This window comes from Gymnogyps californianus, chromosome 1, assembly GCF_018139145.2.
Source record: "Gymnogyps californianus isolate 813 chromosome 1, ASM1813914v2, whole genome shotgun sequence".
Lineage (NCBI taxonomy): Eukaryota > Metazoa > Chordata > Aves > Accipitriformes > Cathartidae > Gymnogyps > Gymnogyps californianus.
Window position 1 is genome coordinate 52,748,632 of NC_059471.1, and position 72,089 is coordinate 52,820,720.

Here is a 72,089-nt window from a genome sequence, read left to right on the forward strand (position 1 = left end):
CCCTTTGTATAATAATGTAATGATGAGAACATCAGTTAAGATTGTTGGAGATCTGAGTACTAGAACAAAGAAGCTTGGAATCCAGGACCTAGTTTCGAAGTTTGCTAGAATAATTTTTGTGGTAGCTGGTAATTCTTCCCTCACTGTTGTTGAAGTCAAATCATCATGATGTAGAGAATGTATGATTTATGGAAACAGAAAAACAAATTGAAAGAGGAGTCAATGACATGGATAAAATCCTGTGAGGAGCTAAAGAATTACCCCTATTTTCATCATGTTTCAGGAATTTGTATATATTTCTTTCAGAAGAAAAAAAAAAAAGGTCTTGAAGTACATGAACAGTAGCATGACTATGGATCAGGATCTAGGACCTTCCTGCTCCCCTGCCAGCAAAGTGGTTCATCAATGAACTACAGAGAATTATTTTTATTCCTCTAGGCACAATGTTTCAGTTTCATCAGGAAGGATAGAAAACAGCACCATCACAACTAATGTTTTCTTTATGGCTGTGACAAGTTCCTGGAGGTGAGCCAATGCACTCTGATTCCTTCATTATAAGGCAGGTCTAAACCCCATTCTCCAGCTTCTTTAGCAAGTTCTTTCACAGCCAACAAAGTTTGAATTTTTCCCCTGTTACTCCATCACAAGCCTATCCTCAGAAGACTTGGTCATAAACTTCAGAGGATGGAGAGATGTTTCTGGATACCAACAATTCTGACACTCATATATTTTTGAGTACCAGTGTTTCCTATTGACTGTCTTTACAGAATATATGATTGATAAATAGGAAGCACTAAATCTCCCCAGATAGATGCTATGCGGTCAAGAATCATGAATTATTCTCCACATTGCAGTAAGGTAATCCCCTCTTCCCATTAACTGTGTAGACCCAGATGTTTAGTATCTGGGCATCATAATATTTAAGTCATATGTATTCAGCTGCCTAATCTTATCTATCCAGTGCTGTCTGACATGCAATATGTATCTAAAACATAAATACAAGTCCGATAGAGAAGACACAGGGCCTGCAAGAGATTTATTTTCTTCTGAGACACCAGCTGGAAGCAGAGGATACCAAATAGCACTAAATATTTATGTTTAGGGATTGTACCAAGTCCAGAGGATGTGATTCAGCCCACAAGTTAAAAAAATTGTTGTCCACATGTAGGTACCTTTATGTAAGCAAGTTTGGTCAACTTTTCAGTTCACCCTAAACCAGGAGTAGACATGTCCGTTTGATCAGCTGATTTGCTCTTTAAAATCCATTCTTCATATTGATAAGATCTTTAAGGACAATAGTGGGAGGCCTGGGACCAAGCTCATGATTAGAAACCTAAACTAGACATTTTAATATGGAACCTTAAATGAAATATACATTGCAGAGACATTCCAGATACTTTTTAATTCTCTGAGACAGCCACATAGGGCTCATAGATTTGGCATAGATTCTACAGGAAGCCTCTCTCAGGAGGAATGTACTGATACCTCTCAAAAATTATTAGATGCTTTTGTATGAACAATTACATTCAGCCCACAGATATGCACCTCTGAAATTGTTACCATAGTCATAGCCAGACAGTCCTAGAGAATGATTAATCTGCTGTATGTTAGAAGCCAACTTCTGGATGAGATTAATTATGACCTATAAGTGCATATTTCTTCAGAAAAAGAGAAATAGTAGATATCTACATTTGGTTAGACAAATCCCTTCCTAGGTTAGGAAGTCGTGAAACAACCGCCAAAGGAGTCTCTGAAAATTCAGTACTTCCAGAAATAGTAATGTTTGTAAATTCAAAAGTTAATTTAATTATTAAAGTCAAACCCAAGCATTTTAATTCTTCTTGAAGTTAAATGTTCAACATAATTTTAACTATGGAATCACCTCTATATGATCAAAGGTTGGCAAATTATCCGTGGTCTTATTTTTCTTAAGAATTTTCTTTCTTTCCTTATGAAATACAAAGGAAGTTGCAATTTCACAGCCATACTTAAGATCATGATTATTCAAGTAGTCAGTCTGCACAGCTAATGAATCCTTGCAAAGAGCTAATTCTGATGCAGGTAGGAGGATAATGACTTTAGTGACTTGCCAAGAAAATCATCAGATATATAATCATCACCAGTTCATTGTTCAGCTGCACAAAATTAAAACCTTCTGGATCTTTCTTTAATGGAGACAAATGCCTCTTTAGAAACCCCTGGATATATTTCATTCTACCAGTTACTACATAAAAGGTTTGACTTTAATTGAAGTTAAAGACTCATTTCTTATGTCCTATTCTGTGCCTTCGTGATGTCAATTTCAGTGCATGTTAATGCTAGCAAAGATTACAGTGCCACCAAATTCTTGGCATAAGCAAACAACAATAACAGGCAAACACTTTTGCATTTATTTAGAATATACTTTAAATAGCTTTGGGGATTTTTCTTTTTGTTTTTTTGAGTGGGGTGGGGGTGGAGGTCACAAAAACTGTGACAAAACCAGAACTGTAACAATTTCAAAAGCTTAAGAGCCTTTGCTACATGTTACTCTTTTTTTTTCCCCAAAAGGAAACAGTATTTCATGAAGTTCAGTGCCACCTGTATGTGAAAGTAAATGTTTTGTTAAAAAGCTGAAGAGATATTATGGTAAGAAACTTGAAAAGAAGTGTAGGAGAAAAATTCTCTAAATTTTTAAAATATATATATAAAGAAAAGCAAACATATATTAAACTAATGACTACCTTGGAAGACAGTTTGACTCCAGTAAGAAAGCATACTTCTACCTAAAGACACAGAAATGTGACAACAGGATGGTTACCTTTGTATCAAGAATCATTACCCTTGCATTTACCAGAATAGGAATATAGGTGTTTCAACATTAGGAGATACGGCCAATCACAGAAGCTGACTAAAGGGCACTGCATGCCTGAGTCTCAGTGCCTGAAAAGAATTAAAGATAATACTAATGAAAAAGAAGACCTGTAAAGTAATAAAAAACCTGCTGCCTATCTGTAATAATACCAAGCAGATTTTCAGTAGCACTTTGATTACTTAATAGTGAAATATTTAACAGAAATGTAAAATTCATGGAATCAGAAAAATAATCAAAACAGTAAGCTAAGCAAGTACTGTACTATGCAATTTATGTATTCAGATTTCGAAAAAAAAGTCTTTTTTTCATTAACAAAAAATTTACAAGGCACACAATGCCCTATTCAATCATCATTGCATGTAAAGATCCTTTTGTATACCTGACTGGAGGGAAAAATTTTTAAACAGCAATAACAAAACTCAGTTGCAAAGATCTTTATCCTTACAGAATTTGAAAACACAATTTAATGACTTCTTTAAGTAGGCAAACAATCTTTTACCTTTTACATTTGCTTTTCAGTCCATGGGAAGAAAAAAACATCTCATCAGTTTGTGATAAGTCCTGAAATAAAAAAATATATCCTACTTCACAAATACCATTTAATGCTACTTCCATTTCTCATAAAATCCACTTGTTTCTCCTATTCCTTTAAAGAAATTAACTTTTTTTGGTTGTCTGGCAGTAGTTTTTGGCAGTTTTTCAATTCCCAACTTAAACTCCTCCAGACTGTTGAAGACTTGTGGTTGTTTCATGTACCATTGACAATAAAATGAAATGTTATCTACTTCCAGGTGCTGTCTCCAAAGAAGAAAAACCGCAGCAGCCTTTTCTAGGAAAAGATGAAACATTTCTGAAAATAGGTATCTTATAGAAGGCGAGTATTAAATTGCAAGTGGAAGAAAGAGGCTTTAGGGGCGGGAAGAATTAGCATACACTGGATGAAGCTATGAACTGAAATCCTCGAAGAAGTTATAACAATTTCAAATAAAGAATGCAGCTGATCAATACAGACATAAAATTCTGCTAGGCTAGTATGGCCAGACAACTGGACTGTCTTAAAGCTACTGTGAAAATGAGTATGAAGCAAGCTGGTATATATAAAAATCTTGATAGCAGATAATGAGTTGAGTTTCCTATAGGTTCCTATCCAGTCTCCCATCAACAGTATATGTAAAAATCTTTCAACACTGTCAAGATAGCGCTTAGCAGCCCAGCACATTAATATAGAGGTATAAGGAAAGTCAATGTCTTTGAATAACATTTGGACTAATGATTCAAATTGAGTCATATTCACAATTTAAAAAATAATAATAATTAAAAAAAATCTCTTTATTAAAGATCTATTATTGAAACCTTCCATTTCTGATAAGCAAGACTGTTTACTCCTTAAGATAATCCGATTAGTTGTTTTCTACCATGAAAACTTGCAAATACAAATGCATTGCTGCTTTCTTCTGCTGCACTGTGTGATGGTTTTAGCTTCTTGCTTTTGGGCTTCTGGCTGTGGATTATCCATAACAGATCTGAGAAGGGTGCATAAGAAATTTATGATTGAATATGCCATATAGTATTCTAAACATGTGCAATGAGGCTTTTACGTGCATCTTGGGAGAAAAGAAAAAAAGTTATAGTTCCTACAGTAAAGGATTATAAAGCTTTGCTGGAAGAAATTGGATGTGAGTGAGTGGTACCTCTATGATGAGTTTTCAGAGGAAAAAGAGATCTCAACAGTAGTTTGGATTCCTTTGGCAAACACTGTCTTTGAAATTTGGCCTATCTTTAAAAGAGGTCTCCAGACCATGAATAAGCATTATCATTATGACTTCTTTAATCAACTAAATTTAGCTTTAAATCATTATTCTGTATTGTCTAATGATACAAATTGTATATTCATTTTAGATGCCACAATTTCTAATTTCAAGTTTCTGGATTCTATTCAAGCAGTCAAACACCTGAAACTCACTGGTGTGATGCTCATATCCTACTAGGATCTAGCTTCATATATTTATGTGTTAAAGGATTCTTTTGTTTTTCAGTAACAAATGTCCTAAAAGCTTATAGTATTATTTTAATCCCATCTTGTGAATGTTGTAACTGTGGTGTAACTATTTAGAAAATAAAGTATTCTGAATATGAAAGAATGAGAAAAAAGAAAAAAAAAGTCAACACTTACAATATTTTCAATTGTGCAAATGTTTGAATTTATCAGAAATTAAAAACAGTAACAACATTTTGTTCACTACAATCAACCGATACAACCTAAGCAATGTATCTTTTAAGTAAAGATTTGCCTATAGTTGGAATATGTGGGAGGTATAATTGACTCCACTAAAGTTATGATCTGAAGATGCATTAATGAAACCTTATTAAATTTCTTCTCGTGATATTCTCATTTAAAATTTATGTGATCTTATATCTAGTAACTTCAACTCACTACCAGAAGGAATTTACTTGTGGATGAATTGAACAAGATCTAATGCCTGTTTAATTTTGAACTGATGTGTGTTCAAAGTAATTTAACAAGATTTAACTCATCTTTTAAAAAGGAACACATTTTATTTGTTTTATTTCCTAACAGTTGCAGCACTGACAGGACTGAAAAAAATATAATTTTGACTTTTTAAAAATGTTTTATCATGTTATAATCTTACATGTTTATAAACTAAGTTGACTACTTTTGTATATACTATTCATTTATAAGCAAAACTACTATTCACCTGAGATCACTCTGGTCATAATCAAAACATTAAAAATATTAATATAACATTGCTTTGGAGTACTTATGTGAGGCCATTGAAAGTATGATCTTTTTCTCTTTTTTTTTCTTTTTTTTCTTTCAGATAGAATACGTATTGTCCTCATGTATGTTATTGCAATTACATTTGAATTATGAGAATATTTAGAAATTATGAGACTATTTTAAATATTCTCTACAATATTATTACATCTTTCTGTTAATGAAGTTAAAGAATTAGCTTTTAAAAAACTACCCAGCAACAGATTTACTGTTAAAGTTTTACTGCTAAAATATATTTGCATGCTTTTAATAGCTTGAATATTATTTTAATTGTAAGCTGAATGACAGCAATATTTAGAAAAACTTCATTCTAAACCATAGCTTGCTTATAACTTGTAAGGATACTGGAGTTTCTTTAACCAGCTACTATCTTTCATTATATTTTATCACTACAGTGATGCTCACACCTTTCCTGAATACCAGCAAATCATGAAGTTAATTCTAATGAGCTTTGAAAATTAATTAATTGGACTGACTTAACCCCTTTATGGACCTTTTTTTCCTATTAGGTGGCCTTAATATGATTTAGCTTAATTCATTTTCAAAATAGATGAAATTAAATCATATTAAGTTTATTCTGAAACTAAATGAGAATACCCACATAAAGATCTTATGTATTTTAATTACCCTATATCATTATCATAGTTTCTGTGTAGACAGGACCTTATTTTCAAGGTCATTTTTTGGTTGTTAGTGGTGATGTTGGTTTGATTTTTTTACTTTTTAAGTAAGATAAGTTGACACATTCATCTGTAAAAGTGGTGGAGATCACTGAGATTTTAAAGGTAAAAAGCTAGCAAGACACTGTATAATCATGTAAAATTTGTCCTTGGTGTCATTGTCCACTGGTCATTATGAATATATCCAGTAGTGTGGAGCTGCAGAAAGGGAGCTCCTGAATTACAGAAATGTAATGTCATTCAGAGTTTAGGATATCATTATTGGAGTCTAAGAATACTTTTAATATGCAAATTACATACAAAACTACAGTAATCTTCAGTGAATCATGAGGATGATACTTTCTTTAAGCTTTTTTGACAGTTAAGAAATGGCTTTTAAACGGGGTCTTCCTTTCCGAGGGGAAGGCTTTCTACTTGTCCTTCTTGAAATTCAAGAGGTTCCTGTCAGCTTGTTCCTCCAGCCTGCCCGAGGTCCCTCTGAATGGCAGCCATGCCCTCCAGTATATCAACTGTTCCCCCAACAGTATTCATCATAAATCTAGTTCAGCTTCTTGAGTTTTTCTTACAAAAAGCCTCTTTAATAATTTGCAGTGTGAATTGATAACAAATTTACATATTTTTTTCCTGGAATTTTAGGGATATGCTCACTTACTCAGCGGAGAGCTTTCTGGTCTGAGTATTGGCCTACCTTACATTTATATGCGTATATAAATGTAAATCAATGTATGTATATTTACACTTGTATAGAAGGTACACAATTCTGCAAAATCACTGTAGAAGTGTTACATGTTCCCATTATGTGGTCATTCTCTGTAAATTATAGTATCATCAGCCAGAACTTTGACATGCAGAAATATTTCTTCTGGCCATTGTAAAACCTTCTGGATGAATGTTCATGAATTTCTTTGTAATTTGTTGAATGCTCCTTACTGGTGGATTTCCCATGTAACATTGAATCAAGCTATATATCTGAGGATTTATTAGGTAATTTTCAAAATGGAATGATGTAACATTCTAAAATATATTCAGTATATTATATGAAGATAATAAAATTGCAAGATGAAAAGGGACAGAAATAATATAGCTTCTCATTTACTGCAGAATAGAGACATGAAACCAAAAACTTTCAGTATCATATTTACAAGTTTGAACTGAACATAGAAATGTAGAAATGTGTCAATTATGCAGGGGAGTGTATTTTCCATATATTTTATGTTACACGAGGAATTGACAGGACTGAAATGCCATCTGAATCCTAATCTTACAGTATAGTTATCTTATTTCCACAAATTTCAGAAGAATCCTGAGGCTAATCCCATTGAAACCAGCAGAGCACCTGCTAAAATAGAGATGTGTTTCAGAATGATGCTGAACCAAGTGTGACATCAGGACAGTAGCGACCATTGTATGTAGGAGATTTGCAATGAAGCTTGCAGAAAAGTCAGCCCGTGGAATTCAAGGAGTCACTCAGGCTGGAAGGGACCTTAGGAGCTCAGCTGGTATGAAAACATCTAGGGATGAACTAAGGATAATAAATTATACAGTTAAAGTAACAGTCTTCAAGCATCATTAATATACAAATATTAAGACCTATAAAACTTTGGTCTGTAAGGCATGGAAGATTCTAAAAATTATTTTTTACTATACTCAGTTCTGAAATTAAGTTTGAAAGAATTATAGAGAGATCATTCCCCACAGAGTATAGTAGCTATGTGCCTGTATAATATCTTACAGAAAGAAAATCGGGGGGGGGGGGGGGGGCAGGAAGAAAAAAAAAATTACCAGTCTTTAGTCTCCTGAAGTTCAGTTTATGAATACAGATTATATTAATCTTCACAGGTTAGGATGTCATACATACGATATACTGAATGAATTTCATAGAAGTTCTGATGTTGTAGTGTGTTTGTCATTATGCATTACATACTAGATACCATCCAGATGTGACATTTAAAGTTATTTCAGTGAAGTGGCTTTTGCTTTTTTAAAAAAATTATTATTTGGGGGTGGGGGGTAGTAGAAACAAATGAGAAAAAGTCAAATTAGTATATGGCACAAAAAGATAAACCTTTTGAAGTATGTGTGAATGTCTCACCAACTTCACTATGACAAGTTATTGAACGTTTCTTCCAACATCCAGCAAAGGTTATTTTTTCTATTCTTTTACAGTTTGAAAGCTGACTATATATTGACATGCATTCCTGTAATGGTATATTCCACCATTCCTTTATGAATTCATGAGTTTATTTGTGGTAAGTTTTAACCATCTCTCTAGCTCTAACAGCTTGCATGTAAGTCACAACAGAAGCATAAATTATACTTTTGTGTGTGTGTGAACACCTCCCAGGGCACCTCCTCGATGGCATGTGTGTTGGAGAGGTGTCAGGAGCAGCAGGGGGACAGACAAAGGTGGTAAGGGGGTGACAGTAGCCTCTCCATGGCTCAGGGGGCAGGAGGGGAGGAAGATGTATGCATGTGTGCACATATATATGTACATATGCATAGCTATGTGTGTAGACAACTTCTTGGCATTAGTTATAGAAGGGGTTTTATTAATATATAGGTATATATTTATACTTGGAACTATTTAGTACTGTGTTTTATCTGTTGTATTGTTGATAATGATCCTGCATGTATAGTTCACTGATTGCAAGTTAGTTACATATTGTTGAAAAAAATTATAAACTGCTTTGATCCTGATTTGTCATAAACTGTATGAATAGAACCATTTTTCCCTGTGACAGAGATATCTCATCATATTTGAGAGTATGAATTTGAATCACAGGGTATGAATATAATGGAAAAAATTATTTCCTGTTCATGTTTTTTCTGTCCTGAAACTTCTTTGGAGTGTCATTCTTATGACATTTGATCTGATAAACTTATTCTGAGTCCTTAAAGGGAGGACAAAGGTACTGCAAAAAGACTGCTTTTTTTTCCCCAGTCCTGCAGAAGCAAGATCACTACTTTAAAGAATCAAAGACTATTACTAGAGTCAACAGTTGCTTTCCCCTCCCCCTAGTTATTGTTAGTTATAAGAACATGCTATTTGTGCATATTTCTCTTAGAAGCCGCCTCAGAAATGAGCACAATTCCAGAACTTGAAATATTCTGAGGTATGGTAAAAACAAAATGAAAAGTAAATAAAACAACCTAGATTGCTTGCACCTAAGCTCTATCTATAGAAGCAGCTGAAAAACTGCATATGATTATATATATATGCACACACACAAACACACAAATCTTGGGAAGACACCAAAAAAATTAAGACCTTGAGAGTCTATCTAGTCCATCTCCCTGAACCATGATAGAATCAACTATCCATAATCACTTTCTGTCATTTTTGTCTAACTTGTTTTTCAAAGTCTCCACTAAAGGAGACCCCGATGTTTCCTTAGGCAATCTATTCCGTACATACGATTGAGAACTGTTTCCTAGTATCTAATCAAAATCTCTGTTATGGCAGTTCAAGCCATGTTAGTTTACTAAGCCTTATGTTTAGTCCAGGTACGGGATATTTCTATGTGTAATAGAAATATTTCAGCCATGTTATCCTAAATATTAATAGAGAAATTTTGACCTTTAAATAAAAAGATTGAAATTATAAATTTATTCTAAAATAGTGGATACTCTTAAGAGATTTATCCTACCCTGTTGTGAGACAGTTTTTAAAAAATAATAGAAAAGAAAACACAAGGGGGTTTATTCTGTACTGCTGTGGACATTGCATAGTCATTTGCATTAATACTAAGTGTATGTAAATGGTGTGATTTGCAAGTGAATAAATAACTAACCAAGGTGAAAGCTGGCAGAAATCAAGCTCAGAATATAGCTCTAGGACTTGCAACTGACTTTGAGCTTTCCTAACAAAATTCACCTTTGTATATCATGAGCTATTAAGTTAGTAAGTAAAATAGGGCTACTGAACTTAATAGAATTAATGTAAAACTGTAAAAATATGCTACATCTGTGATTTGAAATCCCATTTCACACGTAATAAAGCTGGTTGAACATACCAGTTACTTTCCTTCATCAGAAAACTCCTAAAATTGTACTTGTACTTAGAACAGGTTTAGTGACAGATCCATGTAACTACTAGTTAGTACTGGTTTTGCCTCAGCTTGGAGAGGTCAGTGAACATGCTGTACACAAGCAGTTTTACAAACCAAACGTAGATTTTTGGATGTATGAGTAGTTTTTATTTTGCTGGAAAGTTTCCTTTACTATAACAACATTGAAGTTCATGAATCTCATCTCACAAGTACACAAAAACAGTTCAGTATTTTCTTTATGTCAAGCTACTTCATGCATTGACCTAAAATTTTCTAAACATTACAAACTCTTCCAAACTTTGCAAGCCTTCATACCATATTGAGCATCCATTTTTTTTAAACAAGGTTCTTCAAAGCATTGTTCAAGTTCTATGGAAACTGGTTTCACTTTAACTAATATTGTGGCTTTTTGGTTAATTCAGACCAGCCCTATTATCCATGCATGTATCTGAGGTCTACAGCATGGGCATAACGTACTTTCTTTCATCAGCTGTGATGCCAGGCTTGGTGCTGTACATGTACAGCCATGTGTACTGCCATTGTCCGCTACTGTCTGTGCTTGTTTAGGGCAAAGAAAATAAGATTTAACTCAAGTGAACCTGTGTAAGGTTTTGATAGTGAGAGACTGCGTTGTTGCCAGTAGAATTGTTCCTCTATTTGTCAATGGCACAGGTTGCAAGTCCCAGACTTTTTACTAGTAGCTAGATACCTAACTACCTTTGAAAATCCAGGTCTCTCACTGACTGTTGAAATAAGCTTTATTTGGTAGTATGCATTTGCAAGATTGCTTTCTCAGTCTTACAGAACTTTTCAAATGTGTTCATACTTAGCTAGGAGTAGGAAGTCCTTGGAGGAAGTTCTTGCCTTGTTGAAGTCAGAATTGTGCCATCGACTTCAAAAGGATTTGGAATTTTCTCTTCTGTTTAGAAATTATTTAGTTGGGTTGCACATAAAAAAAAAAACCTTATAGTTTTCTGTTCTAAAAAATTCTTAATTTACTTCGAGAATTATAAATCTTACAGAGCATCATCATCAACAGTAAAGGTTACAAGACTGTTTAGGTAGTAAATCTCAGCAATTAAAAAATTAGGAAATGATACATGAAAGCAGCCCACTGTAAGATAGTCTTCAATAATATGATCATATGCCTCCCTCTTTCAATGAATGTAAAAATATTTTATACTGATTTCTATTCTCTATACTTATGATGATGACAAACTGTAACATATAATGCAAGCTGTCCAAACCCATAATTTCTGGAACTAAAAGTATTCATTTCTGCAAGGTTATTACCGCAGTAGTTTTGGTACTGTGTTTGACAGCTTTACAAAGAATATGATATGCTCAAAATACTCCTTTAATGCCAAAAAATATTGTGCATTTTCCCTTTTTCAGTTTCTGAGCCACAGTAAAAGGAAAGGAAAGCAAAAAAATGACCACTAATTGTAGGAGATACAGAGGACCAGCATTTTTAAAGTACTACACATTTTTACTGCGACTGATATTTCAAAGGATACAGTCAAACTGTACTGGCTAAAGACTCCTGCATATTTAGTATTATGATGTTTCTTGTTCAGCACACAGAAAACAAGGAACTTAAGATTAACGAATATCTATGATTTAATGACTTGCCAATATAAGACATCTAAAGAACAAATAGAGACACACGATCATATTCTCTAGGAAAGATTCCAGCTCAGCCACAAGACCTTTTGTCTTCCTCAGATTCCCTCATCACTTGCTCCATTTTCTAACTCCTTAGACTGGTAGGATACAGGGGAGTAATCCTGAGCAACATTTGCTGTCACCATTTATAGCGTTCAGACTTCTAGTTCTGCTCTTTTTCTCTTGCTTGGTTGCTTCCTGTCTTTCTCTCCCCAGCTCCCCAGTTTCTTCTGATCACCTCCAGTCTAACAGGAAGAGTCTTTAATTGGGAACACCAATGCACAGCCACAACAAGCTGATCCAGTAAGTGTCCAATCTGATTCATATTTCCAGCCAAGGTCTTTAATGGGCACAGAATGAGGAGCTTTCTGTAGATAAAAAATATATATGTTAGTATAAAGCAAATATCTGAATTAGAGAATTGACCTTAGCTGAGGAGCATCTTCTGTTTTGTCAACTTGTGCATATTTTTAAGACACCAGTATTTTATGAAGGAGAATCTTTATCATTTAAATATTGCTAAGAGCAAATTGTATGTGCTTTACTGAAAATTGTGAATCTTTTCATTCATGGGTATGAAGCCTGATTCACATGTTGAAACATTGACAGTATATTAACTTTTAATTTATGACATGTTGTGTTTTGGGATGAAATGTTGCTGGACATGGGAATTGGAATAACAACTTCCCTATATAAAATTCATAATTTTGGGTTTTTTTTAAAGATTACTTTAAATAAATTTGTTGATTTATGCTTGCTTAACCACGTAGTCTGGTTAAATTAGTTAATATACTTGGTAGAAACGAGGAGATCAATTCCATCTTTCATGGAATATTTTTTATTTAATTTCATTTTTCAATATTTTTCATAATTAGGGGTAAAAAGTCATTGAAATATTCTTCTTGACTTTTTAATTTAGTCGCTGATATATAACACTGATATATAATGGAGAAATCTCTATGTAGAAAGGCAATCATCAAAACTGTTTTGTCCCTTAAAACACAATATTCCAAACAGTGCAAATGTACCTTAAGGACCTTAAGTGGGTTTAAGGATTTCAGTTTTGAAAAGCTGCACTTTATGAAGACAGTAAATAGTATCAGGGAGCCATGCTTCATGCAGTACTGAGTTATTAGATATTTTTTAGACTGATTATTTCCAACTCTATTATGTGTAAAAACGGAGCATAATTACTTGGCAAGTGTTTCTTAGCCTTAGCTGTTTCATCATTTATTGAACATAATGAGTGTTAGTTGCCGGAATACTGTAAAGTTCTCTCTTTGCTTGAGATTCATTTGTATTTAAAAAGAGTCATTTCATATTTTTGTCTTCATGATTAGTTCTGCATTATATGCTCATTTTCCCTAATCATATCCTAACTTATGATACAGTACACCATTTTATGTAGAAAGCAATCTTAAAAATGGATATGTTCCTTTGGATAAAGTACAGCTTGCAAAACACACAAAACCAGCAAGACTGCAGGGAAATTTCAGGCTTTGTTATACTTGCAGCCATGACATTACAAAATCATGATACGTGCTGTGCTGTTTTCTAATCTATGGTTTTGCTCTTGCTTCCAATGTTTAATTGATATACAAAATGCGGGGGTGGTATCTATCCTGCCTCAGATGCACTTCAACTCCAGTTGCCCAGCTGTCTTATTTCCTATGTACATCTGTCTGTCGGATACTGATATAATATTTTTAATAATGAATTCTACTGAACTGCCAAAATGTGCATGATACAAATACACATATTCAATATATGAATATATGCATATTAGATATACACAAAATGTTTTAAAACAAAATAAAACAAAACAAAACCATTATTAGGGTTGCAGAGTTAAGCCTTACAAGCTTGGGAATTTTTTGAATTAACTTTTCAGTGCAAACTAAATTCACTTCCTCTTGTCTATAACTTCTGAGATATAAAAGTACATAATTAAATATGTTGGTTTTTCCATCCTGCCCTGGAAAAGAGTACAGGAGACTATTGCAGACTGTTACTAACTTTAATTATTTGCTGTGTCGATGTGTAGTAAAAGAGGAGACTGCAGAGAGAGGATGGTTTTAGCAAAAACATCTTCAAACCATCTAGAACTGGTTCTCTTCATCTTACTTCTCTTCCATGGCAGTCATATTTTTTCTTTTCCAGGCAGGAGTATAGGGGACCAGAAGGAATCTCTTATGTCCTTAAATCCAGTTATATGCCAGTTAAGGGAAGAAATCACTGCTGGCAAAAAGGCAATCTGCATTTTAATATGCTTTGTCCATTCTGCATCTAGTAGTGGGTTATTTTCACCTCCATTGTTTAGAAACTTTCTTTTCATTTCCAGTATAAATATATTCCAAACCAGTATATACTGATACATCCTTATATCAACACAGTTTATTACCCTAAACAGGAATACTTTGTCACTGGAGCTTATCTCAGGCGTATTTAAAGACACCCATTATATCCCCTTTCAAATTTTAAATTGCTAAATTAAGCGCATTAAGATGATTTGATCTCCACTTGAACATTTTCCATTCTTCTAATCATAATAGTATTCCTTCTCTGGACCTACAACAGTTCAAATTCACTTTTATAACAAATTGTGCTGCTCTATCACTCCCCTCCTCAGCTGGACAGGGGAGAGAAAATATAATGAACACCTCGTGGGTTGAGATAAGGACTGAGAGATCACTCACCAACTACCATCATGTGCAAAACAGACTCAACTTGGGGAAAAATTAATTTAATTTATTACCAATCAAATCAGAGTAGGGTAATAAGAAATAAAACCGTATCTTAAAAGCACCTTCCCTCCACCCCTCCCTTCTTCCTGGGCTTAACTTCACTCCCGATTTCCCTACCTCCTCCCCACAGTGGCACAGGGGGACAGGGAATGGGGGTTTTGGTCAGTTCATCACGCATTGTTTCTGCCGCTCCTTCCTTCTCAGGGGAAGGACTCCTCACACTCTCCCTCTGCTCCAGCATGGGGTCCCTCCCACAGGAGACAGTCCTCCATGAACTTCTCCAACATGAGTCCTTCCCATGGGCTGCAGTTCTTCACGAACTGCTCCAGCATGGGTCCTTTCCACGGGGTACAGTCCTTCAGGAACAGACTGCTCCAGCGTGGGTCCCCCGCGGGGTCACAAGTCCTGCCAGCAAACCTGCTCCAGCGTGGGCTCCTCTCTCCACAGGGCCACAGGCCCTGCCAGGAGCCTGCTCCAGTGCGGGCTTCCCATGGGGTCACAGCCTCCTTCAGGCACATCCACCTGCTCCGGCATGGGGTCCTCCACAGGCTGCAGGTGGATATCTGCTCCACCGTGGACCTCCATGGGCTGCAGAGGGACAGCCTGCCTCACCATGGTCTTCACCACGGGCTGCAGGGAAATCTCTACTCCGGCGCCTGGAGCACCTCCTCCCCCTCCTTCTTCACTGACCTTGGTGTCTGCAGAGTTGTTTCTTTCACATCTTCTCACTCCTCTCTCTCTGGCTGAAGTTGCTCTTGCACAGGTTTTTTCTCCCTTTCTTAAATATGTTATCACAGAAGTACTACCACCATCGCTGATGGGCTCGGCCTTGGCCAGCGGCATGTCCATCTTGGAGCCGGCTAGCATTGGCTCTCTGAGACATAGGGGAAGCTTCCAGGAGCTTCTCACAGAAGCCACCCCTGTAGCCCCCCCGCTACCAAAGCCTTGCCACACAAACCCAATACACAAATGCAATCAGAATTATACATTTTATTATGGAGACTGTGTTTGTAACTTACATGATGTCATTATTAGTCATGTAGTGTTACAGGAAATAAACTTGTTTCATATGGCCTAGATGTGTACTTTTATCTTTCTTAGCTGCATTATATAAACAATGTCTTGACTTGTGATTGCAATGTACTCTATGGCACACAGAAGGTTTCAGAAACTGGGAAGTGTTCCCACGTCTCAGAGACAATCAGCTAATACACCTATTTCTTTGTTATTTCTTAAAGAAAAATTCTGAACTTGTAACAGAAGTGTTTATTTGTCCCCTAATGCATGACCTTCCTTTCTGTATTGTTAAATTTCCATTCATTTCTATTCCTCCCACCCTTGAGATCATCCAGTTCTTCCTATGACATTCAATCCTCTTATATATTGATCAAACCTCTTCAGCAAAGCCATCTTCAGCAAATTTCATCAACACTTCCAATTCTTCTGCCAAGACCATTAAAGAAAAATTCAATCAATCTCAAAACTGATCCTCAAGAAAAACTTCAGGTAGCTTCCTCCATTTATTCCCCTCACGTAATTTCTTCACTCGCTTCTTATACTAATCAGCACTTTTAGCATTTTAGATAAAATTTCTACAAGTGACATGATATCTACTGAAGTTTATATTCTCTGGATTTACCGTTTTCCCTATGCTAAAAGAAACCAACAATTTTATGCAAGAGCAATATTTGGATTTGGCTTGCCTGGCACAGCCTGCCTTTGGAATACTCATGATGAAGTCTATTCTGTTCTTCATTCATCCTCAGTTTGAATATTCTGTATTTCTCTCCCTCTTAATTTTAATCTAAAACTTTACTTAATAGTGAGACTGGACTAATAGACTTGCATTTGCCTAGGTAACTTCTCCTTCATTTCTAGTAAAACCTGTTACACTGGAAGAGTTGTGGTGCATGGAGTTAAATCCAGGTGGCAGCCAGTCACAAGTAGTGTTCTCCAGGGCTTAGTATTAGGGCCGGTTCTGTTTAATATCCTTATCAATGATCTGGACTGGGGATCAAATGTACCCTCAGCAAGTTTGCAGACAACACCAAGTTGGGCGAGAGTGTTAATCTGCTTGAGGGTAGGAAGGTTCTACAGAGGGATCTGGTCAGGCTGGATGAATGGGCCAAGGCCAACTGTATAAGATTCAGCAAGGCTAAGTGCCACGTCCTGAGGGGAGGTGATCCTTCCCCTCCACTCAGCACAGGTGAGGCACACCTGGAGTACTGTGTCCAGTTCTGGAACCCCCAGTACAAAAGAGACGTGGACATACTAGAGAGGGTCCAAAAAAAAATTGCCACTAAGGTCACTAAGGGTCTGAAGCATCTCTCCTGTGAGGAGAAGCTGAGACATCTGGGACTGTTTATCCTGGAGAAGAGAATGCTCAGGGAAGATCTTATCAATGTACACAAATACCTGAAGGGAGGGTGCAAAGAAGACAGAGCCAGGCTCTTTTCAGTGGTGCCCAGTGACAGGACCGGAGGCAATGGGCACAAACTGAAACACAGGAGGCTCCCTCTGGACATCAGGAAGCACTTTTTCACTGTGAGGGTGACCAAGTATATTGACACAGGTAGCCCGGAGAAGTTGTGGAGTCTTCCTCCTCGGAGATATTCAAAAGCCATCTAGGCATAGTCCTGGGCGATCCGCTCTAGGTGGCCTTGCTTGAGCAGGGAGGTTGGCTGAAATGACCTGCAGAGGTTATCAAAAGGGGACTTTTTTCTGTTTTGTTTTGTTTTTCTACAAACATCTAAGTTTTTGTGTATTCTTTTTCAGAAGAACATAATAATATTATAGTGGATTTTATTGTCAAATTTTTTTAAGTTTTCTCTTTTCAATTATGCAGCAGTTAAAAGGAAATGGTTTAGGGTTTGTTCATTTTTGTTCTTTTTTTTAAACTCCTTAGCACTTTGCTTTATGAGCGTCAACTGATTCAACCCAAGTATTACAGTTAAAATCCCAAACTGCTTTCTTAACAGTCAATGTCATTTAGGACTAGCTGTTCTCCAAGTTGCAGAAAAGATTATATTTCTTCACTTTTGACACGGGAGAATATGAAGCAGCTTCTCTGCCTCATTTACGAAGAGAGAGTTGTGTCATTACCAGCACAGAATGTGAAGTCTGGATATTTAACAGAATGAAATGTCAACATTAAGGCCTCTGATGTGGCTTAGATAGTATTGTAGCAACTCTTGCCTCTGGGATATAATTTATACTTTGTAGATGTATGTATGCAAAAAATCTGCTTTTCATTTTCCAAGATGAGTGTTAGTTGTTTCCACCTACAACATTTAATTCTGTATTTGCAAAGAACTACAAGGAGTATTAGGTAAATGCTACTATGCTTAAATTATGTACAGTATACAGAATGCTATATTTTCACCCAAAACATTACAGAGCATGAAAACAGCACAGAATAGAGCATTTCTATTTGATGTTGACATTTGGTAATATAATATTCTTTCTCAGCGTAATGGTATGAGTAAAAAACAAATGAATTTACAAATTTTAGTAGAACAAGGTATGTGTGTATACTCACAAAATCATGCAATATAGAGATCTGAGTGAAAAGTAATTACAGTTTTACAGACTTTAGATACACAGAATACTGAGGATTTAAAAAAATGTATAGTATGTGCATATCTCAAGATTTTTTTTACCACTATTAAGATTGGAATTTTCAAAGTGTTTATCCATGGACTAATTCTACCTGTTCTAAAATCAGCATTAAACCCCTGACTTTGATAGGAATAAAATACAGAATTCCTTATGAAGCCTATTGGACTTGGACACATCTTGGACAGAGCAAGTGCCCTGGTCCCCTGGGTCTGCGCTGGGGGTGTAAACAGGTCTGGAGAGGAACAATGATCCTCCTTAATAAAGAAGTACATGATATATCACTGGGTGGTGTAGTTCTGTTCTTGTATCTATCCTACCCTAAATTCATCTGTGACAATTTTCAGGAAAGATTCAAATGGAGTCATGTCAAGTAGAATTATTTCTGTGCTATGGTTCTACACTTTTTCAGCCAATGAAAAACAGTTGAATTGTAATCTTCTGATCTATCTCACTGTTCTGTATAAAAATAACAAAGCACTGAAATGTCCTTTTAGACTGATTTGCACTACTTTATAATTAGGAATGTTTTGGATGGGGGGGGTGGGGGGCGTTGAGGGTGGGGATATTAGTCCTGCAAAATTCAGTGGAGCTATTTGAATGAATAAATTTTGCAAGGCCAACAGTTTCAGTCAAAATAATATGCTTCAATTTTTAAATAGCTAAAATATTTGAATAACTGTTAAGTATTTAATTTTTATTATCCTGTATTGTGATTTTGTATTTATTACATAGAGTTTCATTACTTTGAATTGCTAGACAAAAGTATGTAAGCCTTTGTGACTACAAAGGAAATAATCACATTTCTTTGGGTAGTGAAGCAATTTACGTTTTTTTCCGTTTTGTTTTTTTTTAGAAGAAATGAGTAAACGAACGCCTACAGGATGCCTTTCCTATTATAGGGCTGTTTTTTGAATGTTCTTTTGAACGACACCTATCAATGTATCTGCTGTTAGTAATCTTGTACCACAGTCACAATAGCTTATTGTCCTCAATTTATGACTTTCAAAGCAATTCATAGTCTCTACTTTTGAAATAATTTTTGTCCTTGCTTGCTTGCTTACTTCCTTCCTTTGCTTGCCTACTTGCTTGCTTGCTTGTACTGGGAAGCCCAGGTCTGGACTCAGCACTCCAGCTGGGGCATCACCAGTGCTGAGTAGAGGGGAAGGATCACCTCCCTTGGTCTGCTGGAAACACTCTGCCTAATGCAGACCAGGGTGCTCTTGATTTAGTTTAACCAATAGTTATTAAGTGAAGCTCAATACCTTGTTTAGGGTGTTAGCTTTTTGGTGATATTTGTTATTCTGCATGCTAATTTTGCCATCTGATCCTTACCTAAAAAGGGTGTCTTGCATCCTTTTTGTCTGAATGATGCAATCATTTATGTAGTCAACACAAACAAGAGGGCTGTCCCAGATGTCCAGTTGGTTATCATGGAAGGAAATAAAATATACAAAAGATGCAGTACCATGGCAGGAGCAAAAGGTTTATTATTTGGAGCTAAGAGAAAGAGGGAGGAAAAAAAGCCCCATTCTGCCAAATTGCATTTCATTTACTGAAAAAATACTTAAAAGAAAATAAATCAATTGGTGAAAAATGAGCAAGAAAGTTCAGTTAGACAGAAAGGACCAAACTACCCTCATCAGTAGTTTCCTCATCAGTATGACCAAAATATCCTTGCTGTCAACAGACAGAAGAGTACACCCTATTTAACTTGAATTGGGGTTGTTTCTATTGGTAGTCATAAACAACCCATGTTCTAAAAAAACAATGTTGATTCCTCTTGATTCACACATTATCTTATCTTTTCAAAATGTGGTGAGCAGCCCCCAGAAGTCCCCAACATAGCTGCTGCTGTAGCATTTCAGGTTATTCTATAATCACCTTGAGACAAGATTCAGCAAATGCTCTATATCTCATCATATCATGTTTATTCAGTCAGCTTTCCCTTTACAAGCCTGAAATTATTTTCTGTGAAGGCATGACAACAGCATGATAGTAAATTCAGTTTGTTGATTTCAGGATGACAGCTGAATGCAAAACGCCACCTGCTCGCCATGACAGTCTGAATTTGCCTTACAAACCAATCCTGAACATCCAGGTGAAACAGCTGTCTTCCTGTAGGATCAATGTTCACGGACCTAAGCATCGCCTTTCACATTCTAAGTCTTTAATGTCTACTGAGTACGGGAGTACATGCCAAAACAGAGAAGCCTTAGGAGTCACGACCTAGCAGTTGTCTTTCAGAGGTAACTTTACCTATCTCTGGGTGAGATATAATATGCAATATTATGCAAGCAAATAAGCATTATAACTCAGTAATATGATCTTGAAAGGACAAAAAGGTATAATATACCTATCTCAACCTTAAACCTACATATGAAGTACTGGACACAGAACTAATAGTTTTTAGTCCAATGAACTTTGATGTCCTCTTACTCTGTATTGAAAGAATAGAGAAGCCACTCAGCCACTGTGTCTCCTCAGGGAAACATCCATTCATAATTTTATATGAGCAAACCACTCAGCTATCACTTGCCCAATACTTTGAAAGAGCAAAGGTAAGCAGCTTCTTTTCCTAGGTCATGCTATTGTTGTGACAATCTCTTGACTGGCCCTCTTCTTTCAAATCATGCTATTTAGACATCATAGGTAACCCTGCCTAAGATAAAAATGTGAACAATGAAAGACAAAATGAAAATGAAAGTTTAATGAGACTATCACTCTCTCATGTCATGGAAACCCTCTATACCAAGTGGAAAGCTATGTCTAACTAAGAAAGAGCATGTGATGCTGAAGCTGACACACATCCCTTGCTTTTGGCCACTTTCTCTGACTTTCTGTTTTGACTTTGTTTCTGTTATGAGAGCAGGTACCGGGCTGTTGTTGGAGACTTCAGGTCTCTATGAACACTTCCAGTTACTGATCCATAGGGTGAAGTCCAATTAAAAAAAAAAGAAAAATAGAAAAAAAAAAAAAGAAAACAGCCTCTCCTTGTGCAAAAGAGGTAGTAGCTTTTGCAAGAGCAATCTAATTGGCACAAAGACAGGATATGCTCCCTATTTCTGGCCCTCAGAGATGCACCCCTGGTTTTTTGTTGCTGTTGTTGTTTGACTAAACACCTTTAAGGCTTCAAGTACTGACTATTTACAAACTTTCTCAGTCAAAGACTAGAAACACTTTGAATTTCAAGCTGAGTCTCAGAGTACATGTCTTCAAGGTTCAGTGCAAACATTCTGCATAACTCTAGGTGCAATTTTCTACAGGTGGTTAAGTGGAAGGTAGATTTATATAGCTGTAATAACAAAATTGTTATGCTTAAAGTAGAAGGTTTTCAGCAACTGTTCTACAAGCTTGCTTGGTCTGAAGTGTAGCATGAAATATGACTTTCAATGTGAGAAAACTGCTAAGAATGCACAACCAAACAGACTATTACAGCAGGCAGGTAAGAGCCTTTAGGCTTACTGATTTACTTATTAGATGTGTCCCTACTGAAAATAGACGTGTCTTGTTTCTAGTTTGATCAGCCAGGAGGTTAGATTTTAAAGTTTTGAATTGGAACATAATACCATATAAATAGATGGCATGCCATATGGAATCTTCATACTAGTTTATAAGAAATAAGGAGGAGAACAAGGCCGCAACTTTCAAGTATGGTGGAGTAAATGTACATATTTCTCAGGATTATACTTGTTATATGCTAGAACTAGTATTAGTCATTTTTGTGTTGTTCCTTCAAGAATATTATAACTATTCTTACTAACTTTAAATATGTATCTTATATGCTGCACTTTTCCCATTTATTACTAAAACAGTAAGTAGACTAAACACCTATTAATGTCATTAGAAATAATTAAAAAATTTACAGTTTTAAAAAAAACATAACATTTTACTGTACTTACTATGTCTATAAATAAACTCATACTTTTTCAGTCCAATACAGAACGACTAAACAAAGACTACAGAATCCCATACAATTGATATGCATAATGTGATTTTCTACAAAAGATATGTTTGTCAAATTATTTGATGGTAACAGAAACATAAAAACAGATTGAAAAAGGAGCACTGATCCATATTACCTACAAAATCCATGTGAAAGGCCGTTCCCTTAAAAAAAAGATTGATAATAAATCACAAATATGATTAACCACTAACTTCCAGTTGACATTGTGCTTGAAGGAATTGTTTTAGCAAATCCCTAATTATTAAAATTAAGGTTAGAAACTCCAATATCAGCTTGTGATTTACCTTCATTGCTGTTTGGATCTTTGGATGTACAGTATATAGGAAATGGCCAGGGACTTCAATGCTATTGTAAAGGAATAGAAACATTTAAACAAGAAATGGCACAATACAAGAAGCAAGAAACACAGTGATGTAAAGTTCTAAATTTAATGGATGAAAGTTCAAAAAGGGATTCACAGCCTTGTGTTGCCTTGCCTTGCCTTGCCTTGCCCTGCCTTGCCTTGCCTTGCCCTGCCCTGCCCTGCCTTGCCTGCCCTGCCCTGCCCTTTTTCCTTCCCTTTTTCCTTCCCTTTTTCCTTCCCTTTCCTTTCCCTTCCTTTTCCCTTTCCTTTCCTTTCATCTTTTTCAAGGTATCTACGTTCAAGAGATGTGATTATTATTAAGAAGCAACCCTGGCTCTAGGATGTAAGCCCAGGACTGTTTCAGACAGAAGTACAGTGTGCAGGAATCACCTGCTGCACTTTTAATTTATGCTAAGGGTCTTCATAAATCTACTGCCAACTCCCTTTTTTTGATGGTACAGACTGTTTGTCTGTGGTCAAAGGAGCTGGTAACTATTATACATTTCTGGGAATCCATACATTAAAGTCTATAAAGTGCTGACATTATACTCAGTTCTGTGTTTGATATGAAAGAATCTGAAATAACTAACTTGAACAGTATGTCTGTGTAAACAGGCAAGATTAAAAATCAAGGCACTAAAAACTGGATCACCTTCCTTTTCAACCATTTTGCTTCACAATGGGGAAGAAGTAGCATTTTTGGTAAGAAGACCTATAGTTTCTTAGTTTCCTGGAAGAACATCTTAGTTGAATCCCATACACTTGACAGCTCTTGAAGCTGAGGATGAAAAATGGTAAAGTTGCCCTCATAAAAAGCCATTTCCCTGCAGGGCAGTCACAGGGGTTTGCCAGGGATGGAGAAGTGAGAATTTAGCTCCCCGTTACCAGGCAGCAGGTAAGGAAGGAGCAGATCTCCTTTCTTAAAGAAATTGCATGGTCCTCCACGAGTGTTTGCACACAAAGAGCCACAGCTTGAAAAACAAGTAACAACAACAAAAAGCTATTTCTGCACAGGCAAAATTACTCTGAACATTTTAAAGAGGGAAAGGTTCTGCAGTCCACAAATTACCTCCTGAGATTAACAGGACCATCACTTCTTCTTCCTTTATATGTCCTTAGGCACTGGTTTTGGGTTTTGGAGGTTTGTTTGTTTGTTTGTTTGTTTTGGGTTTTATGTTGTTTGGGTTTCTTTTTTTATTATTTTTTCCCCACTTTGAAGCAATTAATTTCCAGAAAGGTGAAGTTTTGGGGATTCTTTTAGTTTTTTTAAAAAAATCTTTTAATACTACGGCCATTGATACGAAAAGAGCGTTCAACGTTATTGCCTAAATAAACATGCTCAAAACAGGACATTAAAATGCTTCTAACAAAAACAATTTTCATGTCCAGTCCTCCCTCCTCTCATGCAGAAATAAACAAAAATAAGTACATTACTAATCCATTGTGAAGTTCCACGTTTTGATCTTATATTTTATCACAGAATTTATTACTTTCTATGCTAATCTAATTTACCATATGTGGCTGCATTTAAAGAGGAAAACAGAAGGTTTATCTAAAAGAACAGGTGGTATTTTATGATGAATTTTTATTGAGATATGTAAGTATATTACCAGAAGTCATCTAGATATACACAACTGTAGAAAAATTGGAATTTAAGTGGGGAATTTTCCCATTTAAGAAAACACCGATGTTTCTGTTCTTTTGTTTACTGGAATGATTTATAGGTAAACAAAGGTGATGTTTCACCTTAAAAATGTAACTGTTAGGCTTTTCCTACCTTTACTTAACTTTCTGATAAGCTCTGGTAGGGGACAAGATAACATTCTCTCCTGCAATCAAACTGCCTAAATGAAAACATTAGAAGGAGTGATATAATTACTATGGAAATGAAGGTCTGGTTTTAAAGCTTAGAAGTTATCTAAAATACAATGTTTTTCATCTGCTGATATCAGAACAATGCACACTGAGGAAATCATCTTCCATCACATCTGATGCTGATAAAAGCATTATGCAAAATTAAATGAGATATGTTGGTCCTAGTGCATAAGTCCTCAAGAATAAATAAATTCACTCCAATGAAGACTGAAACTTATGTGAAATAAAAGAAAACCAATTTTCTATTGTAATTTTTGTGAAAATTTCCATTCTGAACAGGGGATATTTTTCTTGTCTTTAAAAAAATTACTGAACAGTGTATTGTAACAGCATGGCCATCTGTCAAAACTGAAACCCATGTAAACATGTAAATGAACATGTTTATATCTTTGTGAGAGGTTTTGTTTTGTTTGTTTGTTTCTTTTTTTTTTTCCTTTTCATCATTTCCTATCTATCTTTTTTTTTTTATTTCCATTTTCTTAACACCATCAACAGTTGATTCAGAAGTCTGGAATAATGACAGGATATTTGAAAGCACAAATATTTTCAAAATCATACAACTACATCACATCTTTCTCGCCACTATCTCAGCTTCAGTCATTTCATTTTAAACTGAGGAAAATATCTGCCTAACCTAGAGGCCTATTTGAATCTATATTTTAGGAAACTATTTTTAAAAAAAATCCTGAAAAGGGTGCCTTATGTCCTATAAAAGTTAGCAAAGACAAGAAAGTGTTTATAAACTTAGGCAATTTCTTCAGTGAAACTGGCAGATTGGGCCCCTTAAATTTAAACATAAACTAGTTACATAATTAAGACCTTGTTTAACTCCCAAATGAACTTTCAAGATTGGTTTCCTTCATCTATATAGTTGGCATACGCAACAAAAAATAAAATATTTTGTTGGAAAGATGTGAACTTTTTGAGATTCCTGACACAGTTCCTTTCAGAAAGCTTTGGGACACCTCTGGCTGCTCAGGTTGAACAAGGATTATCCACACCTGCTTGTTGAATCCACAATAGCAGTTTATATATTTTAGGATGTGTAAAGGGAGCTTTCTGGATTATTTTGAATATTTTAATTCAGTTTAGGACAATAAAGATGTGTTATCTGAGCCCACCTCCTCTTCCTTTCCATCTTGGCACGTTCTGCATGACACATGCATAGTTACTCAGCTACAACCGGGAAGCAGTGGGAATCCTGACCCACAACAACAGCTGCTGCACGGGACCAGTGTATCCAACCCATCCAACCCCACCATCACTTTCTAAAGAGCTATCCAGCCACAAACTTATTAGAGAAGCAGTAGGCATTTAGCCACCAATACGCATTGTGCAACAATTGTCCAGAGCGAGTCAAGACTTCCATGAAATTTAGTTGGGAGGATGCCTTCTCTGAGGATTCCAAGTGAGCTTGAACACTTAGATGATCACTTCATCCATGGCACAGCAATTCTAAGAATGAACCTCTAAGGAAGTTTTCAGTAGAAAACATCAGCATGATTGGTATCCTACATAACTAAGCAGGTTAAGGTTTGGCATTCTATTTTCCAATTTGCTTTCCTAACTATCAGTGCTGATATTTAGGACTCTGCCTGAGTGGCACCACAGGATCCTGTTTTGTTTCTGATCTCATCCATTCTCATTTGTTACCTCTTTTTTTCCTATTACAAGAAAGCCACATTCGTATTTTTTAAACAAGAATGCCTTAGTTTTCCTGATCATCCATGCGCTGAAATTCATGATCTGTATTTCTACAAATTGTGCTCATTATTAACAGCAGATCCCATGAATGATGTTTGAAAAAAATATCTTTGGCCTGGGTCAAAATACTTCCTCATTCCTCACATATTGTGACATAGGCCTAAAGTTTCTTTTCTTCTAGTGGTTTCTTAGTATTGTATTCACTAATACATTGTCATATTTTGATTTGGCACATCATTTTTTATGGAGGAAGCATGAGATAGATAACTCAAGATTTCAGAAACTTCCTTTTCTTTTTGTTTTGTTCACACTGCATATATCCGTGGGATTTCAGTGTTTTACCTCATAATGGCTAATTAGAAGCATATGTGTTAACATAAGGTTTTACACATGTTTCATTTCGTATTTCAAGTGTGGATTTCCACTGAACTGTTCTCTTACAAGAATTGAAACTAAACGTTCTTAAATTATTGAAGTATTGAACCACCACTTGCGAAGTCTTTATTTTCAAGGTTTACACTGGTGGTTTTGCAGAGGGAATTTATAGATGCGTTACGCTTGCACGGCTGTATGCATTTCATTTGGGAAATAAGACAAAGTTTACCAAATTGTACAGATTATTGAATAATTTAGTTCTCCCTTAGTCATTTAACTATTTAACTCAGTATTTAGCAATTAAAAAAAAAATTTCTGCCAGATTACATGCTTTTTGTAAAAGAAGTCCTTTATAAAGTCTCTAGGTCTCCTCTTCAGAAGACATTACATTTTTTATGCCAATATGCTAAATAGAATCTTTTTTAAAATACAGTCAGTGAAATATTTTTAAAAGTTCACAGCCATCAGAGGCATTCAGTAATGCTAATATATTCCTCTTCTACTCACCTGTAGAGAGCTTCACTTTAAACCTTGTTGATTTATTCATTTTTAAAATAGTGCTAGGAAAAGTTGTGCTTAAACATTCTTTCAATTTTCATTAATTAACCACTTTTTTGCTAAGCTTTCTAGAGTTGGTGGAAGAGGTGCGGTTTCTCCACAAACCCTCCTCTCTTTTCTACTCTTCTTTCTTGCTCTCATCCCACCAGACCCCCATCCCCAAAGGACATTCTGACTGTGTCATTTTACTTAAAAAAGTATTATAAATGAAGTGGAGCAGACATACATTCCCAACACTTTCAAATTAAGGCCAATCTGTTGAATCTATGACACGGAAAAGAACATTTTTATTTGCATCAGTTATTGGTGTTTATGAAAATATTTTGAATATAGAGAAAGCACTAAAGCAATAAGTATTCCATGTAGCACTTCCTGACCAGGGTAAGAATTCACAGCAGAAACTACAAATCAGTAATTCTCAATGGTGGGATGTATGATACTCTCAAAAAACCATAAATTCAGTTTTGAGAAATACCATAGGAACCTAAATCACTGTAAAGTTCATTAAGACAACAGATTCCTAGATAGATAACTTTTTTATCTGAGCCAAAAAAAATTGCAAACAACCAAATCTTTTGTGTTAACTATGAAATAACTGTTTAGGTAAAATATAGCTATTAATATAAATCTGTATTAATTGTTAAATGACTGCAAAAGCAAAGCATTTTTTCTTGGTTGTTAACAATATTCCAGCCACTGATGCCAGAACGCTTGTAGATATCTATGTTTGCAGGCATCATAATAAAAAGCTAGCTGAAACCCTGGTGTGAAGCCTCAGAAGTAAAAAATACTTGCTTTTTAAGGACAATATCTTGCAATTCTCAAAATTAAATCTGTTTAAAAAAATGTTAACAGCTAACATAGCCCAAATACCTGCTATCTCTCCCTATTCACCTGCTAGATAATGATCGTCTTGACACAAAGTCAGTCTCATTCAGATAATGTCACTTCATTTTGTACGTGCCTCATCATAAAATGTTTAGCTGCAGCAATTTAGTCCTTCGAGAAAAGAAACAGATTAGACACTCAAGGACATATAACCTGGGAAATTATAAAGAATATGTGACAATAGAGCTTTGTTAATCTATTTTACAATAATAGGAACACCAAAAAGAAAATGAAAAAGGAGCATTAATTATTTGATCCATACTGCTATAAAACCCATGTAAAATTTGTTAAACATTATGATTTTTAGAATAATCAAAATAATGTTTCACGAAAAAAATCATTATTTCAAATCTGTCAGAAAACAGATGCCCATATTAATTTCCATTGACATTTTCATTACAGCCAAAATGTATATTATCTATAAAAACAAACATAGAACTGCAGTCCAGTAATTTGAAACTTGTTGTCTGACAATGACAAACAAAATCAAGTCAGCTCAGTGAGGATGCTGTTTTTCCTGTGAAACTATTATTACAGTGCTTATACATTTGAAATTGAAATCCTAATCAAAGAAGATTAGTAAAGTTTCAAGTGTTAAGGGCATTAATAATTATAAGACTTAGCATTTCAAAGGAAAGCAATTTTACCTCTTTGCATAAGTCTATTCTGCATTTAAATTGCTAGCAAAAAGAAATTTTTTCAATTCTTCAGAGATGTTGAGAAATTCCCTTAATGGAAATAAATAACTTATTCTGAGGAATAAGGGATATATATTATTTGCTGATATTTTATTCTTTATCACATTGTTTTCTTTTCACTAGCTTACATTAATCCTACTCCCTGTGGGTGATGTCCTTGTAGAAACATAGAACAGTCTGTACACCTGAGACTGAGTAAACCTTACACGAAGGAATTCATGTTGTGGGGATTATTTATGAAGTCACCAAGGATCTCAGACAAAGGAAATCTGCAAGATATTGGTAGTAATTTGAGTAAGTAGTAGTTTTACTTCATCTTTTCTTGTTCCAGCACATTCTGAAAATATATACTTGTAGTATTTGTGCGTATAATATATGCACAAATAATAATAAACCATCATAATTTTTTTAATAAAAAATTAAATTCTGAAAGGGGCAAAAAGAGCAGAGTGTCTAAGTATTTCTTAGTCATGGATTTTTATTAAAATATTATGAATTGTGGAGTTTTCAGTGAGTTTAGAAACTTACCCTTGGATGCTCTTGCCTTATTATATCACTTTTCTACTTTGTGACTAAAAGGTGAAATAAATATATTTTGTAGATTTGATGGGCACCCTTTGTACCCTTTACCAAGGCTAAAATAATAACAAAAACTGTTCTCCCCTATTATTTTGAAAGGGACAAAAGAACGTATACCATGCTCCACTGTCGGCTTTCAGAGCTACTAAGATATAATGAAAAAGTTGAGATTATCTCTTAACTATGAACAAAAGCCATATATTTATACTAAAAGGTTTTTTAATGTTAATTTGATCTAGATGGAACAAATTCTATGGAGCAGATACAAGATAGAAATTCTTCTGTTCTTACTATGGACGTAGCAGAATGCAGTTGGAGAAATAGAGGTGCAATTTTACTAATATTTCGTGTTTCCTCAGTGAAGTCCCTTTCTAAATTCTTTTCAACTTCTCTATGAATTTTGAATATGTTTTGAATCACAAATCCTTCCACGAAGAAACTTTGGTGACTGTGAACATATACCATCAAGTTTGAAGTGCATTCAGCTTTCTAATACAACATAAATGAAAGAGGTAAAGCACTTCCTTATAAAATAATTAAAACCCCAGATTAACAGAAGAAATCCGTCATTCTAGAAAGCATGCAAACATTTTTAGAACAAAAAATATTAAAAAAAAAAAAGAAATAAACAGAAGATGACAACTGTCTTGAAGAGCAAATCCTTCTCAGAAAAATAAGTAGAAAAAAGGTTTTTGTCTGTTTATTTTCTGGGTTATTTTGTGTTTGTTTTTTTTTCCAGAAGTGTCATTTCAGGAGAAGAGTGATTGAGCTGACAGCAGAAAATATGCAAAGAAACACTACAAATTAGATCTTGAAACATGAAGTCATTTAAACCAATAACTGTATTGTACTGTACCACTTTTTTTTCCTCTTGTTCCTTTCCCTTTTCCTTCTCTTATTCCCTCTTCCCCCTTCCCTCTTCTTCTGTTTCACAAATGAGGAGAGCCCACTAACTTGTCATTGAGGGCTTCATTTGGCCACACACAGGCATCTATTGTCATTTGATTTGTTTCACGACATCTTGCTAGGCTTTCAGTTGCCTGTCCAGAAGGGCACACACTCTTCCTGGATGCTTGGGTTTAAAGCCTCTGGCTGTGTATCAATTATTTTGAGTAAGCCAGTTGTCTTGGAAGGTACCAGATACCTGTGTGGTGCAACTGAATGATATCCTAAGGGCCTACTTCAGGATGAGCTGAATAACTCACTAGGCTCTACTGAAGTACATTTCCATTGACTACACTATATGCTTAGACCCCAGCTGACACGTGCACACCTTGAGGTACTTTTAGATAACTCAGTCTTTAACTAAAACCCACTCTCATCTTTTAGACAGGTAAAAAAGTCGCAATCAAAGTCCTTTTATCTGGATAGTTGATTTAGAAAACTATCTACTGTCTTACCATCTCTTTTTGTTTTTTTTTTTTTTTTCCTCTTGACAGAAGGGTTGGGATTCAGCTTGTCTAATTTTGGGAACTTGATTCAATTGCCTAAAAATTTGCATTTATTACCATTTGAGATGCACTAGTTTATCTCTCTCTACCTCCAGCTACTGAACTAGAAGACAACAGGTCTCCCATAAGTCCTTTGTCATATCTGCCAGCTCTGTGCAGATGTCTTCAGCATCCTACAGCATCTTAAATGGCATTAGATGTCTATTTTTAGCAACTGAATCAACCCTTAGGTATCAACACATCAACATCAAACATATCTACATTTGAGCTAGTCATTGTAGGCTGTCTTTGTAGCCAGTAAAGAGAAATGAGGCACAATTTATTTGACTTACTTTAATAATCTGTAATAGGATGAGATGACTGGCAATCTGTAAGTTTGTCTTTGCTTCCATTTGCTATAAAGAGAATCTAAGATGACTAACTCAGATGCAGAGATCCACATTTTAATTTGTTTGATTTATTGGTATATTTGGTCTACATTTGGTTAGATTACTTCCATTCATTATGACCACTCTGATGGCTGCAATCAAATGTAAGAAATAGTTTCTTTTGGTAACATCAGCTATGATTGCATAAAGGAGAAATTCCATAAGACTGAATCACTATTGCCAAGATATGTTTCTTTCTCTATTAAGAGTGAATTTTTTAAAATTCTGTTCTCATTTGTTTTAATATTCTATTTCATCCTTCTTTGAACATCAAAAACTTCTATATAAATGAAAATATTAATATATTTTTTCATTGATTCTGTTCTGATTCACTGAAACTGAAATCAATACCTACTACAAAATAGACAGCATACAGATTATTTTCTCTTTATTAAATAGATGCTAACTAACACTTCTGTGGAATTCAATATAGTTAAATTATAGTTTACATGATACTTCATCTTTAACCTACTATTTTTAGTCATATATATACTTTTAAAAACTTTAAGTTCTCAAAAGTCAAAACAATGGAAGTTTATTGCAGTTTTAATCTTATATTTGATTTTGCTTCAAAATAATTCTTATAAGGCAGCTCTATAAAAGGATGAACTATGTCAACTGGTTAATTCTGTAGGCTTAAAAACCAATAGGTTATTAGTCATCATTAAATTTTAGAGATTTTGGCTGGAAATACAGGTGTAACGTTGGAATATGCCTGCAAGGTAGAAAGGTTTTCACATGAAAGGGGAAAAGAATCTAATCCATGAAAGTCCTGCCAATGCAAGGACTTAAGTGCCAAATTGTCCTGATTCCCCACAACTATTCCAATCTGCTTATTGACTAACCTGTAGGGGACTAGACTATTTAAGTTCTTCTCCATTTAGCATGCAAATCTCCTAGGAACATAACAACAGGCATGCATTCATGCTCGGAGGTATCTGTTTTGGCTACAGAACTACCTATCACTTAGCTTTTCTGCAGTGCTGGCTGCAACGAATAACTCCTAAAAAGTGCTTAGTGTCTTAAGAAGGCTGAAAACATAAGTTTGTTGCCAATATTTTTCATAACAGATAACTGATGTGAGTGATTATTACACGTGAAATACAAGCCCTCTTCAGTTTGCAGGACAGCACAGGATTTCTGCAGTTTGCAGGGTGTTTCTGGGTTACATTGCAATAGCTTATCCCACATGTCTTCCCCGCTTCTTTACACTGGTAGGTATGCAAGGGTGAGAGTGAACAGGCAAATGGGATTGTTGCTTCAGTCATGATAAAGCCATTCTTATGGAGGTGGGGGACAGGGAAGAACGGATTTAGGATCTTGATCTCATCTGCCAGTTTCTGTTCTATAGACTGTGAAAAGTAAACTTAATATGCTTACATCTTTCAGGGAAAGGAGATCCTACTTCTTCCTCCTGCAAAATGTGAGTCAGGTTCCCTTTTACCCTGGCACCTATGATTTGCACTTCTGGTTACACTGTAGCCAGTAACAGAAAGACAGAGTATGTTTTAGGCAAAGAAGACTAAACTCCAAAGTTCATGCCTGCGGAGCAATTGGTCAAGCTAACAGCTAATTATATGAAGGGAGGGCAGGGGAAGAAGAGAATGTGTCAGAGGACTGTCACTACTCTCTTTTCCTTTCTTCTGCCCGGTTAGGCACTTATTCTGTGAAACAGACTAGGAGATAGGGCCAACATTATATTCCTAGTTTCATATTTTCTATATTTTCCTTATGGAACTAAGTAAGGTTAAGTTTTATATGGAGGATTTTTCAGTCCATCGTTTTCACAAGACTTGGAGTGAATCTCGATGGAGACTTCCTCTATAGAAAAATCTAGGCTTTTCTTGAGGAAGACTAGATTATCCTGCCTGAGATTTGGACACTAAAATTGAGCTTTAGGTAAGTGTCCACTTGGGAAATATTAGAAAATGCTTAAAAACATCTTTTTTGCATACCATTAATTCAATATTCAGAAACTTAAAATCATATACCAAGAAATTTTTAGCTCATTTTTCCTAAAAAAAAAAGGAAAAGACTGGTGCTTTTCACCTGAAAAAGAAAATAATTTAAAAAAAAATCCTTCTGTTTACAATGTGCCTGGCTTGTACATGAAAAAAAGGAAGTGAAAGTGTCCCCTGACTTAAACAACATATTAAGATTTTATGTAGGTAACCAGGGCTAGAGCTGCTAGCAAAGGGATTGGAGACTAAGGAAAAGGAAAGTGAAGAAGAGTTATAAAAATGTTAACTCATAGGGTGTATCGGGTTTATGTGCTAAGGTTTTGGTAGTGGTGGTGGGGAAGGGAGCTGCAGGGGTGGCTTCTGTGAGAAGACACCAGGAGCTGCCCCCATGTCAGTCAGAGCCAGTTTCAGCTGGCTTTAAGACAGACCCGTTGCTGGTCAAACCTGAGCCAATCAACAACGTTGGTAGCACCTCTGTGACAACATGTTTCAGAAAGGGTAAAAAATGCTGTGTGGCAGCTTTGAGAGAGAAGTGAGAAAATGTGAGAGAAACAGCCCTGCAGACACCAAGGTCAGAGAAAAAGGAAGGTGGTGGTGACGCAGGTTGTCCCCTGCAGCCCATGAAGGACCACGGTGGAACAGATACCAACCCTGCAGCCCGTGGAGGACCCCACGCCAGAGCAGGTGCGTATGCTCTGAAGGAGGCTGTGACCCTGTAGAGACCCCATGCAGGAGCAGGCTCCTGGCAGGAACTGTCCTGTGCAGAGGAGTCCACACTGGAGCAGGTTTTAATAATTTCTTTAGCTATCACTTTAAAAAAAAGAGATTTTCTACAGTTACTAACAATACATTGTGGAGTAGCATTTTTGATAAAATGTCTGCTGTTGGACTGTGCATACACATAAATAGAAGCAAATTTAACAAAAAGAAAAACTTCCTGTAGCTTGCTATAATATGACATTTTCATAGAAAATTATTTCATGGAATTTTTACTTGTACCTGAAGAAACAATCCTTTGCAGGATTTTTTTGTTTCTTTTCAGTTTAAAAGGATTTTCAGACAACTGTTTCTGTTAGAGAATCTATTTGTTTGCTTAGAATTATTTATTTTAGCAGGCTGGCAAATTCAGACTATAAAAAAAAAATCTTGAAAAATGAAAACCTCCCATTCATTTATCACAGAGTTGCAGTAAGCATCATACAGAAAATGAATCTCCATGCCTCCATGAATAAGTGTGTTAGAGTACTTACATATAACAACTTGACTGACTTTCAGTACAAATTTCAGGTTCATGAAACTCAAAGTGAAAGTGTGGAGTATGAAATCACATTGATCTAAACAAATCATGTTTGGGTGAAATGCTGAAAGATTAAAATATTAATTTTCATAAACTTCCATAATTTTATCAGTAATGATAATTTGTAATAGTTTGGCTAATCACAGAAGTCTTATATCTAACGGTGGTTGTTCAAGTGAAATTAACTCTATCCCAGCTGAAACCAGGACATGAAAAATGCTGTGCAGCAGTGTGTGAGGAGTGAGGAGAAAAAAAGTGTGAGAAACAATCCTGCAGACAGGTCAGTGAAGAAGGAGGGGGAGGAGGCGTTCCAGGCGCTGGAGAAGAGATTGCCCTGTAGCCCCTGCAGAATATCACAGTAGAGCAGATATTTCATTGCAGCCCATGGAGATGACCACACTGCCGCAGATATCCACACTGTGGCCCATGGAGGACCCATGATGAAGCAAGTTTATCCTGAAGGACTGCAGGCCATCGAGAGGACCCACACTGCAGCAGGGTAACAATGTGAGGAGGAAGGAGCAGCAGAGAGGAGCTGTTATGGACTGACCACAACCCCCCATTCCTCATGCCCCCTGAGCCACTCAGGGCTGGGGAAGGAGGTAGAGGAGTTGGGCATGAAGAAGTGAAGTTGAGCCTAGGAAAAAAGTGGTGGTGGGGTAGGGGAGGTGTTTTAGGTTTTGTCTGTCTGTCTTTCTCACCACTCAACTCATCTTTCAATTGGCAATAAATTAAACTAATCTTCCCCAATTTGAGTCTGTTTTGCCTGTGACAGTAGTTAGCAAGTGAGCTCCCTGTCTTTATCCTGACCCATGAGCTTTTCCATCTTGTTTTCTCCCCTGTCTTGTTGAGGAGGGGGAGTGAGAGAGCAGGTGGGTGAGGGTCTGGCAGCTGGCCAAGGTCAACCCACCACAAGCACCAGAAGTCTATACAGAACCAAGAAGTCGCTCTCCTGCAGATCTATGGGGTGTTTTCTTTCTTGTGTCATTCTACTTTCTGTAACATAGATGAGAGGAATATATGACTTTAAGTTTGTGAGACATACTTTGCTCCATTATTTTGACTTTTCTCAATTTTTTTTTTAGGATGAAGACTTCCTTCAATGTATTTACTTCCTTATATCTGCTTCTGGTAGCAGACAAAGATTCTTAACTTTTTCAAGTTTGTCTGTTCCATAGGACTATACATCTCTATCCGGTGTCAATTACCGTTAATTTAAAAATATCACCTTGGTTACATCTGCGAGATTAATGAGTTCCTATATACCTTTCCTATTATGTGTATGTTCATCATAAGATATTATTTCTTTTCTTTCTTCTACTGTCGTGGTTTTGGCTGGGGTAGAGTTAATTTTCTTCCTAGTAGCTGGTATAGTTATGTTTTGGATTTAGTATGAGAATAATGTTGATAACACACTGATGTTTTTAGTTGCTGCTAAGTAGTCTTTATACTAAGTCAAGGAATTTTCAGCTTCTCATGCCCAGCCAGCAAGAAGGCTGGAGGGGCACAAGAAGCTGAGAGGGGACACAGCCAGGACAGCTGACCCAAACTGGCCAAAGGAATATTCCATACCATATGACGTCATGCCTAGCATATAAACTGGAGGGAGCTGGCCGGGCGGGGTGGATCGCTGCTCAGGAACTGGCTGGGCATCGGTCGGCGAGTGGTGAGCAATTGCATTGTGCATCACTTGTTTTGTATATTCTAATTCTTTTAGTAGCATTATTGTCATTTTATTATTATTATTATTATTATTATTATTATTATTATTAACATCATTATTTTTCTTCCTTTCTGTCCTATTAAACTGTCTTCATGTCAACCCATGAGTTTTTTGGGTTTTTTTTCCAGTGCTCTCCCCCATCCCACTGGGTGGGGGGAGTGAGCGAGCAGCTGCGTGGTGCTTAGTTGCCGGCTGGTGTTAAACCACAACTACATATACATGAAAATACAAAATTTCATATGTTGGATTTTGAAATTTTTAAATAAATATTTCATAGCAGTTTTTGAAGAAGTAAAACCAATAAATTTAATAACATAACAGACAAACTTCAATGAAAAGAAAAAAAAAACAAGTTGAATGGAACACATCCTCAGCACTACAATATATCATTTTTTTTTTCTTTGATGTTTGGCATATTTTGTGGGGCAAGAAATCACTTGTGTGTATGGATGTCATAATATGTTTCAAAGTTTTATACATTCAAATAAAAGCAAAATTCTTCTTTGTGACTAAAGATTGTCCAAGTCATCACATCATTGTCTTACACATTTTTAAAGAAGTGATATGACGTTCATAATAACTTACATACCTGTAATCATTCTTGCAATCATAATCATTGGAAAAATCTAATACTGTAGAAACATTTGTCTTTTTTGGAGTTTACCAGTCTAAGCAATCTGTCCCTTTGTTTGTTTTGTGCTTTTATGTTCCCTTGAAAGTGAAGGGAAAACTGTACTCTGCTCTCCTTCTGCATAGAATCATTCTTCACCTCTTTCTTCTGTACCTTCAGGGCTTCAGCAGCAACTTCAAGGAACAAAAGCCCTTTTGAAGTTTTGACTCAAAACTGATATCCATACTCTGTGATCAATGGCCTATAACTTAAATCCAGTGGATAACATCTTCAAAACAATTGTTGACATTGCAGGTAGACAATCAAATCTTCAGAATGATGTCTGTCAAAAGCTGAAAGCAAATTATGACCGTGTTTTATGAGACAAACTGAATGACTATCTTACTCTCACCGATCATATATGTTCTTGGCAATCTGATATAGCTGGATTTCCAATTAAACAATTTTCAGATCCTTATAAAAAAACTCAGACCAACACATCTACTTCCACATATTGTTGTTGCTGTTCAAACAGTAGATTCTTGCAAATATCCCCAAATAAAAAATACTCTGCAATATTTCCAATATGGCTGGTTTATTAAGCTTATCGATGGAGCATGAAAATCTTCCTTTTCATTTACTGCAAAAAGAGTATTTCCATGTCTGTGAAAGTAATACTTATTTGCACTGTATATTAAACTGTTTTCTAAAGCTGAAAATCATAATTATGTATGCACCGCATGTCATATCAGTTTCAGTAAAACATTTTTTGTTGGTTTTGTGTTAGAATTATGCTAATTTTCACTCAGAAAGATGAATTAGAGATAGAAGGATCTTCTATATGCATTAAGTGACTTTTATTTTAAACTAGGTTTTTTATATAAACTGCAACAATCAGTTCAATAAATAGTCTGTGAACCATGAATTACAAGCAAATCCTTCAGAAAAATACACAATTTAAAGAAAACTGTCCATTTTTCCACTGGGACATCTATGTATCAAGACCATTTTCCCTAGGATGTTATTCTCTATCACGAACACTTTGGCAATAATGTCTGTAATATACTATGATATATATCCATCCTAGACCATATATTTCCATGGCAAACTGAGGCCATTAACATAAGTACAGCACTTTTCCCAGCAGTCAGTGCAGCTGGGGTGCGCAGGGGGCCAGAATCCCTCCTCAAGACTCTGCAATGACAGTGGTGACTGCTGGGCTGTGTGGATGAAGGGTAACCACCCAAAACACTGAGCACAGGGGGAACAGGGGAACGCCAGTCACCACATCAGTGAAAAGGGAGCTCCCTGACCTGGCTGCTCCCAGGGCCATTGAGGAGAATGCTGAGACGGTTGTAACCAGTATGAGACCCCCTGGGAGGGGTCAACCAAACAAGGTCTCCCCAAGTCACTTCGCAGACCAAACGGGATATTTCCTACAGGGCTATAGGACTCATTACAGGATGCAGGTGAGGTAGCATTTTTGAACTGTGCATAACTTCTTATGGGATGTTTTTAAGCAAATTGTGGGAATGTGAGTGACTTCTTATAGGATATGTTTAGAGTAAGGAGCAAAGACAGGGGAAGGGAGGGCTTAAGGTGAATCAGACAGGAAAAACTGTTGGAAAATAGAGGAAAACGGATAAAATGGGCCTGTAGAGTGCTAATGGCTTGTTGGTATGCACACTTGTTTGACTGAGCCTTACTCTCATTAGAACCTGTTTCTACCTATCTTCTGTGTGGATGCACCCTCTATTCTGAGTATGTGTGAACATAAGTGAATATCCAGCTAGAACAGCCAGCAAATAGGCTAAGAGGTCTAAGCAAATGGAGTGGGAATGTGAACCTCCAGGCTTGTAGGTCCAACTACCAGCACCTGGGCAGACCAGGGGGAACTGAGGCCAGCTGGTGGATAGGCTGATTGTCTAAGGCCAGCTATTGTGAGAAGTGAGTGTGTGTGCATGTACGTATACACACAAATATATATATTCCACTAACAGAGCTCAGTTTCAATCACCTGATTGGCTGGACAGAAAAAAACAGTCAGGCAGTCCATGCTGTTCATGTCTGTGTGAGTGCTGTGTAAAGTGCAAGGGCTGGTAAAGGCAATGCTCTCTGTCTGTGTTACTCTGTGTGGCATGCTGTATATCTGTATTTTATATATATATGTGTGTATGCTTCTAACAGAAATTCATACTCAGTCTTGCAACTGGCTGAACTTGCAGACATAGAGCCACCATAGCCTTGCATCTATGGGGCTACTGGCTTCAGCAATCTTTAGCAGTGATGTGCCATAGCTTAGTCTGCAACATCAGCTGCAGCAACTGTCCCTGCCATATCAGAATCAGACAGTACCCCTGAGGGAGGGTGCTGCCATCCTAGTCTCTGGCAGTGCCTGCTGCTCTGGGATTGCCCTAGCAGTGCCTGGTGCCCTGGGATTGCCCTAGCAGTGCCTGATGCCTCTCTTCAGGGCCTAAGCAGTGGCCTCCCCTGTGGGAGTGGTGCTCTGCTTGAGGTGCTGAGTCACCAGCTGAAAGGGCTGTGGGAGGAGGTGAGCAAGCTGTGCACCATTAGGGAGGATGAACAGGAGATTTACAGGGTCTTCAAAGATCCTACAGAGCCAACAGCCCCAGCCCTTGCTCCAAGAACAGAGAGACAGCTGCAGGCTACCCTAACAGGGAGCCGTGGATGGAGGTGCCCACAATGGAGGAGGCTAGAAACTTGTGACTTCTGGCCACACAACAAAGCTCCTTCTCTTTCTGCAGTTCTGCAGGTACTGAACAGGTGTGGTGCCCTGGGAATGGGTGAGGAAGATGACCTCCAGTTAGGCAGGCATCAGAGACGCCTCAGCCTGAACCAACAAAGAAAAGGAGGGTGACAGTCACTGGAGACACCCTGTGGTGGGGGACGGAGGCACCCACTTGCTGACCTAAGCTGATGTTTTGGTAGGTTTGCTGCTTGCCACATGGTTGCCTCTTGGATTTCAGAGAGACTGACAAGGCTTGTCCAGCCCTTTGACTATTATTTCCCTTGCTGCTCATCCATGCAGGCATCAATGATACTGCCAGGGGCAACCCTGCACATGTCAAGAGCCATTACAGAGCTCTGGGAGCAGGAAGGAAGCAAAGGACAGTGAGTAGTAGGGACAGTTACTCCAGCTGGAGGTCCAGATGAAGGTCTCGGTCCCTCCACTAAAGGGGAAAGGCTGAGGCAGAAGTGGATGTACCAGCATATCAACAGTTGGTCCGGTGGCTGGTGACCCAGACAGGACTTTGGCTACTATGACCGTGGGACCTTCTTTGAGGAAAAAGGACTGCCTACAAGGGACAGGACCCATCTGACAAACGGGATGAAAGGCTAAAGTAGGTACCTCAGGGAAGGGTTGTCATCATCTGAAAAGATACAAAGATATGGAGAGGCAGTGAAGAACTGTCTGGGGCAGTGCATGATGGAGGAGGTTCTTGCACTTTCCCTGTGTTGTGATTTAGGCCCAGCTGGCAACAAACCACCACGTGGCTGCTCACCCACTCCACCCTCCCCTGCCGCCGGTGGGATGGGGAGGAGAATCAAAAGAAAAAGATAAAACCTTGTGGGTTGAGATAAGAACAGTTTAATAAGACAACACAAAGAGAGAAGAAATAATAATAACAATAATACTAATAAAATAATATATAAAGTGAGTGTTGCACAATGCAATTGCTCACTACCTGGAACACTATGCTCAGCTCTTTCCCGAGCCATGATTCCTCTCCCCCTGGCCAGCTCCCTCAGTTATATACTGAGCATGACATCATACGGTATCAAATATCCCCTTGGCTAGTTCAGGTCAGCCATCACAGCTGTGGCCCATCCCAGCATCTTCTGAAAATTAACCCTATCCCAGCCGAACCCAGGACATTAACCACCCCTTATTCTATACCATCTGCGTCATGCCCAGATCCTACACTTTCCTATAATTTACCACCACTTTTCCTGTCTTTGAGATAAATATATATATATATACAGAGATATCATTCCCTTAGTCTATGTGCCATCCTTCTAACATGTCCATTGAGTTCATTTAATCCATGATTTTGGGGCTCCATCTGTCTTAACAGTTTTTCCGGGCAGGAGAGATGGTGTGTGGTGTTGGATTGTTGCATGCTGCATCTGGAGGTCGTGGCTAGTGTATTTGGCATGGCTCATGCCCACAGCCTGCGGGTTGATGTCGATCTTGAGGAAGTTGCTGGGCGCCAGCTGCTGAAGCCAGTTCAGGTTCCATCACCACTGCAATTCGTTCAGTTTCATCAAAGTCCATCCTTCATTGATTTGGGTGATTCTTACTGTAATACTATTGACATGGCATATAGCAACTGTAGTAGTGATGACATACAGTGGCAGGGTTATTCAGCAACTAACATCATACAATTTAATTCACTGGCTATTCTCACCCAAAATCAAATCCCCTTGAGGCACACATCAAACTTCCCCATCCTTCCGCATCACCCACCAAGTGCACCCAGGCCTTGAGCAAAAGCAACCCTGCAGATGGGTTTTCCTTTGCCTGAGGCAGGAATAACCCAGACTGTTTTACCTAACATATTCTTCATGTGCACTATGGGGACTTTATCCCCTTCCACAATACGTGGAAGTTTTGATTGGGCAGGGCCAGCCCGACTGGTAGATCCTCTAGTGTTAACTAACCAGGTGGCCTTTGCTAAATGTGTATCCCAATGTTTGAAGGTCCCACCACCCATTGCTCTCAGTGTAGTTTTTAGCAGTCCATTGTATCGTTCGATTTTCCCGGAGGCTGGTGCATGATAGGGGATGTGATATACCCACTCAATACCATGTTCTTTGTCCCAGGTGTCTATAAGATTGTTTCAGAAATTAGTCCCGTAGTGTGACTCAATTCTTTCTGAGGTGCCATGTCACCATAACACTTGTTCTTCAAGGCCTACGATAGTGTTCCAGGCAGTGGCATGGGGCACAGGATATGTTCCCAGCCATCCAGTGGTTGCTTCCACCATTGTAAGCACATGGCGTTTACCTTGACAGGTTTGTAGGAGTGTGATATAGTCAATCTGCCAGACCTCCCCATATTTGTACGTCAGCCATAGTCCTCCATACCACTGCTGGCTTGCTTGATGGCAGCACATGTTTCACATTCATGGATAACCTGTGCAATAGTGTCCATGGTCAAGTCCACCCCTCGATCATGAGCCCATCTATATGTTCCTTGATGGCCTGAGGTGTCATGGGCCCACCGAGCTAAAAATAATTCACCCTTATGTTACCAGTTCAGATCCACCTGAGCCAATTCAGTCTTAGCAGCCTGATCCACCTGTTGATTGTTTTCAGTGGCCCTAGGTACGTAGGCATCTATGTGATGTACTTTCACAACCAGCTTCTCTAGCTGGTCAGCAACATCTTGCCACAATGGGGCAGCCCAGATGGGTTTACTTCTGAGCGGCCAATTGCTCTGCTTCCATTGCTGCAACCACCCCCACAGGACATTTGCCACCATCCATGAGTCAGTATAGAGACAGAGGACTGGCCATTTTTCTCAATCAGCAATGTCTAAAGTCAGCTGGATGGCTTTCACTTCCACAGACTGACTCAGTTCACTTTCTCCTTCTGGCAGTTTCTGCAACTTGTCATATAGGACTCCATACAGCAGCCTTCCACCTCCGATGTTTTCCCACAATGTGACAGGACCCATCAGTGAACAGGGCACATTGCTTCTCATTTTCTGGCAGTTTATTATACAGTGGGGCCTCTTCAGCACGCGTCACCTCCTCCTCTGGTGATATTCCAAAATCTTTGCCTTCTGGCCAGTCCATGATCACTTCCAGAATTCCTGGGTGACTGGGGTTTCCTATGCAAGCCTGTTGTGTGATTAGTGCAACCCACTTACTCCATGTGACATCAGTTGCATGATGTGTAGAAGGGACCTTCCCTTTGAACATCCAGCCCAGTACCGGCAGTCAGGGTGCTAAGAGGAGCTGTGTTTTGGTACCAGCCACTTCCGAGGCAGCTCGAACTCCTTCATATGCTGCCAATATCTCTTTTTCAGTTGGAGTATAGCGGGGCTCAGATCCTCGATATCCCTGACTCCAAAACCCTAGAGGTCGACCTCAGGTCTCCCTGGTGCTTTCTGCCAGAGACTCCAGGTAGGGCCATTCTCCCCGGCTGCAGTATAGAGCACATTTTTAACATCTGGTCCTGCCCAGACTGGTCCAAGGGCTATTGCATGAACTATCTCCCATTTAATCTGTTCAAAGGCTTGTTGTTGCTCAGGACCCCATTTGAAATTGTTTTTCTTCTGGGTCACTTGATAGAGAGGGCTTACAATCATACTATAATTTGGAATATGCATTCTCCAAAAACCTACAACACCTAAGAAAGCTTGCGTTTCCTGTTTACTAGTTGGTGGAGACATAGCTGCTATTTTGTTGATCACATCCATTGGGATGTGACGACGTCCTTCTTGCCATTTTATTCCTAAAAACTGAATCTCCTGTGCAGGTCCCTTCACCTTACTCTGTTTTATGGCGAAAACCAGCTTTCAGAAGGATTTGGATTATTTTCTTCCCTTTCTCAAAAACTTCTTCTGCTGTGTTGCCCCATACGATGATGTCACCAACGTATTGCAGGTGTTCCGGAGTTTCACCGTTTTCCAGTGCAGTCTGAATCAGTCCATGGCAAATGGTAGGGCTGTGTTTCCACCCCTGAGGCAGCCGATTCCAGGTGTACTGGATGCCTCTCCAAGTGAAAGCAAACTGTGGCCGCCACTCTGCTGCCAAAGGGACTGAGAAAAATGCATTAGCAATATCAATTGTGGCGTACCACTTGGCTACCTTTGACTCCAGTTCATATTGAAGTTCTAGCATATCCGGCACAGCAGCACTCAATGGTGGCATGACTTCATTCAGGCCACGGTATTCTACTATTAGTCTCCACTCTCCATTAGACTTTCGCACTGGCCATATGGGGCTGTTAAAGGGTGAGCGAGTCCTGCTGATCACTCCTTGGCTCTCCAGTTGATGAATCAGCGTATGGATGGGAATCAGGGAGTCTCGGTTGATGTGATATTACCGCTGGTGCACCATTGTGGTAGTGATTGGCACCTGTTGTTCTTCAGCCTTCAGCAACCCCACAACAGAAGGGTCCTCAGAGAGACCGGGCAAGGTGGACAGCTGTTCAATTCCCTCTGTCTCCAAGGCAGCTATACCAAAGGCCCACCGGTACCCTTTTGGGTCCTTGAAATACGAGGGTATCCTGAGATAATCTATGCCAAGGATGCACAGGTCCTCTGGGCCAGTCACAATGGGGTGTTTATGCCACTCATTTCCCATTAGACTCACTTCAGCCTCCAATACAGTTAGCTGTTGAGATCCCCCTGTCACTCCAGAAATACAGATGGGTTCTGGCCTTTTATAGCTTGATTGCACCAGGGTACACTGTGCACTGGTGTCCGCTAGAGCCTTATACTCCTGTGGGTCTGATGTGCCAGGCCATCGAATCCACACAGTCCAATAAACCCTGTTGTCCCTTTCCTCCACCTGGCTAGAGGCAAGGCCTCTCTAATCCTAGTCATAATATTTGTTATTCGCTTTTTGTAAACATGAATCAGAAGTCCCTTCAAGAGGACCAAAAGTGAGATCAGCCCATCTACTCTGTCTGGGGAACTGCCCACTGGAAACTGGAGTGGCTTTTTTCCAGGAAGAATTCCCTTTTGTGATTGTTTTACCTCGCAACTCACATACCCGTGCTTCTAGGCTCGAGGTAAGTTCTCCATCCCAGTTCCTCATGTCCTCTCCGTGGTCACGCAGGTAAAACCACAGGGTACCCCGTGGTGTGTACCTTCTATATTCTGCCTCTTGAGCAGAGGAATGCTTACTCCTAATAGCTGAGATACAGGCCCGTACAAGAGTAGGACATACCCTCTCTGAATTGCTGGAACTCCCATGACAGTTTCTCCACAGCCGAGACACAGGTCCGTAGGGAGGAAGAGAGACTTCCTTTGTATTGCCAGAGTTTGCCAGCCACTTCATCCACCATTTGTCCCTCGCCTTCTTTCCAGGACATTACTGCCAATGATTTGGCATACGATGGTGGTGCACTTCGTAGAAACTTCCGCTACATGGGCTGTGTGCATTGGACTTCATCTGGATCTGTGGGTAACTGCTCGTTATCCAGATCATTATAAGTCATCTCCAGCATGGCTAATTCCCTCAGGTACTGGATACCTCTCTCCACGGTAGTCCACTTGCCTGGATGACATACAACATCTTCCTTGAAGGGGTACCTTTCCTTCATGCCTGACAGAAGTCACTTCCAGAGGCTGAGGGCTTGTGTCTTTTTTTCCAACTGCTTTGTCAATGACCCCTTCCCTAGACAGGGATCCCAGCTGCTTGGCTTCCCTACCCTCTAATTCCAAGCTACCGGCCCTGTTATCCCAGCATTAGAGCAGCCAGGTGATAATGTGCTTACCTGGACAACAACTGAAATCTTTTTGCATATCCCACAGCTAACTCAGGGGTAGGGATTGGGTGATTACCCCTGGCTCTGCCTCCTCCTCCTGTTCTTGTGATGACCCTGGTTCATCTTCATCCTTCGCAAAGCAAACTGATTTTTTTGTATATTTCTTCTTCTGCATAGGGGCGACCGATACCGGCACAGGTTGGTTCTCTGGTTCAGCTGCAGTGCCTGTCGACGAGATTTGAGTGGCCACAATGCTTGTCACAAGGGTTGGAATAGCCGCAGTGCCTGTCGGTGTGTTTTCCCTCCCTTCCCCCTGAGGGTGCTGCATAATATTGAGCAGTGTTTGGTAGATACTGGCCAGGGCCCAGCACAGTGTGATAAGTTGTGCCTCTTTAGAATAGTCACAGCATTTTCCTTTTAAATATTTTATCACTTCTTCAGGGCCCTGTAGTTGCTCAGGAGTGAAGTTCCAAAACATTGGAAGTGAGAAGTTCTCTAGACACCTGCCCATATTCTCCCACATGCCATGCCACTCATGATTATCCAGCCTTGGGGCAGATCTCTGGGTGGTATTCTTGAGAAATTTTTTTGTAACCTTAAACAAGACCTGAGACGCATTCAGGAAACATAGCAGTAAGATCATGCTGGCTTGAACGTCCCAAGGATATTCAAAGTTCTCAAAAGCTGTTATAATTAGCCTGAAGGAGAAAGGGGAGGTGAAAGAGCCAGAGAAAGTATCCCCCATTTTCCCCATAGGTTGGGTGCGATTACTAATAAATTCTGAGAGAAGGCGCCCGAGGTACAGGCATGACAACAATGTTGCATACAAATACCAGCTTAACCTCACGACCAGTGATGTAATCATATTGTAAGTCGACATTACCTAGTACAGCAAACTGATAGTCCTGATCCCTGTGAGGGACTGAAAGAGTTAACGCCTGTCAAGGTCTCAAACATTGTAGCAACCAAGGTACAGTCTGCGTAAGGAAGAGGGAAGGACATTAGCAAGAAGTTGGCTGGCATGGACACAGGGGCCGTGCAGAGGGTATGCAGTCCCGTGTTCTGGCAGAACCAGCCTGGTAACCCACCACATATGGCCAGAGGCCACACAAAGCTTATTTGAGGAGGGGGCTTGCAGCCCCTGGAAAGTCCCTAAGACCACCACCCCAATAAGCTGCACATGCTCAGTAAGTGAAGAACCCTCTGGAACACTACCATATATGTTGAGAACTGTCTAGAATGAACCCATGTAAGTCTTCAGGAGGCGTGACTGTGGATGGAGATTTAGACTATAAAAGACATAACTGCAAAGAGCCACATGGCGCACGCTCATCACCGGAGGATTACCACGCTCATCGTCGACACCGCGGGATCCAAGGGTGGTGACTATCTCTTTTCTTTTCCCCCTCTTTTTTTTTCCTCTGTTTTCTCTCTTCTCGTGAACGTTTTGCTGCAACCCACGCTGCACACCATTACACCTTCCAGAGTTTGGATTTTTCAAATAAAGCATTCAAAGTGATCGTTTGGTGCCGTTTCACCTTAATTTAGCCCGGGGGGTCCCAGAACCTCTACAACCCTCTGGTCTGTCCGGTCTGGGTCGTAACAATCCACCTCCCAGAAGTGATAAACATCATCGCAGGGAATACGTAGTGCATATAAGAATTTACATAACACCACCATGTGAACAAATAAACCAACATTGCAACTAGCGACTATTTAACTAATATAAAAAATGTGTATAACAAATTTTGTTTTAACACGCTCTGGTCAGGTCTGTCATTATCTCAACCTGTCGTGCCCCATGTTGGGCGCCAAAAAGGACTGTTGTGGTTTAGGCCTAGCCGGCAACAAAGCACCACGCAGATGCTTGCTCACTCCTCCTCCCCGGTGGGATGGGGAGGAGAAAATATAACGAAAGGCTCATGAGTCGACACAAGGACAGGGAAGGATCACTCAACAATTATGGTCACAGGCAAAAACCAGACTTGACTTGGGGAAAAAGAAATCAATTTAATTTGTTACCAATCAAATCAGAGTAGGACGATAAGAAATAGAACCATATCTTAAGAACACACCTTCCCCCCACCCCTCCCTTATTCCCGGGCTCAGCTTTGCTCCCGATTCCTCTACCTCCTCCACCCCCAGTGGCACAGGGGGGCGGGAATGGGGGTTGCGGTCAGTTCGTCACACATTGTTTCTGCCGCTCCTTCCTCTTTGGGGGGGAGGACTCCTCACACTCTTCCTCTGCTCCAGTGTGGGGTCCCTCTCACGGGTGTCAGTCCTCCATGAGCTTCTCCAACACAAATCCTTTCAACAGGCTGCAGTCCTCCACGAACTGCTCCAGTGTGGGCTTTCCCATTGAGTCACAGCCTTTTTTGGGCCCAGCCACCTGCTCTGGCGTGGGGTCCTCCACGGCTGCAGGGGAATCTCTGCTCCGCTGTTAACCTCCATGGGCTGCAGGGGGACAGCCTGCCGTCTCACCATGGGCTGCAGGGGAATCTCTGCTCCAGCGTACCTCCTTCCTCTCCTTCTTCACTGACCTCAGTGTCTGCATGGTTGTTTCTCTCACATCCCACTCCTCTCTCCACTGCAGGTTTCCTCAGTAGGTTTTCTTTTCCCCTTTCTTAAATATGTTATCACAGAGACGCTACCACCGTCGCTGATGGGCTCGGCCTTGGCCAGAGGCAGGTCCAACTTGGAGCCGGGGAAGCTTCTAGCAGCTTCTCACAGGAGCCACCCCTGTAGCCCCTCCCCAACCACACAAACACAACATACCCTGTGAAAGCAGCATGGCTGGGGTCCATCCCAAATGTCCGCATAGAAACACATGCAGCATGGGAAAAAAACAGGAAAAGCTGAAAGTCTGTCCACAGCTGCAGAGCTGTGACCTCACTGCGATTACAGAGAGGTGGTGGAATAGGTTGCATGACTGGAGCCTTAGTGGCTGAGTGCAGACTTTTTAGGAAAGATAGGCAAAGAAAGTGAGGAGGAGGGGTTGCACGCAATGCCTTTGCATCGGCTGGAGTGCAGGCAGCTTTGGAAATGGGAATGAGCTGCTTGAGCAGTTCATCATGGGTAAGGATAAGAGGAGAGACCAGAATGAGTGATAATGTGGTGGGAATCTGTTATAGAAAGCCTCATAAAGACGAGGAAGTTAGATGAAGCCTTCTTTAGACAACTAGGAAAAAAAGCTCACAATTGCAGGTCACTTCACTATCTTCTCAAAGGGTAACAGGGCTGGGTACAATCAATACAAGAGATTTCTAGAGTGTTTTGCAGAAAATTTTTTGATGCACATGATCAATGAGTCAGGTATGAGACATTATACATTGCTCCAGCTTTTAGTCACAAATCATGAAGAACTGCTGAAGGTGTGAAGGTCAAGAGCAATCTTAACTTCAGTGACCATGAGACTGTGGAGTTTAAAATCCTGAGAGAATCAAGGAAAATAGATAGCATGTAGCAAAAACAGAGGCCTGTGATACCTATAAATTATAATTACAATAATCAGGATAGAATGAATTTGCTTTAAACCTAATACAATCTACTGAAATAGTGTGATCAAAACCACTATGTAAGTATCTTGTAACACTGTGGCATAGCCGCATACAAGAGTTTTATGCAAGTATGTGAGCAATGTGAACACCAAAGGGGCAAAGATTTGTGGCGCTGCATGCAGAATAAGTGGGAAAACATGCCAACAGTGACCCAAGTAACAGAATTTGCAAGATAAAGAACAAAAAATAACATAAGTGCAAGGGGCTGCAAATAAGCAGAACATTTTGTTGAATACAGAAGAAAGATTACTGGCAAAAGCAGCAAGAAGACAAACAACATGGGAGCACAGGAACATGCTGGACAGCATATCCCTAACCCTTGGGAACTTTTGGATGTCATTGCTATGAACCCTCAGCTAGCTGGGATTGAATTTCTGTGAACATATGTAGACATTTACATCCAATTTGTAAAAGGATACAGTGAAAAGAAGACAGAAGAATCCCAGCTTTGAAGTGCTTATTTCTCCGTATTATCTATAAAGAAGCTTAGATGTCAGCATCAGGTTATATAAATCGCACCTTAAGAAATAATTGAATCTCAAAAGATACAGAAGGTTTGAAGAGAAAAAGGGACAAAGGACACTAGAGGGCTAATTATACATATTGAATATGAGATAAGGATATTTTCCACTCCAGCCCCAAAATCTCAAACAAAGCAGAACAAATCAAACCAAAACAAAAAAAACATTGGACAGGATCTGCTTGCTGTGGTTATTTTGCGAGAAAAGTTCTGTTCTTGTATGTGGAAAGTGCAAATGATATGTTGTTCTATATCCAATAGAGTATGGTTAACCTGTTGGTTAAGGTGAAGAGTCAGATTCAAAAGAACTAATGAACAAAGTTCCTGAAAAGAATACTTGCCTTTGGGGGAAGCTGTAAACAAACATTTCAAATCTCTTCAAAAGCTCATTGGGATTCATCATACACTGGGCAAAATAAAAACAAACTCAGTGATTTATCCTGGAACAGGCCTTTCAGTTAATCAAAGAAGAGCAAGCAGACAAACAAATAGAAGTGTTAAAGTTAATTTCCTGATTGGAAAATTGATTTTTCTGGCAACTGATCACCTGATTATCAGTTTTGGAGAAGTTAATAAATAATTGGTAACAAACAAGTGCTTTCTGTATTGTTCATCACTTATTTAAATAACATTTTAATTTCACATGTGTATATATGCACATTAGACTGCCACTCTTAAATGGTGACAATTGGTGGCAACATGCTAAGCAGATTGTTTCCTAGTCTTTGAAGAGGTATTTTGAAGAAGGCATTTTAGCACTACTATGGATTCAAAACTCTTTGTTAAATGCAGTAGGGAAGTCCATTTGATTTCACTGTGTTGAATGCATTGAGTGTTAGTCTTTCTAAAGCAGGTGGTTGTGCCATTCACTCAACACAGCTGAGGGTGGGTCTGTGATCAAAGACTGAGACTGAATCCTCTTTTCTTCAAGCAAGTCTGTTCCTGTAGCCTATATACTTGCTCAAAACCATTTGGTTCTAAAATGGAGACTTGTGTGAAGGTACCCAGTTACATCCATTGCAGCTATTTCTAGAGTGTTATAAAGGTGTTTATTTTAAAAGTATTTATACTACGAGCTGCATACTTTTGATGCTGACTTATGTAGAGTTCTAGACTGCCCCAAAAGACCTGGCTCTCCTGTATCATTAAATACTGCTCCTCAGTCAAAATTTTTTTTATTACTTTCTCTCTTTACTAGTTCGATTAATGCTTTATTCAGGTGATTGAATGCTTTCTTAACACTTCTATTTGGTGCTGGGGACCATCTGTCTTCACTTTCATATCTTCTTACAAACACTTTTGTTTAATCCCATCATGTCCCTTCAACTCAGCATTCTTTCTTTTGTGTTTTTTGTTGTTGTGGTTTGCGGGTTTTTTGTTCTTTTTTTTTTTTTTCCCCTCCAGAGGTGGCTTCATTAGTAAATCAACATACTTGATCAGGAGCTAAATTAACTTAGTCTATGAGGCAAATATTTATGCAAGCCTTATTGTGTGTTCTGCTAATGTACCCTATGGTGTCCTTACACTGCAAGTGAGCTTGCACTGTAAGACATAACCATTCTTCCAGAACTTCCGCACTTAAATACTGCTGAGAGTTTGGTCTGAAAAAGCAATAAAGCTAAGAAGCAGCGTACAAGATTATGTAAAGCTAGAAAGAAGATACACTGGGTTATTATGTGGGACCATAGGTAGGCTTTTAACTGCCAAAATGTCATGTGATACAAGTTAAGATGGCCCCATCAGTTTACGGTTGCATTCTATTTTATCCTGACAGCAAAATTCACTTTCTAAAAAATTAGTTCCTGTGACTATGTGTTGTCCTGTTCCTTCATTTCAGTTTCTCTGATGAGTGTGTTTCTTCATTACTTTCTTACATCTCCTACTGATGTAAACACTGTTTGGTTCCTTTCTGTTAGTTTCTCTCTTCACATGGTTCATTACACAAGTCATACCAGCAAGGTTTCTATCTGAGGCTAAGGGTCTGCCTTCCCAATCTAAGTACTCAGTACTACTTCCATTTTGTTTAGTGTTTTGATGAATCAGAGAATAAGTTTACAAGCTAGCTTTTAAGTACTGAGAAACATTCTTGAATATATTGTCTTTTGTACCTGGATATTAGCATTATAAGCCTTCCCTTTAGCAAATTTCATTTTCTAGCACTCTGTGGCTACCTATAAAAGGGGTAGCCCATAACTCAGTAGCTTCATTCCTCTCACTCGCTCACTCAACGACCATTTCTGGAATTGTCCTGTCATACCATCATTTCTCTTAAGACTGAAGAAATCAAAAGTAATTTCATAGGAATAATTACTTCTTTATAGTTCTATTACAACAGGAACAAAGACGATATTGCCCAAAACTATAGGTTCATCTTTGGGCACATTTGCAGATACTGTAAAATCAGAAATAAATAAAATAAAATAACACCTAGTTTTGTTTGTTTGTTAGTCTGTTTGCTTGTTTGTTTGTTTAAAAAAACCCTAGAGTTTTTTAAAAATAAAATAAAGTAGCCTAGCTTACTATAATAGAGATTTTCATAGCAGATTAGCACTGGGACTAACAATAAACCAAGAGAAAAAGTTACGATGTAGAAGCAATCACTAGATTTTATTCTATCAGAAGGCAGTTTAATAATAGTAATACTAAACAGTAGTTAGGAAACTTTGTTTGTCAATTCGCTCTTCCTCATGCACATAGTAAATTGTCACATGATATCCCACACATATCTGTGACTGATATATCTGACATATCCCTATATCTTTGGGAACAAAGAAAAGAAACACAAGGGAAAGTAGAAACAAAGAAAGAAAGAACCAACAGCAAATAAACAGTGCCTGGAATGAGACAAAAAGATATCAGTTGTTTGTGATCTCCTCTGTCTAAATACTTTTCTTTCATTTTGTGAATGTTGTATATGCAGTTGTTTTATTTCCTTCTTTTATTTGTATCTCACTTTTTTCCTGAAAAAAAACCCCAGCTATTTCATGTTCAATTCAAATGCACCATGCTATTGAAAAGACACGCAGTGTGCTCTCCCGGGAGACTTGATTTCCTTTGCTTTGTTTTTTTTTTTTTTCTCTTTCACCAAAAAAAGAAAAGTAATTCAAATGAAAGTTTCTGGTTGTGCTTTCTGTCCAAAACCAGCTCATCATTCAGAGTGGATCATTAATGCAATTCTCTTATGATTTATGCATCCCTCTCATAGACTAGACTGGTGAACTACTCCGTGACTGTAAGGAATCCATTTTCATGGTCATAAGTGGTTCACATTGTTGTATAATAGGATGTACAATGATGCTATAGTCTTCAATTCAATAATTCTCAGAATTATTATGGTCCGCCAAATCACATATTCTCTGTAGAGAAGGTAGAATCAGAGGCTGTACGATTGTATAATATAACTAGAGTATGGTTTAGGTTGGAAGTGTTCTCTGGAGATCAGCTAGTCCAAACCCTGATCAGAGCAAGGTCAATTAGAGCAGGTTTCTCAGGACCCTGTCCAGTCAAGTTCTGAATATCTCCAAGGATGGAGACTCTACAACCTCTCTGGGCAACCTGTGCCAGTGCTCAGTCATCCTTACCATAAAAAAAGAAAAGAAAAAACTTTTTTCTTATGTTGAAGTGGAATTTCCTGTATTTCAATTTATGCACACTGACTGTCATCCTGTCACTGGGCACCACTAAGTCTGTATCCTTGTTCTTTACACACCCTGAGGCATTTATACACATTGATGATTCCCCTCAGCCGTCCTGTTGGCCCATTTCTCTAGCTTGCCAAGGTCCCTCTGAACAGCAGCACACCCCACCTTGTGTATCAGTCACTCCACCCAGTCTTGTATCAGCTGCAGATGTATCGAGAGCGCATTACCCAGGTCATTGGTGAAGCAATTCAAGAGTACTGGTTCCAGTGTCAAACCCTGAGGTACACCAACAGTGACTGGCCTCCAGCTGGACTTTGTGCTGCTGACTACAACCATTTAAGACCAACAGTTCAGCCAGTAGTCAGTCCACATCACTGTCCATTTATCTTGTCCATACTTCTTCATTTTGTCTAGAAGGATGTTACTGAAGGCAGTGTTGAAAGCCTTACTAAAGTCAAGACAAAAACATCCACTGCTCTTTCCTTGTCCGTGGAGCCAGTTATTTCTTTGTAGAAGGCCATCATGTTAGTCAGGCATGATTTGACCTTCAAAAATCCATGATGACTATTCCCAATCACCTTCTTGTCCCTCATTGTATTATTCTTCAAATTTTGTGAAAAAGGTTTCCAGGAGTGTTTGCTCCATAACTTTCCCTGGGATCAAGATCAGGTTGACTGGCTTGTAGTTCCCTGGATTTTCCTCCTTGCCCCTCTTGAAGGAAGAAGTGACATTTCCTTTCTTCCAGTCCTCGGGTACTTTCCCCAATCACTATGAAGTTTCAAAGATTATGGAGAGAGGTGTTAAGGATATTAAGAGCATTGCCTCCTCCTTCAGCAGCTCTGGGGATCAGGACCTCTCTGGCCCAGCTGTTGGGCCCAGGCCAGTGTCTGGGGACTTGGAGTCTCTGTCCAGGCTGAGGGACGTGCCTGCTGCTTTCCTCTTTGCAGGTTCAACCAGTAGTGAAGCTGAGCACCTATCCCAGAGACACACAGACAGACAAACACACACACAGACATGCACACACACACACAGAGGACACTGACACAGCTGGTCACACAGACTGCCACAGCAAGGTGCTGCCTTCAACAGCACCCACAGACGGGACTCACATCAGACACAAGCCCAGACAGCCACGTCCGCTCCTCCTCTTGGGCTGGCAGAGGCAGGAGGTCACTAGTGCAGCACACACACAACACTCACAAGCACACACACATTTGCGGATCCCCTGAGCACCAGCACGGCCCCTCTGCCAACCTGGCACCCCTGCCCAGATCCCAGCCCCTTTTACCCATCCTGATGCCCCCCAACTCGCCAGGTGGTCCAGCTCGGTGCTCGCTGCAAACACGCAGCACTCACACACTCATCCCACAGGCACCCCACACTCGCAGATCCCCCTAAATAGCAGCATGGACCCTCCACTCACCTGATAACTCAGCCCAGATCCAAGGCCCCTCTACTCACTGGCCAGTCCAGCTTGGAGTTTGTTAGTGAACACTCCCCCCACACACACCCAGTTTGGGGAAGATAGACACTCGCCCCCAGCAGCTGGCACCAGGCACACGGGCTGTGACCCTCGATCCTGCTCCAGCCACCTGCATGCTCAGACATTGTCTCTATAGTCTCCCTGTGTCACCTGACCCTGCCTTCACCCCTTGCATGTATCCTTTTAATGGCTGAATTTTCTCATGAGCTGTTTGTTCATCCATGCAAGTTTCCTGCCATGTCTGCTTGATATCCTGCTCATTGGGCTGGACCTTTCTTGAGCTTGGAGATGGCAATCTTTGAAAATCAATCAGCTGTCTTGGACTGCTCTTCTCTCCAGGACCCTCTTCCCTGCGATTCTTCCAAGCATATCTCTGAAGAGACCAAAGTTCTCTTCAGAGAACTTCTCCTGAAGGCCAGGGTTGTGATCCTACTAGTTGCCTTGCTTCCTCCTCTCAGGATCCTGAACTCCACCATCTCACAGTTAGTGCAGCCAAGGCTCACCCCAACCAGTTCTCCCTCGTTTGTAAGTATCAGGTTTAGGAAAGCATCACCCATCATTGGCTCCTCAGTCACCTGTGTCAGGAAGTTGTTGTCAATGCACTCCAGAAATCTCCTGGGTTGCTTGTACGCTGGGATGTTGCCCTTCTAGCAGATATAGAGGTGGTTCAAGTCCCTTGTGAGCACAAAGGTCTGAGAACATGAGGCATCTTCCGGTTGTCTGAAGAAGGTTTCAGCTACTTCTTCCTTATCATGTGATCTGTAGCAGACACTCACCACATTATCACCCATGCTGGTCCTTCCAGTAATCCTTACCCATAAGCTTTCAGCTGGCTCCTCATGCAACCCCAGACAGAACTCCATGCATTCCTGCTGCTCTCTCACAGAAATGGCAACTCCCCCGCTTCACCATTCCAGGCTGTCCTTCCAAAAGAGCCTATCCACTGCAGCACTCCAGTTGTGTGAGTTATCTGACCGTGTTTCTGTCATCCAAGTGAGATCGTAGCCCTGCAACTGCAGGCAGACCTCTAGTTCCTCCTGTTTGTTCCCTGTGTGCATGCATCAATATACAGGCACTCCAGTTGTGCCCATTTCCCAGAGAAAGTATGAGAGCTTTCCCTGTTATGCTGTCCTATAGATCTTTCCTTATTTGTGTGCATACACTTGAGATGGGCCCTTTCAACCCTGTTTTGTTGATTATGAGGTGTCTCCTTTTTATATCACCCTGTGCAATTTGCTTGGTATTAAAATACGCAGCAAAGTGAGTATCATATCAGAAGATGTGTCAAAGTAATTATGTGGGTAGTGAAGACTTTAGTTAGCTATAACATCAGCATTGTGGAAAGAAAAATGAAGAGAAAATAGTGGGGAAGGCATGACCAATGGAAACCAGGTACAAATATTTGTAAAGGATCAAGGCAAAGGAAAAGAACACATCCAAATATTTAGCCACTCATCAAAAACCAGAGGAGGTCCCTGGTGTTGCTCAAATTGTTCCAGTCACCTAGAGCCCTGCCCTGGGCTATCTCACCACTGTGGTCCTCACTCCAACAGGACAGAGCAAAGGACAGAACAAACTGCCAAATTGTTGGTTTCCCCAAAGTGAAATCATGTAGGAGTTTATTCTTTCTGAGCCATATTTTATTCCTTTTTTTTGATTAAGAGTTCATGCTTCAGCAGATGCTACATCTTTTTTTATTTTATTTTATGTTTTTTTTCATTGCCTGTAATCTCTGTATCATTTTGACCCAGATCACTGTGTTCAGGTCACAAATGACTGGCTTCTCTGCTTCATCTTCCTGTTCTGTTCTGGCCTTAGTCCTTCAATATAATTCATGCTACATGATAATTTGTTAGTATGTGAGAAGCCAGAAATAAACTATGGCTGTGACAAATGCTGTGTAGGGGAGTATTACCTTATTACCAGGAAGCTGATGTCACAAACAAGAATGAAAAACTACTTTGAGCAAACTGGCAACACTTATGGCTTCTTTATGATTTTATTATGAACTCTGAGAATGTGAAACTTGACTTATTATTCTGGACTTTAGAAAAAATACTCACAGCTGCAATATCATAGGTTAGCCAAAAATTAACGGCACCGTTTTAAATCATTCAGCTCTGACTGAGCCTGTAAAACAGCTATGCTGGATGCATAGCACAATTACTCTACAGCTATGCTGGATGCATAGCACAATTACTCTACAGCTTTGCTACCTGGATCTTTTCACCACTGGGCTGTCTGATGTAAGCATGTAGATGTAATACTTCTGAGACAGAATGTGCTTTCAAACAACAACAACAACAAAAGATTCTGAACTATACCAATCTAGGCTTTTTTGTAGCTATTGGAGAGAGAGGTGACTCTAGTGGGAAACTGAATGCATTTGAAGTCGTAAGATTGGCCAGGCAATTCAACTTCACTGATTTTGAAGGGAATATAGTAAAATAGTTTAAACTAGATGCTTCACTTTAAATTGATCAAAGCTGGGGTAAGGTCAATCCTGGCTTCAGTGTCTGGATCTCATGCCGTATTTCACAAAACACACATAACACACATAACACACAGTGCTGGTGCTCGGGGGATCTGCAAATGTGTGTGTGCTTGTGAGTGTTGTGTTGTCACCCTCACAATCTACATAGATCTGTGCTTTATGAAGAATGAGAAGTGTCTGTGTGGCTTCAGAGCTATGTGTGTGGTTTGTCATGTAGTATCTCAGAAATATTTTCTTATCGTTTTTAGGTGGTGGTGGTGTGATTCTATCAGAAAATAGATGCACTAGTTAATTTTCTCAAGGACAGTTTTGAAGAAGGGCAACTTGTATACCAGAGTTTCTCACAATTGCCAAGTATATCTATATTTTATTTCCAGAAAGAATTCTTAATATTTACCTGAATCACCACTGTTTCTTACACATACAATGGGCTACGCGTGAACTAATATCTCCTGAAAATTTGTCTGCCTGCAAAAAAGCTTAAATGCTAAGTTTAGATGGACATGTCTAAATACTGGTATCTGGTTTTTATCTGTCTTTTTGCTATTTGTTCTTCTGGGCTCACAGAGGCATTGGATTCATTGGAATTTGCAACACACTAAATTCCCAGTTGGTGAAATAATCTGTATCAGAAGTTACAAGAGTAGTCCTATAAATAATAGAAGTTTATTTGTTTGGTTTTTGATCTGAAAATTTGTCTAGTGATCTAGTGCTAAAAACAGTGGAGATCACATAACTGACCCAGCAAAGAGGATACAGAATTGTATATTAACCTTCCTATCATCCTTGTCCTTAAATTGGAGAGATATGGATTTGATGGATAGATTATTCAATGGATAAAGAATTGGCTGGATGGCTGCATTGAAAGAGTTACAGTGAAGGGCTTAATGTCCAAATGAAAAGCAGTATTGAGTTGTACCCCTCAGCAGTCCATATTGAGTCTGATACTGTTCAGTATCTTTATTAATAACATAGACAGTGGCATTGAGTGAACCCTCAGCAAGTTTGTGGATGACACCAAGCTGAGTGGTGCAGTTGATACACTTGAGGGAATCGATGCCATCCAGAGGAACCTTGACAGGCTGGAGGAGTGGCCCCGGTGAACCTCATGAAGTTTAACAAGGCCAAGTGCAAGGTCCTGCACCTGAGTTGGGGCAATCCCCAATATCAATACAGGCTGGGGGATGAAGGGATTGAGAGCAGCCCTGCAGAGAAAGACTTGGGGATACTGGTGGACAAAAAGTTGGACATGAGCCAGCAATGTGCATTTGCATCCCGGAAAGCCAACCATATCCTGGGCTGCATCAAAAGAAGCGTGGCCAGCAGGTTGAGGAAGGTGATTTTCCACCTCTACTCTGCTCTGGTCAGACCCCACCTGGAATACTGCATGCAGCCCTGGAGTTCTCAGCACAGGAAAGACACGAACCTATTAGAGCAGGTCCAGAGGAGGGCCATGAAAAAGATCAGAGGGCTGGAACACCTCTCCTATGAAGAAAGGCTGAGAGAGTTGGGGTTGTTCAGTCTGGAGAAGAGAAGGCTCCAGCAAGACCTTATTGTGGCCTTTCAATATATAAAGGGGGCTTATAAGAAAGATGGAGAGAGACTCCTTAGTAGGACCTGTAGTGACAGGACAAGGGGTAATGCTTTTAAACTGAAAGAGGGTAGATTTAGATCAGACATAAGTAAGAAATTTTTTGCAAAGAGGGTGGTGAGATACCACCCTCTTTATAGGTTGCCCACAGAAGTTGTGGATGCCCCATCATTGGAAGTGTTCAAGGTGAGGTTGGATGGGGCTTTGAGCAACCTGGTCTAGTGAAAGATGCCCCTTCCCATGGCCGGGGGTTGGACTAGATGATCTTTAAAGGTCCCTTCCATCACAAACCATTCTATCATTCTATGATTCTATGATCTAATGCACGCAATTTGCTGAAATCTGTTATTTTGCATTGTATTTTACTTGAGGAAGTTCATACTGAAACAAGCTTAAACAAATAAATAAATAAATTAGTAGCAATAGAAAGATAGTTAGTGAATGACCTGATTTGTGGAAATTAAGCAAACTAGAAAGGTCTGGGAGGGGGGGGGGAGGGAGTTAAAAAGTTCACACAGTCATTCTTCCATTGCAGTTTTGTTGCCTACTTAGTAAATGCTTTGGGGAAACCTCTTAAAAAATGGCATGTAACTGTGGGAAAATTAACATTACATTTGGAAAGACTTCTCATCTAAAAGTGCCTCTTCTATTGTGTGTATATAACAGAGAAAGCTCGGGGTACTGAGGGAGACTGGTGACTGAAATTCAGGGGTATCTTGGAAAATGGAACAGTTATTATTGCATCAGGATGAATGAACAGAAAAATTATGTGGAATTAATGAGAAGAAAGAATAGACAGAATAAAAACATAAAAAAGCAGTAATAGCTCATAACATTTGTGTGCATTTTGTTTTGCTTAGCTTTTTCATCATCTGCCAGAATTTCTACCAAAGTGATGGAGTGATGAACCTCTCCCTTACAAGTCAAAAAGTCTCCAGCAAACTTAATTTTCCATTAAAAAGACAAGATGCATAATAATGAAAGCTGTTGCCTAAGAATGTAACAATCTTTATAATTTCTATATATTATCTTTCACCTCCAGAATTATATCTGAGAAAACATAATCTTATACCAACAATGTAGAAGGACTGTGAGATGTAAATATTTCAACTCAATCAGTCAGAATACGGATTGAAACATTCTGCTTGAATGTCTGTCCAACCAAATCACTGCCTATTCAAAACGAGTATTTTTTTTTAATGAAGGAAAAATGCAAGTAAACAAATGAAAAAAAAAGGAAAAATAAGGTGACACAGAAGACATATAATGTTCATTGAAACTTCTGAGAGCAGAGAACATGCTAGCTCACACTGTGAGGATGTCACAAGGTATCACATTCACAAAATCACAGTGAAAGCAGTCTTTTGCACATTTATTGTGTAAGAGAAGCAATAAATGAGAGAACTTGTTATAACCTACAATCCTGTATAAGCGATTTTTTTAAGAGTTTAGGAACCACTGAAAAGAAGCAGAAAAAGAAAATGAATAGTGGTAACTTTCGTAAATATCTAAAAGAAGTGTTTAGAGGACAAAATACAGTACAATTAAAAACTGAATAACAGGAGCAGACATTTGTTTACATGTTGCTCCTACGATTTAACATGCATGAGAACTGTTGTCTGGCGTAAATAATCACATGTAAAAGACTTTACGTAAAATATAAAATAAACTTCCTCTTAGTAGTCTAAACTGGCAGGTACAATCTTGCAGCACTACATGGTGGAGGAGATAGGAGACATGTATCATTTACTGCTCAGTAATAAACTGTCCTTGTTTTGGCTAGGATAGAGTTAATTTTCTTCCTAGTAGCTGGTATAGTGCACTGTTTTGGATTTAGTAGGAAAATAATGTTGATAACACACTGATGTTTTTGGTTGTTGCTAAGTAGTCTTTATACTAAGTCAAGGAATTTTCAGCTTCTCATGCCCAGCCAGCAAGAAGGCTGGAGGGCACGAGAAGCTGAGAAGGGACACAGCCAGGACAGCTGACCCAAACTGGCCAAAGAGCTATTCCATACCATATGACGTCATGCCCAGTATATAAACTAGAGGGAGCTGGCTGGGAGGGGCGGATCGCTGCTCAGGAACTGGCTGGGCATCAGTCGGCGAGTGGTGAGCAATTGCATTGTGCATCACTTATTTTGTATAGTCTAATTCTTTTAGTATTATTATTGTCATATTATTATTATTATAATTATAATTTTTTTTCCTTCCTTTCTATCCTGTTAAACTGTTTTTATCTCAACCCCACAAGGTTTTTTTTCCCGATTCTCTCCCCCATCCCACTGGGTGGGGGGAATAAGCGAGTAGTGCATGGTGCCTAGTTGCCGGCTGGGGTTAAACCATGACATAAACACAGCAAGATGAAGAACCCTTCAAGAAAACTCTTAGTTTGAATTGATGTACTTCTTATAGGAAAGAATGATGTGTAGCATTTCTCTTCAGACAAGTACGAGCAGTACCAGGCTGGACAGTGGTCATATTTTATGCTTATCTGTACCAAGTAGCATTCACATACTAGTTCAGAGATAGTGGTCACTATTGCATGTAAGAAAATATTCAGCAGTATTCACATATGGTCTTAGTTTAAGCTTAAGAACCGGTTCAGAGAAAATCTTGATGGAGGTCATATAGTATCTTTAGGGAGGAGTAAAACAAGACAATCTCATTTTTTTTGAGTAAGTGGTTCAGGGACGTCCTCAATCATATGATTTGTTAGAACCCCTGTTATCATCTATATGATGATAGAAAACTCCTGACTGACCTATCTTTAATGAATTTGTCTTACCCTTTTCAAAGATTCACACTGTTCATATCTACACCACCTCTGGCAAAATGTACCAGAGGCAAATTATGCAGGTGCTACACATGAAAAATGATTCACATTTGTTTTAAGCTTCAATCATGTAATACTCTCAAGTTCTTGCACTGTGTGACATAAATATGCTGATTTCTGTTCACCTTCTGTATAAAGATCCTGATTTTATAAGCATGTATCGTATATGCCTCAGAGATCTCTTATTTAAACTGAAGAATCCCTTTCAGTCGAAGAATACTCATCAAAATGTTGTTTGTTGCTACACTTTTCTTATTTTTTTTTCTATTCTTTTCTTCTTTTATTATTGAAGTGGCCAAAATCATACGTAGTCAAGACACAGGTGATGCATGTATTCATTCAGTTGCATAATGATGTTTTTTGTTTTGTTCACTGTCCATTCCATAATAATTTCTAGTATTCTGTTTGTCTCCTTGGTTAACACTTCATAGTTAACTGATGTCATAAAAAACCTATGTAATCAACATCTTTTCTAAGTCGCCAACATTTTTAAATGGCAGTCATAAGTATACATCACAAAGAAGGGGATAAAGAGTTGTATTATTTCCTGAGAATTAAACTGTAGCTTTCATAGGATTGCTTTTTTTTAACAATCTTAGCCTGATGCAGAGCTTAAAGATAGTAGGAATATGCTGTAGAAGTTTTTTCCAAACTTTTTTTTTCTTTTTTTGTCATGGTTTAACCCCAGCCAGCAACTAAGCACCACGCAGCCACTCACTTACACTTCCCCACTCCCAGTGGGATGGGGAGGAGAATCAGAAAAAAAAGAAGTAAAACTCCTGGGTTGAGATAAGAACGGTTTAATAACTAAAAAAAAAAAATATAATACTAACAATAATAATAATAAAATATAATAATAATAATTGTAATGAAAAGGAATATAACAAAAAAAAAGAAAAGAGAAAGAAATAAAACCCAAGAAAAGACAAGTGATGCACAATGCAATTGCTCACCACGCACTGACTGATGCCAGAGCAGCAATCCGCCCCTCCTGGTCAACTCCCCCCTGTTTATATACTGGGCATGACATTCTATGGTATGGAATACCCCTTTGGCTAGTTCAGGTCAGCTGCCCCGGCTGTGCTCCCTCCCAGCTTCTTGCACACCTGCTTGCTGGCAGAGCATGGGAAACCGAGAAAATCCTTAAGATAAGTGCTACTTAACAACAACTAAAACATCATCGTGTTATCAACATTATTCTCACACTAAATCCAAAACACAGCACTGTACCAGCTAGTAAGAAGAAAATTAACTCTATCCCAGCTGAAACCAGGACATTTAAAAAAACCTGCTAAACTGAAAAAATAAATTAAGGCTTCAAATTTTAATTTGCAGTGCAACTGAGATGTTTCTTTCAGCTAATAATGAGTGAAATAACTTCTTATCTACAAAAAGTCATATCTCTGGTCCACAGCTGTGATAATATTAGTTTCCCCAGGAACTGGTTAGATAGTGTGAAAATATTTAAATATGTTGCCATGTATAATGTAATGTAAAAAGAATAAAAAATAAGTTTCTGAAATTGAAAAGAGAAGTGAGATCCAATCTAATTTAAACACCTAACCTGCATAAAAACTGTAGCTGTCTTTGAATTTATATTGGTTTTAAATTTTTCTTGATCTTCACTATTTAATCAATGGAGACATTTAAAAAAATATCATGGGGAGGATCCCATTCACCTGACATTCTTACCTAAATTAATCAGAGGCGCTTTTTTTTGGAGGTTTACAAAGGTATCTACCCCTTTCTGTTGACTATATAGGCAATTTAGAGTAGAACTTATTTCTGAGTTTTAAGTGTTTGCTAACAAAGTAAGTCATGGATCACCTCTTATTTTTTTAGACCCCTTTAGCACAGTGGAAATAGATATGGTGTCCCAGAAAGTAAGGTTAATATGAGAATGGCCTTTATCCTACTTAAATATAAACATCCATATTAAGATGCTTATAGTTCATCCTACTTATCTTAGATACAATTATTATTTTCTCTTCTAGAAAAACACCAAAATAGGTGATTTTTTTTTTTTTCCCCAGAATGCCTTTATCAAATACAGAGATCCAAATAAACAACAACTACTGATTAGTTTTTAGGCACTTATTATTTCACTGTGATGAAAGAGATCATACTACTAAGCATATGTAAAAATGAGTTCCTTTTCCCAAAGCTTAAGCATTTGAAGATGGCTAGTCTCAAATAATTGCTTAGCTTTAGATTTTATTTTATTTTTCTGTGTGCTAGGAAAAGAAATGGACCTCTTTACATCAGTTGGTGCCACAATGTAATTTGGTATGTAACTACATAAGATAGTGTGATAAACACTTACAGAGAAATTAAAATTGCGTGAAGAGAATCCTGCTGTTGCTTGGGGTATCTTGTACAGTAGGCAGACAAAATTTAGGCACAAGCTAGGCAGACCAGAATGTTTATTTCTACTTTTAAAAAAGCTTCTTACAAAATTATGCATTTAGTTATATTGCATTCAGCAAAAATTACACATTTAAGCGCCATCTACCTAGCACTGAAGGTCTTTTTTCTAGATAAAACTATGTTTCTTAAAGACTAGAATTTGTTTAGGAATTTTTGTTAAGCATAACAAAATTGATAACCATAAATGTGCCTTAATGTTTGCATTGTGTACCTGTTTCTTAGGACAATTAACAAGCTTTAGTTCCGTAATTCTGATTCACTAAAAGATTACTTTGCTCAAACAGAACATAGCTTTCACATATGAAAGTGCAAGTTTGTTCAGTCACATGTTGCCACAGATTTGACAAGTGTATTTCTTTGAGCAGTTATACAAAAGAAAGATTATTGCCACAGTGCTTTTATTGCAGAGCTCCACCCATTTCCCATCTGATTTGTACTTCACAAAGTAGCATATGTGCTACTGACCTTTTCAGAAAACAGTGGAAAATTGGTTGCAAGGCTATTACATTCACATCTTTATTTTGACTATGTCCTGGGTTATAGTTCCTGCACGCAACAAATATCTAAATGAGTTGCAATCTCTCTTTATTTGTTTCTCTCTAACATTACAAGTAAATATGGAGTAAGATTGCATTCCTTCCAAAAAAACCTTATTACCTTTCACTATTTTGTGGTTTGATTGTTTCGTAGAAATAAACATATTATGTCACTGGTGTAAACACTGATTTCTGCTCCCCTATGTTTGAATACTATATCACCCTTTACTGTATTTTACAGTATTTACAGTAAATACAACACTTTATTTAACAGAAGTTTACTGGGAAATTTACATATAAAAAGAAAGACAGACTTCCTGTCTTGATTATTGGGAAAATTTAAAAAACGTGTTATTTTTAATGTTTACAGACACTGTTGTTAAGTAATTCCAAATTTACTACCATAGCAATCGGCTTTCCCTTCCAGCTGACTTTTTTTAGATGAGGGCTGGGTATTTCTAGTTTTCCTAAGAGTAGTCCAGCTTACAGTAGAAGACCTTCATGGCAATACAAAGTACAAATGATAGGTGAATGCATTCCATAAGTCTTACTGAGATTTTGGGAAAGCACAAAGGATCTGATTAGCAGTGAACCAGTTTGGGCAGGGGAGGAAGGGGTGGGGGTGGGGGGTAGAGAAGATGATAAAAACAGAAAAGAAAAAAAAAATAGATGAAGAACAAATGCCTGAACTCTCTGAAGTCCTGAATGCAAAAGAAAAGTTGACTTTAGCTAATTTTTTCATGAATCAGTGTGAATACAATAGCAGCTAAGAGGGCCAAAATTAAAAAAAAAAAAAAAAAAAAGGCTGAAGAAAATTATAATCACAGATTTGACTGGTCTTCTGGTAATGATGCTATACACAGAAAAAACAGTTTGGAGAAAAGCATGCACTGCAAAATTAAGAAAAGCCTTGAGGAACATAAAGCCCCTCTGAAAGCTGAGTGGATCCTCCTGCTGATGATATTGTCCCAAGCCCTGACACTGAACATCCTTCAGTGCAAGCTGCATCGTGAAGGAGAGCCTTCATGCAACCTTACGCTTTGTTTCTTTTTAACAAAACTGTGAGAAAGTGAAATTCAGCCTTTGCTGTATTTGACCCTTCACTGCCAACAGCTACAATAGATCTACACATTGTCCTTAATGTGGCTTTAAATAGGCACAGTGAAAGAAAAGAAACTTTATTTTTATTCACTTACATCCAGATGAAATGAGATATGACGGAGTATAATATCAAAGCCTAAACCAAAATGTTAAGTATGTGCATCACTGGTATAATACAAACCTTCTTCAAATGTTTTTGAAGTCAGTGGAAGTCTTATCATTGACCTTTACAGTTTTGTAAACTGTCCCCAGATTATTATTTTCTTATTGTTATTTAATGGTATATTCAAATGACATATGAAAGCTGTCAATGGTTTATCCACACATATTAGAAAGATCTCATACAGGAAATTAAATTGAATTAATTAAAGCTGTGGTATTATTGTCAAGGATTTGTGTTCTCTGCAACAGCCACAATAATCTGATGGAACTTGTCATAAATAGGCAACTGACGCTGGGGCTGTTGCTGGCAATTGTCAGCAAACTAAAAATGAAAGCTGCAAATATTCCTGTCAGTTAGATCCATTACTTGCGTATGTTAGTACAAATGGCATGATATCCCAAGATTTTTTCTCTGTATTTTCAGCAGTCGGCATAATAAAGAGAGAGAGAATATGTCAGTTCACTGGTTAGGATGCTTACTCATTCTCAAAAGGCGTTATGGCAAAATAAACTGAGAAAACATAGATTCTCATCAATATTGCTATTTATTGATTCCAAACAATAAATAGTTAAACACTTACATGTTTGCACAAAGCAAATTTCTGCAAGTCTGCTTCATTGGCTAAACAGTAACTTCCCAGCCTGTTGGCCCAATTCGCAGAAGAAACAGGAAGAAACATTCACGTTGCAATCAGAAAGGAGGCGTTCCTGTATTTTTCTTTAAGGGGACTTCTGCAAACAATTTGTTCCCAAGGATGTCTGTTCGCTGCCAGCCCTCTGTCCATGCTTCCCACTATGGCTGTGGGCATGGGAGGGCGCTCACAAGGCTGCACAGCTCCTCTGCAGGCCAGCCCCGCCCTTCAGGCTTAGAGGAACAGGGCAGTTACCGCCCTAATTGAGAAACACTCCTTACTGTGGCACTGTATTTGCACGCTCAAACTTCTGCGTGACAATCTCGCACTTACTGTTTCTAGCTGAGATGGGTTTTTGAGGGGTTTTTTTGTTCCTTAGCCAAGTCACAGGTCAGCAGATATCCTGCCCCGCCCCAAACCTATTGCTGTGTCACTGTTCTTTGTGCCACTGCAGAAGGAAAAGGGGTTCCTCTGGGGGAGCTCTTGTGTGACTGAATGTAGCAAGTCAATGGGAAATGGCAATATTTCAATATGAACATTTTTATTCTATTGATATACTTGAATATATAATACCCAGCTCTTTTTTCAGAGATGACATACACTCCAAAGTTATCAATACTCTCCTCTTACAGAGCACTGAAAACATACATGATTGAATTTATTTATTGGTGTTCATACTTTGAAGACTGCATTTTGTATAACTTACCCTTTATGGAAAAAAAGAAAAATCAAAATAATCATGTAAACAAGCCCACATTCTTAGCTCCTTCTTCTCTGAATAAAACTTTTTATTTTCCATGAAAAGAGCATTTTACCTTTACTGTTTGAATCATACATTGCAAAATACAAAAGAAATCAACAGAAAATCAAGAGATTTTATTTAATTGTTCTCCAGAGAAGTGCACTAATAAACAAAAATTCAAAATTTATAACAAGCTTTATTTATATTTGCATTTATATCTCTCTCCTGTTTGCATATTATTTCTGTACTAGAAGATTTTTTACATTATTTGCTTTTCTGTTGTTTTTTTCCTTTTTTCCTTCTCCATTATTTGGCATTGTCCTTTTTTTCTTCTTCTTTTTTTTTTTTAAATAAGCTGTATAACTTCTCTTCAGTCATCCAAAATATTCTATACACTGAAGATTCAAATGGGAGGAAAGGAAGGAAGAAAGGAAGGAATATACCTATTTCTTTACATTACTGTTTTTTATGCTCTAGGAAAATGGTTAAGTCTACTATATTCTTATAAAAATATCTTGGCTTCTTAGAGGTAAAAGCAGTTAGTATTTGCAAAAAAATACTGTTTACAAGTAATTTCATTCCTGTAACTAATTAGAAATGAACTGGAATCTTCATTTATGCTAAAGTGTTCTTATATAATTTGCCTCTCAAAAGTCTGCAAAAAGAAAGATATCCAAATAAAAATCTAAAGAAAAACAAATCTCCTAAACCAAGCAAAAATAAAAATGGTAGAAAATTGTTCTCCATCTAGTCAAGATTTTAAAAATGAGATACCACAAATTTGTGGTAAGTTTTTTTGTTCCTTATACATTTTTTTATAAATGCATTTTGTGTGCCAGTGCAATACAGAACTGTGCATCAGTACTAACATTATTTTGATCAGGTATTGACATGGTACAAATCATTCCTGGAATCTAGTGTTTATGGAAAAGAAAATAATTAGAAATTATAATTAATGAATTTTTAATGTATGCACAAACTTTGCTCCTTGCAATACTCTCTTTTATCCACATCAAGTCCTCCTTTCTCTGCTATTCTTGAGTTTGTTCTCCAGGAGTTTGAAGGCTGCTAAGGATTGCAAAGATTTATATTACCTGTAACACGTCTTAGTCTCAGCCTATCTTTCCTCACAAACACATGTTCGAATTCATGCCTTTCAAGCTTTCAGAAAAGAAAGGGCTGTAGAGAGTTAACCTACCAAGAGTGCCATAAACCTCTCAGTTTCAGGCATGGGCCATTTTGCGTATACACCCTACACCCTACTGGCACTTCAAATAAATTTCAGACAAACACCATTTGGAGAGTAGAAATGAGACGCAATAGGATGGAGAGAATTGATTTCACAATTTCCACCTCAGGTGTTGTTGTTGTTGTTGTTGTTGTTGTTTGTTGTTGTTGTTTTCAAATGTTCAGATTTACTTTTCTGAATTGTCACTCTGACCAGGGTTTGACTATCTGTATCTGATGATGTTGAACAGAGCATGGTGAAATAATAGAAGCACAGGTGTGTCATGCAGGCTTCTTGGGGACTGAGTAGACTATTAAAACAATGCTATGCTCCAGGTTCCTCAGATTCCCATAATTAATAGACTAATACAGTTCAGACTTTCAGTTCTAGCTCCACAGTTACCTTCACCTCAGCATTTAAAAAATGTCATGTGCTTTCTGGATTCAGAATAGCATGTAGCCTTAGACTGATCTCCCGTACAGATATGACATATATTCATCATGGTTCAGGTGAGGTGCCGCTGATTTATCTGAATCTTCCAGTTCTCATATTTATGGCTGTTATCACTGAGCTCTGATTTATCAGTAGTCATATAGTAGATGTATGAAACCTGCTAAATTCCTTGACTTTCCCAGAAAATAATTTTGTCACTGTGTAGAATGAAAGGCAACTTCTTTCTTACATATGTCTTTGAAGACTTCTAATAAAAGTTTTTCTCCCCACCTCTCTCTCTCTCTGGGAATAAAGTAATTCTGAGGAAAGTCTTTATTTCTTCCCTGTGTAACCACATTCCTTAGAAGGTTAGGAATAAAACAAAAGCTTCAAGTGAATGCACAAGCAGGCAAAGTTTAGTGAAAAAGTTATCTCTAATACCTTTTCTTTTATCAGGAACAAGATGAATGGCAGATGTCAGAAAAGTAACCTTGGAGAAATTAATTAAGAATGGATATATTTTTCTCACATTCTATCTAGTTTATATATTCTGTTTTACTGAACAGACTCGCATATCCTATAATGCATCTCAACACTTTTTCATTGGCTTAACATTGCCTTTTCATCACCTCTTCACTAATAGCATCAGAAAGGCTACAATGTTGCCAGAACTCAACTTTGCAAATATCTCAGCGTGTTCAAATTAACACATCCTGACCTCATAAATGTTGTAACAGAATGCTTCATGATTAAACACCCACTTTATACATGTTTTAATCTAACAGGTTAATGCATTACAAGGTTTATTGCTTTATTATGCCATTAGCAAAAAAAAAAAAAAAAAAAAAAATCCAGCATCATGTGTACTATCCTACACTCTTTTTTCCTCTTTTGCAAATAACAACACTCTTAATTAGCTAGGCTTCTCAGGAGCTTAATTGCTTTCTGCTTACATAAGTACCAGACCTTAATATAGACAAGAATTTTCATCCTATAATTGTTAGGTTTATAGTAGACTACTGTAGCATAGTGTACAAAATGATCTCTCCCCTCCCAGATGTCAATCTGAAGCTTGCTAATTTTTCTCTTTTGTTGTCTAGATTACTGGAGAGTCCCCAGGACTTCATATGTTACTTGATAACTGCCAACATAATGTCAAATATCATAACAAATGACCTAAACAAAGTGTACAAAGAGCTTCGCTGAACATCCGAAAGTCAGCTAATGACAAAAATAAGTCTGTATGCATTGCCTTTGGAGCTTGGAGCTGTTACTTGAATATCTAGCTGTATAACTACAGCTGGATTCTCTTACTCCATCTCAAAATTTTAAAATTTTCTTTTAATAACAAGGATGAGATAACACTCACTCTAAATAACTAGCCTCCATGAGTAGTAAAACAAATGAAGCCTGCTCTCCAAGAACATTTTCTTTGATAGTTGGATTCACTGCTGTCCAGTGAGGTATATAGCTACCATGTTTTCTTTTGGGATTTTTGGTGTCAAATACGTGGAGCTCATTAGGTAGTCTCTGCCTAGTTGGGTGGTCTTTACTCTAGCGGGCCTACAATTTTCATGAAAAAAGAAAATCACTGATCTTAATGTCTCTGCCTCTCCGCCAAATTATGTAAACCTGATTGATAGGAATTTCCATTTCTCTAGGAAATCCACTTAAAATCTGTGGTAAGTACAAGATTTCTTAAAAAAAAAAAAAAAGTAAAGCATGACATATACATGGCATTAACATATACTGCATTATACCCATACCTCCAGGTCCTGTTGGTAATGAAGAAGTTAACATACAATATCTTTTTATCAGTACAGAGTGAAAGCAATAATAGACAGTCTTAACAGTGAAGGTCCGTAATCCATATCATTTTTTGACTGAGGCTGTAGAGAGATATTGAAGGAATATGAAATGATTCTATCTCAATATTAGCATTGCTCATTCAGATCTGGTACAAAATAGCAGTTGGCTCCAGCTCTTATAATTGAAATACCCACAGACAGGAGGATAAAGTAATTTTTTTTTTCTTTCTTTCTTTAACCCTGGTGAATGTCAAGGGATATTTCTGCTCCACTGCAAAATCTTTAAAACTTTAAATTAGTTTCTTTATAAGATTTTTGTGTTTTATTTTATGTCTTCACATTGTTCAAATGAACAAACAAAAACCCCAAATACCCTGCTAAAAGGTTGTGAGCACACAGAATAGTTATAAGTGCATGGGAGGCCACAGAATTAATCTAAAATATTTTTCTGAAGTTTTCCTAGAAACGGTGTCAACTTCCTATCTACAACCATTGCATGTTCAGTTACAAAGAGCTATGTTATTCCAGTCCTGGCTTTGCATGTTTCTTTGAGGTTTAGTTTTGGGTTTTTTTTGTTTTTAATGTTTAAAATTTTTAATGATTCCTGTGTATGCTCAGACACTAAAATAATAATACAGTAACAGTTTACAATTAAGTATTTTTAAAAACAATAAATTAATTCAGTTCCTTTATGTGTAAATATATGATGGGTTTTTTTATTATTAATTTTGGGAGGAAGGGAAGACGAGAGGAAGCGGCAAAAGATGAGGGGGTTTACATCCTCTGTCTTTTTAAAAAATAAAATAGAGCTTTAATTCAAATGAAATAATGTCAAATGAACAAAATAATGAAATTATAAATATTGAACATTAAGACATTAGCTACATTGATCTGTGAGCTGTCAGTTGCAGTCATCTGGGAGATTTTTTTTAAAACATACAAAGAAAATCTGCTATCATGTTTAAGTTTTCATGACCTAGTAACAGAGAGCTTATGTTTTCTGAGCCATATTACATAAACATGATGTGTTGTTTATGTCAGTCCTTACTTGTCAGTGTCTAATGGAAAACAAAACAGTTTCTAGAAGTTTTTTTGGTACCCCTCAAACCTTATAAGATTTAATGAATTCTGGGGGAGCAAAAAAATGCAAACTCTTTCCTCTGGAATGATGCAGAGGACAAGCTGAACCTCAGCACGTGGGGAGCATCACTTCAGAGAGCACGGCAGGAAGCATGAATCTGAGGACAGGGAAAAAGATGGGCCTGAAGGAGTAAACAATAAATTACAGGTAAGGTTCAGTCTTAATGAAGAGTAATTAATTTCAAAAATGTAAGTTATGTAATTCTATCTCATATAATGCTGACTGGGTATGTGTGTGTATGTGTGTATATATATATCTATATACTATGTATATTTGCCCTGAGATTTAGGTAGTGATATTTTGAAAAATTAAGAAAATAAAAACAGTGAGAAACCCAGAGCATTTTCACATTGCTAGGGCTGATTTCCCAGTATGGTCTCTTTATTTGTTCTACATGCAGATATCCACTCCCTGCCCCCCCCCCCCCCCTTA